General features: G+C 37.2%; 1 protein-coding gene across 2 annotated transcripts; it reads left to right on the top strand.

The window, feature by feature from the left end:
• Window positions 1-4,064: 4,064 nt before the first annotated feature.
• On the top strand, window positions 4,065-27,985 carry PNPLA4 (patatin like phospholipase domain containing 4). Of its 2 annotated transcripts, XM_069003867.1 has the most exons (9): window positions 4,065-4,247; window positions 5,135-5,434; window positions 6,139-6,265; window positions 12,329-12,513; window positions 16,420-16,514; window positions 16,679-16,814; window positions 20,098-20,163; window positions 25,133-25,285; window positions 27,185-27,985. In XM_069003867.1, the coding sequence occupies exons 2-9, from the start codon at window positions 5,276-5,278 to the stop codon at window positions 27,314-27,316; spliced, it is 1,053 nt and encodes a 350-aa protein (XP_068859968.1). In that variant the 5' UTR covers window positions 4,065-4,247; window positions 5,135-5,275; the 3' UTR covers window positions 27,317-27,985. The 2 variants fall into 2 exon arrangements, with proteins under 2 accessions (XP_068859968.1, XP_068859971.1); XM_069003870.1 differs by lacking the exons at window positions 4,065-4,247; window positions 5,135-5,434; window positions 6,139-6,265 and having other exon boundaries at window positions 12,338-12,418; window positions 27,185-27,983.
• The last annotated feature ends 44,104 nt before the right edge of the window (window positions 27,986-72,089 follow it).

The raw sequence follows: 72,089 nt of genomic DNA on the forward strand, positions 1-72,089 counted from the left end.
CATACCTTTGGGATGCAAAAACCCCCTTTATTTGGGGGCTATTAAAGAAACAAGAGCAATTCTAGATTGCCTGAAAAAAATACTCATTGTCTGTGGTTTCAGCTGTGATAAAGTCAAGTAAAAACAGAAAAAAAAAAAAAAAAAGAACAAAATGCAAACCCACTACCCCTGCTGTTATTGTTCACAATTTCATTAAATATTCCCATGTTGTGTTCAATAGGTCATAAGATTACTAGGAAATTTCTAAAGACAATTTTCAACATATGACAAAAATCTGCTTTATATTTGCAGATTTATAATGATTCCTTGGAGTTTTTTCATTGATTATTTTTCCTGAATGAATCCCTTGGCAATATTGAACCTTTGTTTTGTTTTGTGGTTTTCCTTATTAAAAATATTTTCCTTTATATTTCTGCTTGGCTCCTTGGCCAGATCAAGGGTCACCAGTCTCCCTCCAAACCCATCTTTTGTTTTATCTGGGAGCACACATTTTCTTTTGAGCTGACTTTTTTGAGGTACAATTCCCACATATGCTTTATCTGTCAATTTTTGTGTCCTGTAATCATTCCTCTTTGTGTCCCTTTTCGGACACCTTAGCCAAGCACAAAGTGATTCTGCGAGCAGGACATACTCAGAAGTATAAAAACTATTTATTTTTTATCACGCCCAAATGATCATTACTAGGTTAGGCATTAATGTGCTTACCACCTTTTATAAGCCATAAGCAGAGTCTCTGCTAGCCAGGCAGGCAAAAGTCAGGAAGGAGAAAGGGCAGGTCCTACACTCCCTGGAGCACAGCCACAGTCATGCCTCCCTCAGACACCCTGTTTTTTCTTGACGATTTTATACTTGTCCATGTCGGTGCTTTCTCTTGTCTTATCCTGTCTGCAATTTCAGCTTTTTCATCTCACATGAATCTCCTCTTCAGACTTTCTGACAGCTTTTTTTTTCCCCCTTCAACTTAGCATTTTCCTCAGATTACTGAGCCATGGACCTGGTATCCTCAGGCACAGACACTTGCATGGACGTCTAGACAGAGGGAGTCCCACTCTATTTTAGCACTGAGATGAAGGTGACAGGGGAGATAAGGAAAGGAATAAGTTTTCAGTGGTCACCAGTCAAACCCATAGCTTTGAGTACCAGTTGCTCATCACTATTCATAAGCTTACCCTATTAAAAAAAGCTTATCCTTTTCCTTGTGATGCACCATTATAAATTTCTGCCATAAATCTTAATATAAGGCCATAAATCATTACATTTTCTTGAACATTTCAATCCACTGATCACGATTTGGATAAAGGCCAATTTGAATTAACATCACAAAAAACTGCATTAAATCCTTTAATGACATCTATCCATAACTAGAATCTTGCATCCTCCCCATTAAAATTTTTTATGCAGAGATTATTGAAAAGAGACATATTTTTTACATGTCTACCTCTGAATTACACACACATCTTTGTCAGTAATAAAAGACTTTTAAGTTAAGTTTGACCCTCAGTTTTTGTCTTTATATATCTTCTTATTTTCCATGTGGGCCTCAAATTTCTGAAGTAAGAATTCAGTCTTACTGACAGAGACCAGGTACAGTAGTCACACCACTAACCAGCTTAATTGTGCTGACCAAATACATAACTAAGTTAAAGTGCTGCTACTGAAAGCCCCTTTTGCTCTTGTAGCTTAGTGTGTTTTGGGAAATGATTTTACACACACTTTTAAATGCCTTCTTCCTTAACTATATGGGTGCTCCAAAATACCTGTTCTGACAAACACCATGTTGTAAAGCCATTTAACATTTATGTAACTCATGTAAGCTTTCCTTGGTGCATTTTATTCTTAAGAAAATTTCAGGGTATTACAAAGAACAACTAAAGGAACAAAGAATGAAAAGTGTATGTCATGCTATAAAAAGGTTGAATATGGATAGATTTATCTAAATGCAGCAGATGAAATAAGCTTTGAAACTTGGAGGACAATGATCTGATCACGTCTAGCTATGGGAAAGAGAATGGATTGAGTTGAGATAGGAGGCCAAACAATCACAGAATCAATTAGGCTGGAAAAGTCCTCTGAGATCATAGAGCCCAACCTCTGACCGAACATCACCATGTGTCAACTAGACCATGGTACTGAATGCCACATCCAGAATTTCCTTAAACACCCCTGGGGACACTGACTCCACCACTTCCCTGGGCCACCTATTCAAACACTTAACTCCTTCCATGGAGAAATTCTTCCTGATTTCCAACCTGAACCTTCCCTGGCACAGATTGAGGCCATTTCCTCTCATCCTGTCACTGGCTGTCTGGGAGAAGAGGCCGACCCCCACCTGGAAACAACCTCATTTCAGACAGTTGTAGAGAGTGATAAGGTCTCCTCTTGAGCCTCCTTTTCCTCAAGTTAAACAACCTCAGCTCTCTCAGCCACTCCTCACAGGACTTGTGCTCCAGGCCCTTCACCAGCTTTGTTGCCCTTCTCTGGACATGCTCCAGCACCTCAATGCCCTTAAGAAGTCTAAAAGCCAAAGGAGACATGAGTGTTTCTCTTTTATGGACAGAAACTAACATACAAGAAGTTCAACCTCAGCTTGAAAAAGAATTTTATGTCGAGGGTGACAGAGCACTGGAGCAGGCTGCCCAGGATGGTTCTGGAGTCTCCCTCTCTGAAAAACCCATCTGGATGTGTTCCTGGGTCACCTGTTTCAGGAAAATCTGCCTCGGCAAGGGGGTTGGACTAGATGGCTTCCAGAAGTTCCTTCCAAGCCCAACAATTCTGTGACTTTGAGTGCCAGCTGCTATAATTTGAGACACCATCTCATTTGCTGTCCTTTGCAGTGACTTGCTGTGTTTATACTTGTTACTATCCTGGATTAAAGGTTTCATTCTCACCAACTCAGAAACCTTTATCTACATGACACATTTTCCAATTGATTAATAGATCAGACACAGTACAGAAAGAACAAGAGGCTAACTAATGTACTTGAGTCCACATCTAAAAGAATAAGAAGAGTCCTCCTGACATGTTTGTGACTTGCCACAGCTGTCAACCAAGCATGAATTTAGATGCAAGTGTGGTCTTAATAATAGTACTGACCACTAAAAATTAGAACTCTGGCTATAATTAAAGCAAGATTTTTTTTCACCACTAGGGCTCATCTGGCATTCCCATCTAAAAGCTCATGCTGTAAACATGTGAAAAGAGTGCAGGATGATGAAATGAGCAGGCAGTAACTCCTCAAGACAGTGTCATTGCTGTAAGACAGGCAGGGCTCTGTTTTGTAACTATTGCTCTTTAGCAGTTGAAAGGCTGGCTAAGCTGAAGAGACCCTGTAGACAACAGAAGGTGCCAAGATTCCATCAACACAGCTGCACCTCCTTCTATCCCAAATCCTAGTACCTCTGGTACTAGAAAAAAGCAAGGATAATGGATGCCGCAGGTGAAGGAGACTAATCTGTGTGAAATCTAACATAGTGTTTTTTCACAAGTTTAGTTCGAACCCCAGTCAGACTCCACGGGGAGTTCACACATCTACACTTCTGTCCCACAGGCATCTTTGCCCTCCCTCAGCATGTCCTCTTCCTCCACTACTGGCTGCAGGATCCATCTGCATTTTGAATCTGAGTGCCGTGTTTGCTCTGGCTCTCGCTTGACAGAGGGGTGAGTGGACTCACCTTAGTAAAACGGAAACACTGACACAAAAGAAAATAAAAAAAAAGAAAATTAAAAAAAAAAAAAAGGAGAAAAAAAATGTAGTCTTTATAATCTTTATTGCCCTGAGGCCACCTTGTCACCAACAGGTGGGCGGCCCGGCACAAAGGCGGTGCTGGGGGTGCGGACACCCGCCCACACGACAGCAGCGACAGCCCCCGGAAGGGCCGGGACGGTCCCGCCCGCAGAGCCAGCGCCGCCGGCCCGCTGCCGAAGCCGGGCCGATCCCGCCTCAGCGGCCGCGGGCGGTGGCCGCTGCCGGGCCCGCGCTGCGCAGGCGCGCGGGGGCGGGGGCCGGGCCGGGGCCGGGCGGGACCCGCCGCGACCTGCCGGTGCCGAGCGCGATCCGCCGCTGCGGGGGCTGCCGCGGGGACCGCAGCCGGGGAGGTGGGGCCGAGGCGAGCACAGTGCCGCCGCTGCCTCGTGTAGGCCGCGCTAGGCCCCGGGGAGGCGGCGGATGATCGGGACGGGTTGAGGTGACTGACATCTGAAGGGCCGTGTCCCGCGTAGGAATCGCCCGCCTGCTCTAAATGTCCAAGGTTAGAAGGCGCAGTGGCTGCACTTCGGCATTGTGCGCCCTGCGGTCGTCACTTCACGTTCTGTGTTTATTACCTTTAAAAAACTTGTCTCGCTGTTTCGGCTCTGCTTTGCTTGTTTGTTTTGGTTGTTTGCTGAACAAAAGTGGAGGTAGGAAAAAATCCAGTTGCACCATAGACCTGATCTCATGGTGCACGAGATGAAACAGAAAACCTGTAACTCACTTACTTGGTTGGGATTAAATTAGAAGTTGGCGGTGTTCCGCTGAGACCTCGCGGCAGAGAGTCACACTGGGGTTGTTTGCAGTGATGGTCAGGCAGGAACTTGCTTTTCATCGGAACGAGTACAGTTCCATGCATTCTTCTTTATGGTCAAGGTGTAAACCAGGCTTACACTGGGTGTGTGAGTAACCCCTGTGCTATCTTAGGAACAGAGAAGATGACGAGGCTTGCTTTGTACCAGCCAGCATGCTGTCTCTTAACTGGGATCTTGACACCGGCACTTTGTTTAGTGAACAAGTTCTCTGAAGTTGCTGGATCACTGCATCCACAGTTTTCAGCTGAGGTAGAAGGAGCAGTGTATTCACGTTGTTAAGGGACAGTTTGTTTGCTCGGGGCTCTTCGTTATTAACAATTTTAGTTCCTCCTGTCTCTGAAATGAGCAATTGACTTTATGGTCAGTTGTGAACAGCACGGTACCAGATGGGGGGCTGGTGAGAGGGAGGGAGGAGCTACTGAACAAAACTGTTTCATTGTCAAGCGAATCAGCTGTCAATGCCTCTGTGTGTTAGGGCTGGATGGGTGTGAGGAGAGCCTTGTTACAGTATCAGGGCCTTGATGTGCAACTAACCTTTCAACTACTCTTTTTTTTCCCTAATGTCTTTAAACAGGGAATGCTTAGAAGAAAGTTTCTGCCTGTACTTCTGTGGTGTCCAAGCTCACCTATTGATGCTTCCTTTGTAACTTCACGGTAAAACAGCTTCTGAGAGTATCAGTTTGGTTACCACATCACTTGGATCACTTTTAAGAAAATGTGGACTGCCAAAAGACTGTGTAGTGCTCAAATACTGTTGCTCCAGTTAAAAAAAGGCCAGTTGTGTAGTTGCATGTTTCCCAAAACTCAGCAGTTCTGGATTGGAATTACAAACTGTTGCACTATAAGAGTGCCACATAACAGAGTTAAATTCCAGGTAAGTATTTCTGTGATGCTCTAAAGATATAAGTGATGTGCATAAATACAGTGATAAAATAATTTATTTTATGCTCTGCAGAGCTAAGCTTTTGATTTGGCAGCATTAATTATGAATTGAAGATGCCTTCAATTTATCAAGGTAAAGGGGCAGGCAGCAATAGGTGCCAGAGTACGAATATTTAGAATGAAGTTTTGAGTCTGATAGTTCTAAGTTGGGGAGAAACATTTTCTTCAAACTATACTTCAGACAGTAGTGCATGATAAATGACAGGGTGATTAGTTAGAGTGACAGTTGTTTAGTGAAGAATAGGACCAGAATTCTCTGGAAAATGACTTACAGATGCAATGTTATGCAACAGAGGGTGGGGGAGAAAATGGATTGGTAAGGGAGGATAAAAACTTAAGAGTTTGATTATAAAAAATCTGTTTATATAAATAAAAATAGTGGGAAAGGACACAAACTAAATGTCATTTTGGACACTGGCATATCCTGACGGCAGGGATTTTCAATATCTAGTTAAATTAATCTTAAATATAAATTGCTGCATGCATAAGTTGTGGAACATTGAGGTTTGAACTAGTTTAATGGCAGCTAAGCAGCTGAGAAATTCATCTAGATGACTTTACAATTATTGTTAAACGATGTCATATTTGTTGTTGTTTTTCTTTTTAATAGTAATATGTCTGACTCTTGGATTGTAGGTTTCCAAGATAAATGATAAACAATCAGAAGTTGATAGAAGAATGGCTACTAGTGCTGAGGAAACCAAAATAGCTGTTGGAAAAAGTCCCAGTGGAGTATGTGATGGAAGACAGCATTCATTAGAAGGTATTGAACCTCTTGCCACCTTCTTCTGAAGAAGTCAGCCTTCCCTACCCTCTGTTGACACCTTATCTTAAGGATCAAGGTCTAGAATTTTAATTTGAAAGTTTAGTATCATGTGATGTGTTTCTGTTTTTAATTTTAAGGGGATTATATGCAATTGTTACAGTTTGCAAAGACTAGTGATTTTGTTAAGGTTCTTAATGGCTGGTTAGATTATGTACTTACTATGTTTTTTCCTTCAATTTTGTCAAATTCTTATATTCAGTGAAGGCTGTGAATTGTTATGCTAGTGCGCTTTTTTTTCCTGTCAGGAATGTGAAAAAACAAACATTTCTGTGTCAGTGGTGATTTTTGATTCAGGTAAATTAGTAGTTACACTTAATGAACTTTATTTTAGCAGTGCTGCTGAGCTAAACAGTTCTTTCTGTGACTTTGCTTGTTCTGTCGTTCTTTGCTAATAACTAACCCTCCGATGTGCTGTTATGCCTCATACATTTTAGTTCCTGTGCTTCAGGGTGCTTGGTCATTTGCATTCTATGTATATTTAAATTTTGTTTGTGAAGGTGTGTGTACTCAGTTGCTTTGGGCATTTTCAGCTTTTGTTTACAAGTGGGATGACAGGAGGTAGTTACGACAGGTTAAGACACTGGGATGGTACAATGTTTATGTAATTACATTGCTCAGGAAACAGCCCTGTGAGAAACTGTTGTGCTATTTCTTGTGCATTACAATCAGGAAAACAGTACCTGTCCTGAGAAAGCTGTGTGGTACTGTATCATAACTCTTCTGTACAGCCTTGTCTCCTTACATACATTCTCTTGAAGGTTTGCATTACAAAATGGAGATACTGCTGAGTAAACAGGAATGCCCCCACCTCCAGTAGATTTTTAATCACCAGTGGGTTGTTTTTTTCCTGCAGATGGGTAATCTTTTAAAGAGAACTCTTAGGTTTATGTTTATTCCTGCGTTATATGCAAAATAATGAAATTGAACAGCCCCAGTGTTTATTCCTGCATTACATGCAAAACAATGAAATTGAACAGCCCCAGTGTTCTTCTTGTACATATCTTTTCTTATGCTTCTGTTTTTTTCTCTTGTAAACAACAGAAGCATTTCTATCCTCTTAACCAGTTGAAATCTTTATATTTTGAATTTTGCCAATCATGTAAGATGATAACATTTTTTGAAAAGCAGTGGCAGAAGTGTTTGCTATGTCCTCTTTATATCGTACCTCTACAGTATGTGCACTGTCCAGCTGAAATGTACTTGTGAATCTTTTAAGGTTCATTGAAACGTTTTCTTAAGACATGCCAATATGACAGCTTTGTGTTAATAGGTATTAATATCCTTAATAATCACAATTTATGCTAAACTCTCTTAAGAATATTTGTTTTGAAGTGTTGTGAAACAGGTGTTTCATACTATTTCTAAGATAGCAAGATTTCTGCTCTCTGCAGCTGAAAGAAGTGGTTTGTGTCCACAGGTGACTGTGCCCTATTCCTGTTACTCTATTAAAAATTGTCAGGGAATAGTCATAATGTAAACTTAATTAAATTTCTCTGTTTCCTCTTTGGAGTTTTTATAATCATACAATTCTTTTTTTTGATCAAAAGGGTAGTGATCTACCAGATCATCAAAACAAAAGACATTTTTGAATCATACTTTCTCTGAAATACACAGTTATAACTTGCAAATCAAGTGATGCCACGACATATTTGCAAGCATCAAAAGAAATGGGAAAATTTATATTCTTTTAAATGTGTCTTGGTTTCCTATACTTGCCTTTCTGATTTTACAGGACATTCATCCAACAAATGATTTCTTTCCAATTATTCTGAAATTTCTTTGTGAGGTGAAACTGATGCCATGAAGATTTTTGCCTTTTCTTTTATACCCCTGTTATACCTTTTTACAACTTCTGTATTCCTAGTGCCTTTTGCCTACATTCTTGGACTTGTTTGTCAATCTAAGAGATTAAACATTTTAGAAGCTTCGTAGCTAGGGATCAGTGTGCCCCAGAGCCCAAGGTCCTCTCCAGAACACATTCTGTAAACCAAGATAGAACCATCCAGGGGAAGGTTCCTTGGGGAGGGGGGCTCACTTGAGCCTCTCATTGGGGAATCTTTGATAGATCTGCTAATTAGTAAAACCTATAATGTTATGCCCGATCTTTTGGGGGGGGCATTGGAGTGTGCATTGAGGTGCATTCGACCTGCACATGTGCACCTAAGGATCCTTAAAATAAATACCAAGGTAAAATCCCTTTTCCCCTTAAAACTGTGTGTGACTCTTGATTTTAAGACCAGGAAAAGGCATCAAAACAACATTGCTTAACTGCATCTGTGAAGCAGGTAGTTCCTTTCAGAACCATGATTCTTATTTATCTGTATCATCTTTGTCATCTGCATCCTTTGTGGGTTAAGTGCTTTTGTACAGATTTGTTGAAGAGGCCTCATTCCACCCACTTTCTTGCAGGTGGATGCATAGTACTGATTGAATATATTAATGTCTGTTTCTTCTCTGTAATGCTGAGTATTTGCGATACTTTACTGATTTTCATATTCTAAGCAAATGAAAGAAGACCTGATTGTTTCACCAAGCAACAGACAAATCCTAGCTATCACTTAGGAGCTAAACATTACAAGATTTTCAAGTTAACAACTGGGTAAAGCCCTGAACAACAAAATTTGATCTGATAGCTGACCCTGTTTTGAGCATAAGAAGGTTGGGAAAGAGGCCACTTGAATGATAATATGATTCAATGATTTCTCCTTCTCATTTTTTACCACTTACAGAGTTGATAGATGTACGTGCATACCCCATTTCTCAGTCATTCAGCTAGATGTAACCACTGGATCTGTCATTTGAGCATGAATGCCATCTGCCAATTAACATTTGTACTGAGGAATTTCAAAATTTTTTGTGTATATGACAAATACTTAAAGTATACCTGAGAATTGATCCTAATTAATAGGAATGTAGTGTCTGGATAACACAGCCATGCTATTGCTACTCTAAATTTGAGGTTCTCTTGGGGAATCTGTAAAACAGTGTTGTATTGCATGCCATACAAATCCAGTCGATCAAGTACTTCTGTTTACTAAAAGTAAAAAAAAAAACTACCTTATTTTTACATTGTATTGATTTAATCTTTTTGGATTTGAAATTAGTCTGCTCTTCACAGAGTATGAGACTAGCAGCATTCTTGAACAGTATTCCTTGACTTGAAATCTTAGTGCTGTTTGTTCTTGTGTGTTTGCCTCTCACTGAATCCTTTTGTCAGTCAAGTGACTGATGTGAATACTCAGTCAATAATCTCTCTTTCTGTCTCTTGGGTAGGGAAATGAAGGAGGCAGAGAAGCGTGAGATCTAAGTGTTAAGAAATTAGCTCACATGAAAGAGTGAGTGCCATGTATCCAGACACTCAAAGAGAATAGTAGTTACTCCCAGTAACTGATAATTAAATTGGACTAAAGCTCATATAAGAAACTACAGTTTCCTTATGAAGGTGTGTAAGAGGAGGCATGGATATCTGACTTTAGTCAGATACGTTTGGTAGTTTTTGATCTGAGATTCAAATAGTTTCCTCAGTTCACATAACCTCCTTTTCTCACTGTAGAGAAAATGTACCAGCCACTTCTTTATACAATGAAGTGTGATTTTTCTTCCACATTTGTTGGGAATTTTTCTTTTTAAAAAAACCTTTTAATCTAAAATTTTTTACTCTAACCACACTTTAGATACTCTTTGTAGTTCTTATCTTTTTTTTTTGATTTGTGATCATTTAATTATTTTCCAGCAGAGAGAAATACTTTTTGGAGTATGAGCCTTGTAGAAGGTTTAAATATGCATATACATGTACATAAGCATCCATACACTTATTTTTATTTACATAACCTTATTATCTTACAGTTGTGTTTCTTAGTTACATTTCATAGGTCCCTTAGATGTAATTCTTTGGATTTGTGAACTCATACTTTGCATATTTTTTGACCAATCAGCTGTGTAAACATAGTTCTTATTTCAAGTAATGCTTCACAGTAGTAGTGTCTTGATCTTGAGGTCTATTTTGGGCAGAAATGGGAGTTGATTCTTCCATTTTTCTGTAAGAATCCAGTTGTTTTAACCAGTTTCATCTTTTAGTCAGAGTGGCCCGTGATGCAAATGCATCCTTGCTCCTAATTTGTAGAAGGCATGGAGACAGCTGCAGCAGCTGGTTAAACTCCCAAGAGTTTAACTATCCTGAAAGAAAGCCCATTGAGACATCAAACTTCAAAGACTGTTATAGTTTTCTTCTACTCTATTAAAAAAAAATTAAAAAATCAAAGTAGAGTTGTGTTTGTTGTTTTCCAGTAACATCCTGAGTAAACTTTTTTTACCTTCTATTCAGCACAGTGACTTTTCTTTAAATTAAAAGATCCTTCTTTTTAAAAATAGTAAATCAGTGTGCTTCGTTCTAAATACCTTTCTCTCCTATTGTCACAGCAGGAGCCAACTTCTGGTTCTTTTTATGAGTACCATGCGTTAGATTTGTTACAAGTATTCCTACTTAAAAGTGGATATGGAAGTGTTTCCAGTGGAGATGATAAACTACGTGTTTTAGCAGACTGACTGATGCAGCAAATATTTCCTGGCACTATGATATACTCTCCATCTCTCTCTCTCGCTCAGTAAAATAGCAAACCTGGTTAGATCATTAGGTCTGATTTTAATCACGCTGTGGTAAAGCAATTGGGTTTAGCATGTCTTATCTAGTGGTTTTGAAAGCTGTTTCTTATCCCCATCTTTCCTGTTCTTCCCATTTCAGAGATGAAGAGATATCTATAACAAAAATATGGTGCTGTATATGTTTGCCTCTCTTCATCAGGACTGATACAACAGTTTCTGTCTTTTATTCCCATTGATATTGAGATGTACCCAAGTATAGTAGGGGGTTAGTTTCAATTCAATGTGTGCAGTATCTCTTACATCTGTAAAATATAATCTGTGGAATACCTTGCTTTCATAATGTAGTTATTTGCAGAAGCAAAAGAGCTAATATAATGTAAGGCATCCTATTTTGTTTATTTAATTAACTATTCCTAATAATCTGAACTTATGCTTACCATTTGTGGTGTTTTTTTGTTAATTTTAAAATCTGCCCTTGACACCTTCAGAGTGTGTGTGTGTTTTCATACATTTAGTGCTTTGTATTTTACTTTGGGGTTTTTTTATTCCTTCTAATTTTAATAGTAGCAACAATATGTTTTGTAGTTTTCTTTTTTCAACTAGTAATTACTTTAAAAATTTGCCTAATAATAATTCTAGTAAGCAAATGAGTTTCAAAGATGACAGAAAAAATTCGTCTCTTAGAGAATTATAATGGATTCAAGGCTCTGCTTGTGTAAGGCGAGTATGATCATAGAATCATAGAATGCCCTGGGCTGCGAGGCACCTTAAAGATCACCTAGTTCCAACCCCCCAGCCATGGGCAGGGACACCTCCCACTAGACCAGGTTGCTCTGAGCTCCATCCAACCCGGCCTTGAACACTGCCAGAGATGGGGCATCCACAGCTTCCCTGGGCAACCTGTTCCAGTGTCTCACCACCCTCACATTAAAGAATTTTTCCTAATATCCAATCTAAATTTTCTCTCAGTTTGAATCCACTCTCCTAGTCCTGTCACTACATGATGACACAGTAGCCAGCAGTTTTATAATTAATTGGATTTTTTAATAAAGGTGGCTAACAATGTTTGTTCTCCAAAGGTGTTCTGTAATCACTGTTGTGTAGCTACTCTTAGTTTGCATTTCTTTGGCAAATCAGGTGAAAACGTGTAGTTACATTGTATATAAAGGTATATATTTTTAATTGCTTTAAAAAGAGATTTGTGCTAAGGATTATTTTAGAGTTGTTTTCAGGTTTGGAGATACTCAACTGCTGATTGTTTGATGTATTTAGTAATCAAAAGCTTTTAATGTTCTAAAATAACCTGCTTTTTGTTATATAGGTAGGGTAAGTTAGCCAAAAGAATAAATGTATGTTGCAACACAAAATTTTTCTGACTGTGACACTTTATGTCCACAGCCCAAATGAAACATATCAACCTGTCCTTTGCGGCTTGTGGCTTTCTGGGCATTTACCACTTGGGGGCAGCAGCTGCTTTTCACAGGCATGGTAAGAAGTTACTGAGAGATGTGAAAGCTTTTGCAGGAGCTTCTGCGGGATCTCTGGCTGCCGCTGTCTTGTTAGCAGTGCCAGAAAATATAGAGGTAAATTAATAAACTCGTAGGTATAGGCCATGATAATTTTTAAAGGAATTTTTTTAATATAATGATCTTCCATTAAGTTTATTAAAATGTTTTGTTTCTTGTTTTTTCTTCTTTTTACTTGCTAGGAACAGGACTCTTGTATCATGTTTTCATTGACCACATCTGTGACTCATGAGCAAAAAGGTTTATGACAAAAATATTTCATATGAAATTTATATTTTAAGCTGTGTAAATACAAATCTCATGTGTGTGGATGTTGATTTGTAGGCAACAGGTATACTTCAGTATACCAAAATGTATATTTACTGAATGATGGTACATTACACAGTGAATCATTGTTCTCTTGGCTAGAGATGTGCTTTGTTAAGCAAGTGCATAGCAGCATTCTTTCAACCTTTTCTGAAAGGAGACGAAAATGGTAGATGGAGTGTGTCTTCATAAACAGGTCCTACCTGCTCAGAATTTTTTCTTGCTGCCTCTATTCCATTTAACAGTGTTAAATGCTTTTGCATCTCCTTTAGACTCAGTGCAGCCCATGCCTTAACAGCACCCAGTAGGATTACCCTGCACAGCATTCTGTTCTGACATGTGTCTGGGTTGTTTCATCTCCAGAGATGCCACTCCTTTCTCACCATGGATATAGTGTCATGCAGAGACACCAAGGTTATATTCAGTGACTACAATGTTAAAGATTCTGTGGAGAGCATTAGGGTTTCTTCTGGTGTCTCTTTGCTTGATTTTCCCCACAGGTTAAGGCTGCTTTGCTCTCCTGAAGTGTCTGTAGTGACTTTGCCTTAATAAATGTAGAGGACCAGGCATTGCCAAAATGTTAATATTTCTTGAATAGTTTTAATTATTGTGGGGAAAACAGGCTGTTAGATTTTTGGTCTAAGTTACACTTATGTTTCAGTCCAGTGAGCATTTGATAACTTTCTCTAGGCCTTGATTATTTCACTTCATTTGATTCAAAAATAGTCCCAGCCAAACCCTGCTTTGCCACTGATCTTTCTGTTTGTTTGTTGGTTGTTTCTGCTGGGATATGAACTCAGCTTGCAGCATTAACTGTACTTCTGTTACTTTCAGCAATAGGTTTGTCCCTGGCTTCTTTCCTCCACCCCACTCCCCTGGGAGCATTCATTATATGACTTGGTATTAGGGAAGTTCCACTCTGTTGTGTGGAACCTCTTTGTATTCTGTGCAGGCATTACTCCCCTTCTGTCACCTCTGACTGGTAGTTCAGTTTCAAGTTTGCCTGATATAATGTGTACCTCTGACTTTAATTTCCTCTGTGGTGAGCATGGCAGCTCTTTTTTAGCCCAAGGAAATTTTTCTGCTTATTGCAGACTCTGGGTATGAGCACTTGTTCTCAGCCTGGTCCAACTTACAAAGATCTTTCTACGTAAAAATATTAGAACAGTTTTTAGTTTTTGTTTGTGGAAACTAAGTCTATATTACATTGAGTCTGATGTATTTTTCCTTGAAAGTTTGTCATTTTATTGAAAACTAAAGAAAGCTTCATGAACTATCTATTCCTTTCCATTTTTATGTACTTTTTAGTTATTCTGTTATATTGTTTAAATGGAAAATTGGGAGTTCTTTTGTCAGTGGGAATATTACTTTCTAATTCTCATGGAATTTAAGTAAAGGCAGTGTTCTGTACTGGATAGAACTAACTTTTCATATCAGGATAATTATATCATTATCGTTACTACATTTCTAGCTTGAAATATTTTATGTCCACAAATGTAGCTCTTAATCAGTTAATTATTTTTTTCCTTTTTTTCCCCCCTTTCCCGAGAGATGGCAATGTTAGACAAGCCATAATTAGGACTTTCTTTGTCTCCTAATCTCAAAGCTGTAATGCAGCCTGTCTTTACTTGGAGAGAATGTAACATTGAAGATTTATTGTTTTGACTGTTGCTGTTCTAAGGCAGTTTCCAGATGTTTTTCTGTCATATATTGGATTTTTGTCGCTGTTTGAAAAGGCATGGGACTTGAGAATTCTAAGGAGACTTATTCAGTTATGGATAAATGACTGTTTATTTTAAAATTACCTTGGTCATGTTTGATATCAAGTTTGCATATCTCAGTACAAGCAGTTACAATTTCTAAGCATGGCCTCAGTCAAAATTTAAAATGCAGATGTATTGTTGAAAGCTTCTAGCACTCAAATTCTAAACCAATTCATAGCTGTAAGAAGTTGTCTCTTTTGAGAGCAGTAATTGAGAGTCTAGATACAGTCCATTCCTAGCACTTGTAGTATGGAAAGTAGTTCTCTGTCATTCCCCTAGGTTTGGATTCATCCCTGGTACTCTTAGCTCCTCGTAACTTTATTTAAGCATCTTAAATATTGAGACAGTAGGTCTGAGGTGCTTCTATGTAGGGTTTTATGGGTTTCTTCTGCATTTAAAGAGAGAGGTGTCAGAATGTGCCTCTTTGTAGCACATTGACTACAGAAGAAGCCTAACTGCCTGATGTAGAATAAATTCAAGACTTAGTGCATGTAACTACTTTTATCTTTGAGCTGGCAATGACAAGTACGTTATAGGGTAAAGGTGCAAATCTAACCAATGTGAAATTAAGTAGCACAAATATTTACAGTGATTGTTTCTTTAAGAGGTATGAACGTCTTAGTGAACTTTTTTGATACATTTATTCAAAGGCCATATAAAGAAAGTGATTGCAAGAACTGTATTTCTGTCTTTCACTTAGATGAGTGCTCTGTCATACAAGTGATGTGAGGAAGTTTAACTGCTTCAGTCAGCTGGCTCTGATCTCATGTTAATCCTCACCCCAACTCCTTCCTGGTTTTTCTTTCATTGGCTCCTGTATCCTCCTCCTCAGTAGAATACATTCATGTCTCTATTTTTTTTTCCTTTTCTTTCCTTAACCACTGAATAATTTATTTTTTTACTATCAACATATTTGTTCTTTATTCAGGGACCTAATAATCCAGGAAACCCAAACTATCTTTTTCTCATGTGGTTATGTAGGTGAATGTGGGTATAATATGTTTATAGAGTACCAATTTCAGAAGGTTGCATAAGATTGAGTTTAGTTTTTTCAAAGTCTCTAAAATCATTAGAGAAGTCTGCATGAAAGGATAAAAAAAGGATTACAAATATTGAATAGTGAGTCTTAAGCACTCAGGATCTTAATTCATTGTTTCAGCATGTTACGGCTGAAAAATAAATTATACCTATTCCTTTACTGTCCCTTTGGAGTTGTTATGACTCACACTTCAAGCTATTTTCCTGCAGTCATTAATGCTGGGCATTTCAGCTTGTGTAAAAGGTTCCTTGTGCAGGAATCTGTTGCCTGGTTTTCTGCAATGTCATTTCTTCCTATGTCATCCATCATAGTTTTCCATTCATTAAATACTTCTATAGTATTTTATTAATTAAATATGTATATTTGTTAGTAGCTTGTTTTTTGTATTAGTGAGAAGAAATTATTGTAATTTTTTTTTTTTATTGCTTATAAGCATCTTAAGGTACTTGTGTCTGGTTTAAGTTCTGAAATAGACTTTAAAATAAAAGGTGGCTTTAGACTTTGAACTAAATGATTGTTCTTGTAATTGCATGGTCTAGGGAACTGATTATTTAGCAGTGGTCATATATAGAAAAGTAGCCTTTAACTTTCTTTGGTTGTTAAAGTGGTATCCTTGTGAAAGCTTATAATTTTTTTTCATTAGGGATTTTTTTTTCTTATAAATTAATCCTTATAAAAGGATCAACGTTTCGTTATGCATGTCTTGTTGCAAACCAAGCACACAAGGGAAAATATTTCAGTTTGATCTAATGACTGTTTTATTAAAGCTTTAGCCTCTAGTGTATTTTGGGTACTGCAGTTGAACATGCTTCCGATCACTAAAACATCTTCATGGTTATTATTTTCCATTTCCAGAAATGTAAGCACTTTGCCTATGGATTTGCAGAGGAAGTCAGAAGATTGAACTTTGGTGCTGTAACACCTGGTTATGATTTTATGAAAACACTTAGGTACCTATCTAAATGCTTCTGTAAGGTCATTTTTGTGTTGAGCTCTCTGAATGCAAATGGAGAGGGTGCATATTTCTTCTTCGCTGTGGGGTACTCAGCCCTAATGTATTTGCAAGGTTTTTAAATAATGATGTGAGTAATGCTGAGCATTTTCTTTCCTCTAGGGAGGGCATAGAGTCTATTCTTCCTTCTAATGTTCATGAGATAGCTGAGAACCGCCTCTATGTGTCGCTCACTAACTCAAAGAGTGGGGAAAATCACTTGGTTTCAAATTTTGCATCCAGGGACGACCTCATTCAGGTAATAAAGTTGAATGTGGCAGTTGTGAATAAAAATGCTGGAGTTTCTTCAAGGCTTAAGAGTATATTATTAATTGTATGGTAAAATCACTGGTTTACTCAGGTAACCACTTGCTGCAACCATAATATAAACAATGTTTAAAGCAGGATTTGATCCTATAGCTTCACAAATTTTGCTAAAATTTATTTGGTGTTTGTATGTGTTTCCTTCATTGGTTATTCAAGTTCTACCTTGTAGGCAAAGTGTTTCTAAAAGTAACAGGTAACTAATTGTGCAGTGTATAAGAACACAATAGAGAATCTCAAAATGTTGTAAAAAATTTGCATCTCTTACTTCACTGATACCATTATGTTTCATCACAAAAGAAAATAAAGGAAGTTTAGGAAAAATTGAACAATTCCTACAGGTGCTTGTGGATAATGGCTGTAATGTAATGCTAAGTACTGTATATAAGCTGCATTTTAACTGTAACTGGGAAAATCTTTTACTGCCCTTCTCTTTATCTGACTGCCACATTTTAAATTTGCATCAGGATTGTATGCATAAGCTGATGTGAGATGGTAGAAGCAATTCAGATGCATGTAAAGCAAGTGTTCTTGCTAGTAAGTGATTGTATCTTAGTGGAAGACATACCAAGATATAGCAGGATAAAGGAGGAAATAGAATAAGAAGGAATTCCTTCTTTCCCTATCCTCGTAGATGCTTAGAGCAAATAAGAGATTCTTCACTGTTACCACTTTTAACAAGTATCATCTTTTTTTTACAAAACCTCAAAGTGTGCATTAGGAGTTTGCCTTTTGAAGAATAACCTTTAACATCTTGACCCTGTTATATTCTACATGGACAGTCAGTTCTCAAAATTTATAGGACTTCATCATGCAAATATAATTATGCAAAAAGTTTATCTGAAGTTATGCACTGTTATTTCTAGCTATAGTATCCACTGGTAACAATCATGGAGATTATTATTCTTTTCACTTATGTGTTTTTGCAGTGAAATCTTCTAACCTTGAGACAGTTAGAAGCATCAGGTTGACCTTGGAAATATGTACATTTTTACTAGTATTTCAATAGTTTTTTCATTGATTTAGCCATTTCTGTTCTACTCTTTTGTTCTCTATAGTAACAGTAGATGGGTTGGAATAATAGTAATAAAATTACACATAACTGCTCATTGGAATGCATTCATATTGTCTGATCTTTCACAGAAGCTCACAATACCTGTTTTTGTGCATGCCTTCAGCTCTGCCTGTATCATGAGTACAGCTGTCTGAATGTTGGTGGCTGCCACAGGAGCAGGGAGGGTAGAGCTTGTTAGGTTATTTTATTGTATCATGCCTAGACGTGACCTACATCCAAGGCATGGATAAAGGTACTGCTGGGCAGACTGTTTTATAAACAGCAAAACTTCTGTACCTTCTGCCAGAAATCTTTCAACGTCATATGGATTTGGTTTCAATGCTTAACAAACAAGACTTATGGTTCCAAAGTTTTTCGTAATGGCTAAACTGAATGTATGTTTCTACAATATTAAGATTTTATCTGTTTTACTATTCCTTGTGGACTTGGAAAGGCAGGTAATAATCTCCCACTTTTGAAATAGTCTTTCCATATGTGAAGACAATCATCTTGCATCAGCATTAGTAGATTTGTAGTTCTAGAAATGGAGGTGAGGGGGAAGAGAGGCCCGATTTGTGTGTTTGTGAGGGAGCAAGGCACAAAATACTGATAAATTTAGCTTGAGAATGTAAGGCAGTGCCTAGAAGTCCACACTGGTCTGTTAGTGCTAGGGAAATACTGAAAGCATTTGTTCTTCAAACTTGTCCTGCCTCTCCTCACTCTGGAGATCTCTGGAGTGACTTTATAAGAAGAACAACTGCTTTCTTCAGTCTTCTTGAAATGAATTCAGACTTTGCAGGGGTCACCTGGTTTTGACTCTATTCCTTCAATAAATCTTTTTTTCCCCATTTCTCTTAGTTTAGAAGGGCCAAAGTTACTGAGATGGAGTTGAAAAGAGGAGAAAGGGTGTTGGGCTGGGGAAGAAGCTGATGTTGGGAACTTTGGGAACCTTGTCTTATGCTTTTATGAGTGAAAGGCCTGTTTGGTAGAGAGATAGCTACAGTTTTGCATAAGGGAACTGAGAGAGCCTTTTTATCTGAGCTCAGACAAAGCTCCACATCACTAGGAAAAGAAACAGGCAGGAAAGCAGTTCTCAAAGTGAAAGTTGAAGACTTCATATACATATACAGTGTTAATTAAAACTTATTAGGGGAACAGAAGTGCTTAATACTGAAAGTAGCTTAAATTTTGTAAAAGTAAATGTAATTCCACCCAAAAAAGCTCAAGCACTTTCTTCCATAATCTCCATGGATTGTGACATTTTTCTACAGCTGATCATCTTTCACACAGGGTATACACCAGTTTGTGACCTGCTTCTGTTTCCCAGATTGGTCTTTCATGCCACCACACAAGCGTGTGCATATTCACCGTATTTAGCTGTATGAAAAATTCTGACATACTGTACTTTGTCCATGCATTTGCCTCTTCTCCTGGAAATTCTGTACCCTGATTGCTTATGTGTATGTGAGTGGATACATAGGTATAGAGATACCCACACTCTCTCATAGGTATTGCTGTGAATGGATAGGACAGTATATGTGTGTGCAAAGCTGTACATGACAGAAGAGGTGTCCTGGTCTAAAAAAAACTTAAAAATCAAGAACAGCTGTAGAGAGCAATGAAGCCTTACAACAGGGGAAATAGTTCATTAATACTTGAATGTATTAAATAAAAACATTGATAAAGGTATGCATATGTGAATTTTCAGGATGTTTATGGTATTTTTGAAACGTTGAAAATCTGATTTATTAGGAAAATAAACACTATATTAATATGCTAACAGAATGACTCAGTCAGCTTCTTCTTTGACAATATACTGCTTTTTTCAGCATATGCACATTTAATTTCTTGAAAACTATAGATTTACTTCACATTCTGCAAAACTAAGTTCATACTCTTGAATCACATTAATCATTGAGTTAATTTTTGATACTTTGTTTTGAGAATTGTCACTGTGAAGTCATAAAAAACCAAACCCTATTGAATAATTTTAATCACATTTTGACATACCACAACAAGAAGACATTTTGAAATGACAGTGGATTTATGTAAAACTAATATATTGACTGGTAAATATGTATGGAAATATGTATTGGTTCTAAATTCCTTTGTTTCCTTTTTTTTATTTTTTTTTTCTCTATTCTTTCTGCTTTCTTCTGTCTAGGTCCTGCTAGCAAGTAGTTTTATACCAGTGTATGCAGGAATTAAGCCAGTGGAATTTAAAGGACAGGTAATTTTTCATTAGCTACCAGCTTTCTTTTTATATGTTCTTCATTTATGGTGTAACAATTTCATCTTAAGGGAAAGCAACTTCAATACCATATTTTGTATTTCTTATAAGAAAACATTTTCACAGTTGTCTTTACTCCTTCTAGCTCCAAGAAGTCTTTTTTCTTCCTTACATAAATATATGAACACTTTGAGAATAATTTTAAAAGCATGGAAATGGCTATTTCTTCTTTCTGAGTAATACATGATACTTCATTTCCCCATTCATACAAATGATGCCTCTAGAAACTTTATAACCCTCACAGCCCCCCTGCCAAAAAGCCGCACAAAACCACATATGTATTTGCTGCTAGCTAGGTAGTCATTATATCAGAAAGCCTGGCAGCTTTAGAATTATAGATACAGCAATACATATCAACTGAAATATTGGAAGGGTTTAAATCAGTATTGTTTGACTGTTTGAGTTAAATGGAGACTGCTTGCAGCTTCCCAGGATCTGGAGTTTTGTTGATTGGAGTCTATATGTTGCTTGTGCAATTTCAAAGGGAATATATGGCTGTCATTAGTTAAAGGGAAGAAAGTGTCATTGTTAAATTTCTTGTGGTATTCTTTCAATTATGAAATTGAAAAGTTGGCGCACAGTTTTGTCCAAAAGTTATTTAAAACCCATTTTACTGAATGAACTATTATGATTTGCATAGCCATTGTAATATTTAATGAAGCCTTTGTAAATATTTTTTTAGCCTTCTAATATTTTACTGCAGCCTTTTTTCTTTTTGCATTCAAAAGTTAAATCAATGAAAGTTTCGTGGAAACTGGTTCTTCTGTTACTTGAAAGCTTCTTGTCATTCCCAAAGCTTACTGCTCTCCTTTAGTGAGATTCAGAAAAGGCAGTGTCTGGGATGAGGTTGCTTGCATTTATGGTTACTTGTTGGAATAATTAGTTCTGCATGTCTGCCCTGACTTTTCTCATACTCTGTAAAGCAGTGCATTTGTGGATTGGAGAGTTTTTTGTGGGTTGGTTTTTTGTGGTTTTTTTTTTTTTTTTTTTTTTTCTCGAGAAAACTGTTGCCTGTAAATGCTTCTGATTTGTTTTCTTTAGTCCCAAATGTTTAGATCTGGGTGAGAGCTCTCACTTGCAGTAGCATTTCTTTGGTTTGGAATAGTGGGTAATAAGGATGTGTGGGTGTGTTAGCAGGGGCCCCAAAGCACACATTGTAGGGCTGGATACATGGGATGTACTGTCATGGCCCAGACATGTAAGCACCAAGTCAGTAAGGTGGATTGGATATGGATTTGGGTCTGCAAGGTCACCTGTCATATAGCACCATATTCCAACTTTACCAAAACTTTTACTATAACAGACCAGATTCTGTCTGTCTGTCTAAGGTAAATTCCTTAGGCCATGGGTTCATGGCAGCACGGAATCAAGACTGCTGTCTGCTAGCTGCTTGTGTCTACTGGCCTTATCTGCAGTTTAGAACAGTTGATCTGGATCTTCTCTGGGCTATATGTGTCATCTGCACACACATCACCAGGTCATGCAGGAGTGTTTCTAAAATGTATTTCACTGTTATCTCTGCTGTGTTACCAGCTACGATTGTGCATGGCAAGTAAGGGAGTGTGTTGCACTTTTGTGAAGTGGTATCAGAAAATAGTCAAACCTGTTGCTAGCCTGCCCATACACCTACAGAGACTGAACCCCAGGGTAAACATTGCACTTTAGTTTTATTTTTAGGAAGAGTGTTTTTTGGGAAGCATTTGGCTTCACAGGAGATTAGCTAGTTTACCTGTAAGTGTGCATGCCTGCAGACTAGACACTTGGGATGAATAAGCTAAATTTCATGTTAGTAGGGAGAGAACATTAGTCTGCTCATAGTACGTTTTCTTCTGATTAATGAGCCGAAAAATAATTTTACAAAAGAGAAAGTCTAAGATGACATATGAGAATTTATAGCCTTAACCAGATTGGACTAGTTTATTACCAGGGCTGGGGATTTTAGCTACTCTGGGACTAAGCTTCCAGTAACACTTGTGCAAACTTGCTCCATGTGAAATGATCTTTCTCTGACTTGGTTTTGTGTCCTTTGAGTCTCTGACAAGGTTAATTTTCAAAAAAGATAAAGATCCGCAGATGACAAAGTTAGCTGTGTCTGCTGATGAGTCTGTAGTTTGTGTGACTGTAGTTCTCAGAATAGCTTTGTAAAAGCCATCTGCTGGTAAATGGGTAGGTTCTTTAGTTGAGCCTTAATGTCATTGTCTGGTTTGGGTTTCATTGCAAGTTATTTCACAGTTTTCTCTGTTTTTGCATTGTACTAGAGTATTAGTGAAACTCATTCAGAAGCTACCAGGAATTTGCCTCATCAGCTAAGAAGCGTTTTTCAAGAATTGATTAGTGAAGTTAAGGGAAGCTGGTGCTTCACTTGTCTTTTTACAGCAAATAAATGTTTTATAAATTTTTGTAACTAGGAAACATGAGTGGCTATAGTGCTAGAATATTTTTGAGTGAAAAATGGTTGCTCTCAAATGCTCAAAAGAAAGTAACAGAATCTACAGAAAATAGTGCTGAATTAACAGCATTGTTCATGCCTTAGTAAATGTTTTGATTTTCAAATAAGTATTGAAGTTACATAAGGGGAGAAGGAGAAAACGTAAATAGTCAGATTTTTTAAAAATGTGAGAACTTTTAAGTTTTAAAAGTATTAAGTTATACTTGTGAAAAACATCAATAATGTCTTTTGTTATGGTGTCTTTGACATGGCTTAGACAGGGATTCCACTGTACTTTTCACTGTAGGAAACGCAACAAAAAGCCACTTAGGACACCAAGAAACATTGCACATAAATAATAATAATTTACTATTTAAAAACAGACACAAAAAAGCCTTGGTGCTAGAAGTGTTCTGGTATGTTGCAGCTTTACTCACAGCTGTTGCAACAATGCTGTAATGGGAGTTTGACAAATCTGAAAGATAGCTGTAAATGATCCTGGAATTTTATTCTCTGACTCCTCATTGAGAAATTTGATGTTTGTGCAAAGTGAAGGAATTCAGTGATATATTATGGGTATTGATATCAGCTAATGTCAAGAGTCAGGTGCTATAACATATAATGAAGTAATAGGATGAAGAGGGCCATAGAAACTACTAAATGTTAATATTTGTAGCTTAGATTTTGAGATCAGGAACATAAAACTGATCTGAGAGAGTGAAGAAAAGAGTGGTGTGGGTGGACTGTGCAGACAAACACATGGATGGATGGATGGATGGATGGATGGATGGATGGATGGATGGATGGATGGGGAGAGAGAGAGAAATAAATAGATAGATACCACTACTACCCCTTTGCTATGTATCTGTGTGTTAAAGAGTGACTCAGCCTATCACCAGATACAGGAGTTTGCAGGGGAAGTCAAATGTGGCCCTGGGAGAAATCTGTGTAAGATTAAAATAAGGTTTGCTTTAGAGTGAGAGTAAAGGACACAGCTGAGAGGGATCTATATAAGTGATGGATCTCAGAGAATCTCAGGGGCTTCTGAAGAACAAACACTGTAACTGGAGTTAGTGCTTTCTGTACAGCAGTACCTACACTGAGAGCTAGTGTCTTGCCAGCAGCCAATAATTTACTTTTTGTGAAAGGGTTTTTTGTCTTGGGTTTTTTTGGTTTTGTTGTTGTTGATGTATGTTTGTTTTTAAACTTGACTAAGTTCCTGTGGTGTTTTCAGGATTTTTGATGCAAAATTGGTATTACTTTGCCATTTTACGATGGTCACATAGAGCATCACTTATGTCAGGAAAGCAGTCTTTTGCTTGATTGGTGCTGAAGAATACTGGTACAATTTTCCATTTCTTTTTAGTGGTCTGTGTTAATGTAACTTGAGGATGATATTCGGGAGGTGAAACTCTTAAGAAGCACTGAGGTGAATCTTACTATTTCTTACAGCATCTCAACTTGCCTGCCTTTGCGTGTCTGCAGTAGTCTACATTTTACATAGTTAATGTTTGTTTCCTTTATAATTAGTGAAGACGAAAGCACTTTTTCAGCACAATTAACATGAGATACAAACACCTACTTTAGGATAAGGTGAATCACATGCTAGAAGTGTTTTCTCTCCCTTGATGATAAAGGAAGTGTAGAATTACTAATTGCCTTTAGATGTGTAAAGTTCAGTGAGATGTGTCTGGTCATCAGACCTCACGTATGATGTCAGTGAATCCATCTAACCAGCAGACTGGTGTCAAATTTTGGGCTATGCATGTAAGCACAGTAAGAAATAGGAAGATATAAATACATTAACATGAGATGTCACAGCTCTCCTGTTTATATTGGAGTGGAATTTGGCCCCTAGATCTCATTCTTCACTGTACTCAACTCCTGCAGCAGACTTAGGTCTGCTCCCACTTATGTGATAGTTGTTTGGCTCCTTCCCATCTTTACTCTCCACTGCTGCTGCTGTCTTCTGTAGTGGATGTAAGAAGACATGAGGCTCTGGAAGAAAAATCATAGAAGAGGAGAGGAATCATGTGTGGTTTAGCTTCTGCAGTCAGTTTACCTGCACATACAGATTGTACAGCTTCTGTTGTCAGTCAGAATAATGTTCTAGAGAAATATACATTATTGGATATGGTTTATGTGTAATATTAACAGTCTTGTCTTTTCCTGTATGTGTTGAGAAAAATTCCATATGGGGCATATTATTTTTTAATTAACTAAGAAGTCTTATAAGTGGCTTGATAAATACCTTACATACAAATCTGCACATTATGTCAAATGCTCATTGATTCAAATCTCTGTGTCTATATTGTCAGTTCCTTGATATTTGACACATACTGAAGCTTATTCATTGTATTCTTAGAGGGAAACTTCTAAGTTTTCTTGAGAGTGGAGGAGGCAGGGTCAGCAAGGGTAAGGTATTGCATTATGATCATACTGTGCTGGTGTTACTTTGAAAATATTTCTGTTTTCCCATAGAAGTGGGTTGATGGTGGCCTTACCAATGGCCTTCCTATCTTGCCTGTTGGAAGAACTGTGACAATATCTCCTTTCAGCGGTCGATTAGATATCTGTCCACAAGATAAAGGGCGTGTGGACCTGTATGTTAAGTTAGCAAAACAAGATATGATGGTAAGTTGCTTGTTTCTTAACTTAAAAACACTAAATAGTACTTTTGCAGTTATGTTCATATTGAAGTGTCTATTTTGTGCTTATATATTAGCTTATGTAAAGTTTTGGCATTTTCTGTTTTGCAAATGGAGGTTAAACCTTTTCTTAAATACAAGGAAAGGAAAATGTAGAATAAAGAAGAAAGTTTGAAAAGCATTGATCTAGTACAAAATTGAGCAAATTATAACAGGCTGTTCAGTGTAAATAATACTACGTTTGTGTAGTGGTTTGCTTTACATATCAGCTGTCTTTGACTAGGAAAAATGTTTCTAGAAAAAAATAAAGTCGAATACCAGAGGAGACGAAAACTGCGCAACATTACTTTATACATACTGAAATCAATTGCTCTAACTGAATTTAAAATGCAAGTTTAAGTTGTACATTTCTTGAAATGGTGTATACAGTGACTTGTCACTGCATTGCTCAAGAGAGCTTGTGAATATTTGTGACTACAATGCTTTTTCAGAAGTTCTGTAAGATGTTGCAGAAACATTTCTGTATATTGAAATATGAGACTGATTTTTATTGCCTCCTTTTCATTGTTGACATTCTGTCTTTGCAACCTTTGTCTCACAAAACTTTAACCACAGTTTTGCTTTCTTCAATGTGCTGAAAGAAAATCTTGAATAGTGATAGACTAGTGGTCAATAATATTCCATTAGAAAGAAAGATTAACACTAATTAATACTTTTTAAAACTTTCTTTGTAAGCAGTTTTTAATGTTTTTTTTTAATTTTAGCAAAATTAGTGTTATGTAGTGCCTTTCTCAATTGGACCAATTTTTGAATCTTTATGATGTTTCACAGAGAGGTATTAAGCATGGTAGTACTTCGTAAAGGTCATAAAGTATGAGATTATTGATTTCATATATCTTGGAAATTTAGGCAATCACTGTATATTTCTTGGTTGTGTTTTGTATCTAGAGGATGAGAAATGAGCTGATGATTAGTTTAGTTTAGAGACAGAAAATTAATTGCACAGTTACATTGCTTCTGGGGTCATGTGCAAACTCATGCAGAATCCCAGGCAACATTTTAAACTATTCAATTTGAAGCACCTCTGCTTTTAGGGCTGTAAAAATGATCACTAAGAATAATTTCATTTCGGCAAATTGTGGTTGCGTAAGTTGAAGAGTTGTACATCTTCATTTATCTATTTTGGAATGAATAGTTTTCTGTCTCTCCATCTCCTAGTGTCAGAATTTGAATAATTGCTTCAAATAATGAAGATGATTTTGATATTGTTTTGCAAATTTGTTTATAATAATGTCGCTAAGTATTACATTATTTATATAAACAAATTGTTCAGAACATTATTAAATATATTTTTAATCTGTTGTAAACAATTTAATAAAGTCTGTATTCAAGAATAAAGCTCCAAAAGCTTTTTACATGATCAGAGTGACCAATTAAGATGCTGAGTAGTTCTTCAATTGTTGGTAGTACAAGCTACATTTATACTCATATGCTAAACATTGCCTGGGAATGTTCCCAAGAACATGGTTGTTTGCACTAGTAAGTTGTCAAAATATTTCCTTGCACAAGTTTAACATGTGCCAGCTACCACTCTGCCAGACAGTTTTGGGAGTGTTTCCAAAGTTAAAGTGTTTCAGAAACTTTGGGCAGTTTTACAGGCAGACAGTCTGTCTTGGATGCTGTGAGTTTAATCTGTGTGTGTGGACTGTTTGTGCCAGTTTGTCCTGGCGCTCAGCAGTGACCCTGGACTTGGTTAATTCCTGGTGTAGCCAAAGCCATGCTGGTCTTTTCATTTTACATATGCTCCATGAAACAGATGACAGAACAGTCACATCTAGGTAAGTTGCATTAACAAACTAATTTATAGCTTCTTGCTCTGTTGCAGCTGTCTCTGGCCAACCTAGTAAGACTTAATCAAGCTTTGTTCCCACCAGACCACGAGAAAATGGAATCATTGTACCAAAATGGCTTTGACGATGCTGTACGCTTTTTATTGAAAGAAAACTGGTTTGAGTAGACAGCTCAGAGAAAAAGTAGCAAAACATGATGGCTGCCAAAACACAGCTACAGGCATCCTAGAGAATCTCAGGGATTGCTACCCCAGTTCATTTTCATGAAAGTAAAGTCCCAATGGACTTGCATCTGCTGCTGCTGAGAAAGTATCAGTTGCACTTCACAGAGCTGTATAAACATGTCAGAACGGGAGCTGGACGTGCGGGGTGGATGTCTTGTTTTGAGGAGGTTCCGCTTGGATTCAGTTTGCTTCAGCTGGGGACTTGAGTGTGGGATTTGTAAAAAGCTTGTGTTGTCATAATTACAGAAATTTGGAAAAGTCTTTTTCAGTGTTATTTTAGAGGAGAATTGGTGTTTTATCATGAAAAATTAAAATCTGTATTATTGACTCAACATAATTCTGCGTATTTGTTCTGTGTATTACTTGGATGCTCATAGTGTTACTGATCTAAAATGTAACTTGTACTGTTCTAAAGGACTTGAAAGTTAAGTACTAGCCACAATAAAATAAAACATTTGCACTCCTATGTATTTTTTCACATTAAAAGTTCTTTTTTTGGTGAATGTTTTCTTTTAAAATTTTAAATACTACCTGAATTTTTTAGAAGAAATGTGATGTAAAAATAACTGTAAAGAAGGGTGTAAAAAATTGTTATATTTATTACATTTTCTTCTTCTGCCAAAATTGAATAAATATATTTTCCTGAAGCTTTTGTCAAGAGTTCATTTACACGTTCCTTGGAATGCTATAACAACCTGATTATCTACTGTCAGTCTGCTGGAGAGTAGTTGATGAGACTCAGCAGGTAATGAACTCAGATTCATGTATCTTGTTACTGTAACATTCACCTTGCATTGACTGCCTTAAGTTCAGGGTTTCCAGTCTCACTGCCTGACGCGCTGGGTGTGGGGGTGTGGAAAGAGCGTCGCCTTCGTCCCGACCGCGTCCCTGCCGGAGCTGCCCCGCAGGTGCTGTGCGAACGCGCTCAGACACACCCTGGCACACCAGAGCTGGGGGATACTCACAGCCACTCACACACACAGAGCCCTACAGCTCCTGCAGCATTGCTGGGGACAGAGAGATGGGAGGGGTCCTGTGTATGGAGTTCCGAGGGGTTTATTGAGGTCCCCGCCCGAAGGGATCCAGGGACTAAGAGCACAGAACACTGAATGGCCCGGGGTTTTATCCGGATCAGCACCAGGGGAGGGGCAGAACATCAGAGCCTCTCCTTTGGGGGCCAGGGGATGGAGAGGGCATGGGGTGACAGGACAGTGACCAGTGGGAAAGGCGAGGGGTGGAACAAGGGAGCCGGGAACCAGTGGGGTATCAAGGAAAGAACTATCTAGAACATGAACTTAAAAAGGGTAAAAGGGTCTTAGACCTCTGAGTCTGCCCACCAGCAGACCTCCACTGTTTTGGGGCTCTCTGGCTTCTTGGTCATTCCTGCAGTGGATTCAACCACTGCAACAGCTGCCTAAATGCTAAAATCCACAATTGTTTATTTAAAAGCAACGAGTGCTTGGTTTATAAGTCTGGGGTTTAAGTTGATTTATGAATTAGTAAAAAAAAAAAAAAGTTAAAATTGGAGGTTGAATCAAGCATGTATGAAATTTTAGAATTCCTACAAACAACTGAAAAACGTTAAGAAATAAATCTTTTATAGCTGTTTGAAAGCCTCTTCAGCAAGTAACCACCAGATTTATATTAATATGTAGATTGCATCATATTAGGAATCATGTGCAGGGATTGAATTCTTTTATTACTGTTTTTGATAATGAAAGAAATTAAATAAAAAGAAAAGACTGATGTAAAGCACCTTAAGTTCATTTTAGAACATCAACCATTTCTAAATGCATGAAGTTCTATATACAGTGATAGTTATATACAGGATAGCTTGCATGACTTCCAGATCTTAGGATAGCATTTTTGCATGTAAAACTAAAACAAGTTACCTTTGTAACCTGTGCCTCGCTCACTTGCATTCTCATTTGTACAGAGGATAGTTTCCAGCATGAATTGCAGTAGTAGATAATACTATTAAAAATAATCTCTTCTTTGATGCTGATCTGCAATGGTCAAAGTCTCTGATTCAATGGTAGCATCTCTCCTGGAATTCTGGTGAAGTCTTGAAACAGCTCCTTTTCACTTAGAGAAACTGAGAAATCTAACAAGATAGATCCTCTTAGACTTTGTTTTCTATTTACAGTAGTTGTATTCTTCAGGGAGTGAATATGACCCTTTTTGAATGGAGGAAGACCAGGGTTTTTTTACCACTTCACAAATTCTTCAGTTGATATGGATCTTTCCTAGCTAATTATCCTGGCTAATAGCTGGAATTTTTTGTTAGAATGTTGTAAATCAGATGTGCTGAAGAAGGATCCTTGCCACCTTATTTTGTCACAAAATTCTAAGGTATTAGAAAGCCTTCTTTAACAGGTCCTATATAAGTGGAGTTGAAAATCAGTTAGCGATCTCTTCGTCAAAATAAACCCCAATGAAATAAATGAATTTTTAATTTCAAGAATACTTCTTAGATAGATTCTGTTGCTTCTCTTCTTTTAGATGTGTTTTACGTGTAGTCCTTGTGTGGCTGAAGGCAAAACCTGCAATCATCAGAATTTTGTCTTCTGATGGACTTACTACGCAAATAGGCTGCACAACTATTTTTCAAAAAAATGTTACAAATATCTTAAAAAGCTGAAGCAGATGAAACTTGCAAAAATTCATACCTACTTTGTACCATGATGCTGTTGATAAGTGTTGCAATGAAGATGATTGCAAACAGTACTTATAATTTAAATAGAAGGTTCCATTTCTGCTGAAACCTTACTAGTTCTGTGGGCTGTGTTGTCTGGGAAACCATTGTTTTGATTTGTTTGGTTTTTTGATTCAGATTTCATGAATTCTTTTGAAAATCGTTAGTACAAACACAGTCAAATCTGGAAGATGAGACAGGCTAAAGTAATACTTTCTCATGAGAATGAACATTTTTTTTTATTACAAAGCACCTGTTAATATCTGTGCTGATGTTTCTTCAGATTATGCTAAGGACATGCTAAGGTATGTTTTCTTATTTATATATTCTGTACAGATGTATGTTTAAATAGGTAGGACATACAAATCCTAAGAAACTATTTTATTCTTGGATTTCTTAATTTTCCATATTTCAGAAATGCAATAAATTTTTATCTGAACATAGCAATGCCATGTCTAGGATATTCAGGAGTAATTCTGTATTTTCTAAGACCTCTGTTTTCCTAAAAGACTGTGGACACTGAACTCTGCCCTGACCTTGAAAACTTTGGTCATCTTTGTGTGTAGAGATTGGAAATGAAGATCCCTATAAATACTCAACAGCTACTTTGTTGGCTAATAAAAATAGTAATTGGCTGGGAGTACTAGGTTAAGCAGTAATGCTCATCATCCAGATGTAGGTACTTCCATGAATATCTGATGCCTGGACAAGTATTTTATTTCTCCAAGAGCAGTTCTTCATATGAACTTCCAATACCCATCATTTCTCCTATCTGACTCTTCATATGAACATTAATTTCAATCCTTTTTCCTATGTTCTTTCATTTATCTGGGGAAACTATATGTCATGAATGCTATTATTATATCTATTTTTCTGGGGTCCACTGAAGTGTTTCCATCCAGCTTTCCACAGAACGCATCTTGAAATCTGTAATTACTGTTAAAGTCTAGCTGAGCGTGTGTTAAATAATCCTTAATACCAGATGAAGTAATTGGAAGTTACTGTTTCAATTACTATTTTCCTTTAGCTTGTCTGCATATTTCCTATCAGAGAATATATTTAAGTGATTTGAAGGTAAACTTGACCCCTACTAAAATTATCTGGAGTTCTGCCTCCAATCCCTGGAGGACTGAGACTCCATTGTTCAGATACTGGGTCATGGACTTGGGGTTCCTGTTTTAAATCATTTGTAACTGAAGACATGCTCATGGTCCAGAGGGACCTGGGCAGGCTGCAGAATTGGACTGAAGAGTATCTCTCAGATTCATCAAAGAAACAGGCAAGTTCCTGCATCTGCTTTGCCCAGAAGAGCCTAAGGGGGTACTGAGACCATGAGCCAGTGCTATGCTTTCATGGCAAAGGCATCCAACAGCATCCTGCCCTGCATTAGGCAGAGCGTTGCCAGCAGTTCAAGGATGAAGGTCCTTCTTCTGTACTCAGAAGATCCTGGGCCAGATCTGGAATGCATTCTCCAGTTCTGGGTTCCACAGGATAGAAACATTATGGACTTTCTGGAGTGAGTCACCTGCAAGCCCATGAAGATGATTAAGGACTAGAGAGCCTGGGAGAGCTGTGATTGTGTATCCTGGAGAAGAGAAGGATCAGGGAGATCTTACCAATTTGTATAAATACCTGCGGACGACAGAGCCAGGCTCTGTTCAGGATCAGAGGACAGGATCAGAGGCAATAGGCACAATATGAAACACAAGAGGGTCCATCAGAACATGAGGAAAGTTTCCTTCCTTGGAGATATTCAAAAGCCATCTAGACAAGATCTTGGCCAGCCTTCTCTATCTTGAGTAAGGGCATTGGAATACATGATCTGCAGAGGTCCCCTCTAACCAGTGGTTCTGTGATTCTTTGACTTACTGCAGTCAATGTATATTTCATATAAATATTAATGTTCTTAACACTACAATACACATTTAAAAAACAAAATATAAATTTAAAAAAAGGGTATTTCACCCATCTAATATTAAGAATTTTTTGTGTTCTAAACTCATTCTGAATGCAGTCCTGATGTTTCATTCTGTGGTAGGCTTCCATAAAAATCCATGACATTGCAGACTGGAACCTAACAAGTAATTTCTTTGCTGTTAGTGTTAGATAATAGAATATATTACATATTATGTTTTTTCAGTTCCTCAGAACGTACTGAATTCTTAACCTTTCAGAGTGGAAGTTTATGTCCAATTCTTTGGAAGCAACTTTCAGCTGTTTCTGAGAAGCATGTGAAAAACTGCAGAAATCACACTGACCTTCATTTGAAGGGCCATTGATCTGAAGTGGAGGCAGTGTTATCAAGCGGAAAGAAAAGAGCCCAATTTAAGTATATGAGTTATCTGAATTGGGTGCTTTTTAAACACACCTTCTAGTTGAGTCTGCTGGATTAGGTATGAACCCTTGTTAGTTTTTGACAAAATGTCAGAGCTGAAAGGCTTTCCTGAAGACATTGACCTCTTTGTGCTTTGTGTACTTGGAGGCAACTTTGGTTCAGTGGCTGCTGCCTTCAGTTCTTTTCTTCGAAGAACTGCATCTGTGGCTCAGACGGACTTCACACCTCACATCTAAAATTATGGAATTGCTACATCTCTGCCCTTAAAGCTCTATATTAAATATATAAACATTCCATGTATTTAACCCCTTAATATTTAACCCCATTTATAATTTTACCTTTAAAATGACGAGTTTGGATATAAATTATATGCAATAAGGATTTTATTCTTAAAAGAGTTTCAAAATAGGAAATTTGAAGTGCTTCTGAAGAGATAGTTTTGCTGGAAAAGAAATTAGCTACATACTTACATCCACAATTAAAATTTTATTTACTGACTCTGGAAACCTAAATATGTATGACTGAAAATGGAATCAGTTCCCAGTTTAGGTAGAGAAGGAGGGAAGACCATTGTTTACTTCCCAATGTCCAGATAATAACATTAATAATTTTTAAAAAGATACTTCATAACTGTTCTTCTCTACCTGAATACTCGCAGTCAATCTTTCCCTATGAAAGTCACATTTCACTTTGTCCAAATGTGTTAGCCAGCACTTTCACCAAAAGGAGACAAATGTTCAGATCAATTTCTTAAAATTATGTGGCATCTTTACTGTTACAGAAAGGAAGAATTTCAGAAAAAAAGGCTAGTGATGAAGCTGAATCCAGTGAGCAGCGTGTATCAGTTCTTAGAGCACAATTAAAGTATAAGGGTGTAATCACTCGTTCTATGAACTGTTTCACGTATTTACAATTGTAAGCAACTTTGAAACACAGTATTCAGCTGCAGCATTTCAATGTGAAAAAAATTCATTTCCTTCAAGTCACACATACATAACTATGCTAAGGTTGCATTTCCTCAAGTACTGTGCAAATTATGATAATCTCTTTCTATGCATCTTAGTTATATTGTGGTTATTTCCTTAGATTCCACAACTATTCTAAGCACTTTAAGACAGTTTAAAACACACATTTTTAATCCAAATAATTTCTGTTACAGTCCCAGATATGGCACATAAGCCCTACAGCAGCAAACTGTGTAGCTTATCTATTTGCCAATATTATTTTGGTAATTAATATTTCTTTAAAAACATAGAAGCTAGCACTTTTAAAACCACCTTAGGTATTTTCATAATGTTGGAATGAAAATGTGCATTACAAGATGGCATAGCTGGCTAAATAGCTAAGAGTGGAAGGAGTTGCAGGGATTTGTAAATGTGGGGGATATGTAAGGAGTTAGAAATAATGTCAGACAATGCCCTGAGAACATGTGAGGAAATCCTCTCTGACAATCTGTCATTACAGTGGGCAGATAATGTTTTACAGAACTGCATTTTTAAAGCAAAGAAGCTGCCTTAACCTGGGTGAAAACAAAATTGTAACTGTGTGCTTTTGTTTTAATTAGAAAAAACCCCAATTCACGTGGTCAGATATGTTGGCATTGAAAAGAGTTTTGAATACCTTTAGCTTTCACAGTATTTTGGTGATAGTTACATACATTAATGCTCATTTCATTTGTAGCTGTGTCGAGTGCAAAGTTCTTTAACTTGAAATAAATACATGAACAAAAAACATTCCAGGTTAATGGAGAGATTTTATGTGTTTCTTTTCTACCTTGATAGAAGTAGCATCACAGATGCTCTGTTACAACTGCACGCACCTTCTTTTTCATATCATCTCCCTTCCAATGTCACTTAGAGTCCTTATTACTGACATATCTTCATATTCTTGATTAAACCCATTATTAACTGGTCTTGATGGCTGGTCATAAATCCATTCACTTTGCATGGTAGCGCTGCTATCTGTATTTCTCTTATTCTTGCATTTTGTATGGCACTGGTGAATCTGTTGCAATAGGCACAACAACATATATTGTTAGGCAGTAAAAATGTTTCCATCAGATACCTCATCTGTTTAGAGAACAGATGGCTGACTTTACTGGGATATCAGTCCATTGTTTATTCTGAATTGGTTTAAAAGTTGTTACACATATCACAGTCAAAATGAAAAGTGAAAATACTGATTTTAACTGCACCTTAATGAATTGTCAGAGAATATAAATTACTACTATTTTTAGTATTAAAAATGTTAGTAATAGGTAAGCTACTAATACTTATGTAGTTATTGTTTTACAGCTTATTTAGTTCTAACTTAATAAACAAGTGGAATATAGCCAGATGTGGGCCATTATGATACAGCAGAATAATTACGGTCCCTTTTGGTTTAAAATTATTTAGAATGGATATCTTACAGTGTTAGATTAATTCACTTCAGTTAAGTAGCATCTTATATGACGAATTCTAAGCCTTTTTAGGTAGCAGAATAAGGGTGATTCATGTTGTACTCAAGAAATGGGCTGAAAATGTGTCTGACGGTGTACCAGTAGTTTCATGTAATGCTTCTGCAGTTCCCAATATTATCCTTCAAAATGTTTGTGTGATGTTACTTTTGAAAAAAATAGGGCGTGGGAGTGGTGGGAGAGACATTTTCATTGATTCTTGATTCTTAGGTGGTATAGACAGGGTTTTCTGGAGATAGATGTCTTCTTTTGGGGAGGATCCCCAAGTGAGCACTTGTAATGACACAGTTGTCAGGCACAGGTGTCGTTGGGATAGTGCCTTGCTGTGTCCTACTGTAGACTTGGAAGTCCTGAGAGTGTTTGGCAGAAGTAAGAAGCAAGGCAACAGCTGAGTGGATTTTAGACTCAGAAGAGGCAGGTCAGACTTCTTTTTGAAGTGTGTGCAGAAGCTGCCTTTAACCAGTCATTACACACTGGATTTAAGCAGTGGACTGTAAGGGCCAAAGGACCTTTGAGTCATGCAGTCGCACTTTCATTAGTTTACACTCTGGTTTTGACACAATGTGCATTTTCATGGCAGGAAACATTTGTCATTTAGTAAAGAAATTACCTTTAAAAGTTCCTAACTTTATAAATTTCAGTGTTCTATGTGGTAGGTTGAGTCCGGCCAGCAGCCAAGCATCTGCAGAGCCGCTTGCTTGCTCACTTCTCCATCCCCATGGGACTGGGGAGAGAATATGAAGAATAAAACCAAAAAAACTCATGAGTCAATATAAAGAAAATTTAACAGGTGAAGGAGAGAGGAAAAAAGAAAAAACAAAAAAGAAAGCCGAAAACCTAACAAACAAAACAACAAAAATCCCCCACAAGTGATGCAGGGGCAATCACTCACCACCTCCATCCAGCAAAGCAATGCCCAGCCAGTCTCTGAGCAACAGGTAGCTCAAAAGCAACTCCCCTACCCTAGCTTTTATTGCTGAGCATCTCTTGCCTGCTCCCAGCCTTCTCTTTGGAGCAGCAGAATGAGAAACAAGGAAAGCCTTGATGCCATTCAAACACTGTTCAGCCAAATCACTGCTGTGATATCAACACTGTTTTAACCACAAATCCAAACCAGCACCATTTGGGCTGCTATGAAGAAAGTAAACTTCATCCGAGTTTACTGCTGCTGCTTGCTAATAGTGCTCACAACGATTAATTTTAGGAGAGACTTGGTTGGCTCACCTTGTATATTCAGATTCAATATGTCCTCTGTCAGGCTTGTGCTGCTGTTGTATTTTAGCACGGTTTGACTCTTTACCACATCTCTCTCTGGCATGAGTTCACTGTGCCACTCAATACTCATATCTTGTCTCCTACTGCCTGAATTCTGTGAAATTTCTTGTTTTGTTGTGGCTTTGAGGTAACAGTACTTAACAACTGGTTGTTAAAGAAAACAAAACCCAAACCTTGACCTAAAAGGGCAATCAGATACTGTAAATATCTTTGTAATTCTTGTAACTTATGTCACTGGTGCGGAGTCTTGTGATAATGAAGTTCTGCTGTCTGGCAGTCTGGCAGTATCAGCAGAGAGAGAATGGTTGCCATAATACCAGAGTCAGTAACACTGAAGTAGCAGTACCTTTAAGCAGCACAAGCTGAGAAAGAGAGAACAGTGAAGGAAATTCTGCCTTTCAGTCAGGATTTTGCTCTCTGAAAGATCCATCTCTCTAGAGTTAGAAGAGCTTACTGGTTTAAAACTTTATTGATTCCTCCAGAGCTGAACTTTGTTCCCCTAAGCCTGTGTAAGTTTGGTACCTATTCCCTCTTGATGCAATTTAGCACAGGTTTTTTAACTTTTAAGGGACTCTACAATAGTAACTTTGAGGAGAGATACTAGTGAGGCAGAAGGAGTTTTTGAGGTCTCAAATAAATTATAATTTGGAATTACACTTCCAGGTACAGACCTGGTAAACACAAGTAGAGCATGTTTTACTGTTTAGGGTTAGGCAGGAATGTAGTGTCATCCGTGCTTTCAAGGACTTGTGATGCTCATTTGGCTCAAGTTATGGCATAGCTTAGCTGGCTTCAGCACAGGTTTGTTTGCTTCCAAAGGGTTTCATTTACATGAAGGATATTACCAAGTAGGATCAAAGTAGAGCTATTAATTTACTGGCTTTTTAGGAATTGGTTCTGTAAAAAGTACTCGATTAAAATGATTATGAAGCTTTTCCTGAAGTGGGGAGCAGAACTACAACTAGAAAAGAGTGAAGGATTTTAAAATACAATGGGAAGCATACAAACTCACCCTAGTTTTAGACATTTTTGTATACAAACAAATGTTTTTTGTTCTCTTGCAAAAGTCTTTCCAAGTATTTCAGCTCTCAAGGTGCTGCACTGCTGGCCAGGTAAATGTCCAGCAGTGGCCCAAACCAGCTAGTGGGTGGAGGTGGGCAAAAAGCCCTGGTACGACTGGTTAGTTGGAGAGAACATGAGTAAGAAAAAAGATGAACAGAGAGTGATGTGTATCCAGAGGAGCTCATGAAATTAGGAGCTGGTGCCCAGAAGCATGAAACAAGCAGGATGTGTTTAAAACTACTGATCACTTTAGGCATTTGTTTTCTTTTTTGTTTCCAGGTAAAAGTAACAAGATCAGCCAGCAACATAGAAAATAGCTCCCCTGTTTTCAGCAAGCTCAGAAAAAGCCCCCTTGTAATTAGTCTGTACATCACGGCTTCCCATTTTTTTCACAGCCATATCCTCAAAACAGAGTGGGGGCTACACCTCTAACTCTTTAGTTAACAGAAAATTTACTGTGATTTTACTTAATCACAGGTAAATATTCAGGCTAATTTGCTTATTGTTTCTTTCCATCAGAGGACACTACCCATCTTCAGGTTTGTAATATTTCTTTTTGAAGTTATTACTTACAGCAAAAGCTGTGATAACTGTGGTGATAAAGATGGTGTATCCAAGAAGAAGAAACCAACCCCACCAGAGCTCATCTGATGTTGTACAGTCTTTGCATTTCAAATCTGGAACAAAGAGAAGGAAAATAAGGTATTTGAGTAGAAATTGAGTAAGTATTTGAAATAGAAAAAATCAGCTTTTCTGATAAGATTTCATTTGAAGAATTAGTGAGAACTGACCAAAAAGCACAGCTGTCTTTGTTTTAATCACATTTTCTTTTACTGTTTTTTTGGGAGTAAAGCTTCTCAAGAGAGATCTCATCTTTTTTTACTCCAGACATGAGATTTTTGAACCTGTTGTAAGTTACTTACGCAATGGAAAGTAAATAAGATTCTCTGTATAGTAGAAGTGGGATATCTGAAAACAGCTGTTATGTAAAAAAAGCAATGTAAATGATAATTATCTTACCAAGTCTCAACTTTTTCTTCCTTTTTTTTTTTTCAGGCTAAAACAAACATACACTTATGGTGTAATTGTCAATAGAATTTCCTTGATCTCTGTGGTTTTTTTAGGGACTCTGAAAAGTTTCTGGACAATTGTTAAATACAATGTGAAATCTGGAATAAGAGAATTGCTTTGTGGCATTTTAGCACTTGCTAACCTGGTTTTCTGGAAAGTTCACATGAAGAAAATTTGGCTCATGTGAAATAGTGTATCTCAGTCACTGAGGCCATATGCTCAGCAGCGTTGTGGAAATTCAATTCATAATTCGAAGATGGGGAAAGTTTATAAATTATTGGAAAACATTTTACCAGAAAATGGAAAGAAAACTCTGCTTCCACACATCCCTACTCCTGTGTATGCTCTCTAAAAAACTCACACTGCTGTGTGAATTTACTGTACGTATTTTGGCAAACTGGAAGAGAAAGCAAAAACTTCATTTTTCAAGAGACCATTTGTTTATAAAGACTGAAGAAAATTATAAAAATGGTTATCAGGGGCTTGGTTTGGGTGTTTTTAAGTTTGGCATAAAGACTCAGCAAATATTTGCGGAGGAGATTAAGAAAAAGCATTAAAATAAATATATAAATTCAGATGCCATATATTTTGATATATAAATATTCAGAATTTTATAAAATATATAGTCACTGTTACACAGCACAATGAACTGAACTGGTTTAGATGCACAGAAACTCACAGTCACTGAGAAGTGTGTCCAGCTGTATAAATATGTAACACCAAACAAAAGTTGTGCCTACCCCACCTTACTCATATGATTGTACACTGCTCCTTCACACCTTTCTTCTGGCAGACACAAGCAGTGGGAGAGAAGGCAGAAAGGCTGAAAGAAAATGTATTTCACCTTGCACACATCAAGTCTCTTTTCTGTCACTCCCTTTTCTGTCACTCTCAAACGCTCCTTACCATGCACTGTCAGTTTGGTGCCATTTCCACACTTGCCCTGGATTTTCTCTGTTAGCATCACATCACAGAAATAGGAGTTACTGGTGTTCTGGTCAACGTTGCTCAGTTTTAAGATGGAGAATCCCCTGAGGATGTTTTTTGTAATGTGCACCTGTGGTCCTCCCGTGCTGAGGCTCGACTGTAGACTCTGCTGGTTGCGGCAGTCAGGACCTTTCCTCCAGTACACGACTGGTTCTTCGTTCTCGTCACTGGGGTACTCAAACACACACAGCATCCACACTGTGGAGTTGAGGAGCACGCTGGCTTCTGCAGGGTATTGCATGACTGACAGCTCTGGCCTGCTGCTGGCTGTGGGGTGTAAATAAAGCACATACAAGTAAATAAAGGAATGCTCTCGTCAGAAGGGTGGTCTTGGCCAGTGGAGTGCAAGGGTGTGGCTGATACACGGATGTACAGACAGCCACAGCTACAGGCGCGTACAGTGAAAGGTGCACTCCAGTAAAGCAAACAATAGTTTTGCTACAGCCTTACAAGAAACCATAAAACCAGGTTTCCATTGTAAATGTCCTTGTATTTGTAAAATTACTTTCAAATGAAATAGGTTTTCCTGTTAAGGGCTGCATATTCATTTTTATATGGAGTATAAGAAATTGGGAAGTCATGAGTAAGAGCAGATAAAACTTTGTTTAAATATATAAGAACAAAATAATAAGATTTTTTAAATATCTGGTTATTCCTGTTTTTGTATAGGCATTCTTTTCAGACTTTTTGTCATTTCTTAGTATCATAGAACGGTTTGGGTTGGAAGGCACCTTAAGATTTCTCTAGTTCCAACCTCCTGCCATGGGCAGGGATACCTTCCACTAGATCAGGTTGCTCAAAGCCCCATCCAACCTGGCCTTGAATGCTTCCAGGGATGAGGGAGCCACAGGTTTGCTGGGCAACCTGTTCCAGTGCTCCACTGCCATCACAGTAAAATATTTCTTTTTAATATCCCGTCTACACCTTACCTCTTTCAGTTTAAAACTGTCACTCCTTGTCCTATCACTACATGCCCTTTAAAAGGCATATAGTTTGAACACAAATACTAAGAAATGAATTTTCAGAAATTACTGGTCTTTATTGAAAGAGATTTCTAAAAGCTAATATGAAACACCTTTTAAAATGATAATAATCCAGAAGAGTTTCCAGGCCTCACTTTTAATTTGGGTGAAAAATAAATATATTAAAACATCAGTATAGCACATCAATAGCAATATTTCACTACCCATGGAAAAACAGTCTCACGTCAGTTGAATGAAGGCAGGGTAGATAACTTTGTGAAGGGAAAGAGATGATTCATATCTGAAATATCCTTTGCATTTTTATCAGGCTATAAAAAAAATAGTCCCAAATAACTTTTTTTTTAAGTTCTTTAGTGTGACACTTTTAAAAGTTCTCCAAGACATAGTTTTATAAAAGTCCTGGAACAATATATTGTCCAGTTCAACTAATTATAAAAATACCAACATAGATATGGACCCATGGTTTTTAGTTTTTCCTTCAGCTACAACTTAAATTTTGTGTCAGATGCACTTTTAATTTCTATCTACTCTTTTAAGTATTTTTATACTTTTTTTCCCCCCTAACTTTTGCTTTCCTCCATAAAACAGCAGTTTGAAGAGTTCAAGGAGTAAACTTGAGCAAATGATACTTTCATCCTTTATTACTAAATTAGCATTCCCTTCCTCAGTCAGTTAGGGCTTGGTGAATTCTGGGCTAAAATAAATAAACAAAAAAATCCCTACTTACCAAAGTGAGTGAAGTAAGTTGTCATAATTAATATACCAAATTGCATCATTTTCTTGGGATTGCTAATGCAGAGATTTTAAAACCTTGTCCGAGACTACTCATAACACAGCTTTCAGCAAGTAGTTGAAAAGCAAATTCAAGCTCTGCTAAAAACATGTTTTTAATCTTGTTTTTAAGGGGAGGTTCTTGTGGTTTCATTCACTGTAACTATTTCCCTTTGTACCATCAGACATCTTGGACATCGCAACATATTAGCTTCTAATATAGTTTCTAATTTAACTCCATTGGGATTATTTTTACATTCTGAGAATTTTCTTCAGATGACTAGGAGTAGGATTAGTTTTGTATAGCAGATTTTCTCGAAGCTGCCCATCTCAAAGAAAAAAAAGCTAAAACGGTCCAAGATTGGGAGCAGTGCCTATGATGTAATATAACAAAGTTTGCGGTAGACACCTAATTCTGATGCTTTTCCTCAAAGTTCCATTTGCACCTTAAACACCATATGGATGAAGATGACTTTGCTTTATCTAGTATTAATCCAATTAGAGAAGTCAAATGTACTACAGGAATGATTCAGAGGATTATTTCTCTTTGCTGAAATGATACTGATATCTAATTATCATCCTGCAATCCAGGACATGTGAACATTAGCTGCTGAAAACTGTAAGATGGCAAAGAGGGCAATGTATTTAACCTCCTAATATACACCTTCAGAATTTACAGAAGCCCACTAGGATAGCTGACATCCTTGTAGCGTCTTCTATAGACTTAAATTTCATCCAAAAAGTTACTCCTTGGCGTAGTTAAAGCTTGTTACCCAGCCTCACTGCTACAGATTAAACGTTTGGGTTTGGCTAAGAGATAAATTCCATAGGAATATCTAGTTTTGATCTGAAGGCTTTGAGAGACAGAGAGCTCTGCCTTCAGCTTCTCATCACTGAAACAGCTTTGCATCTCCTCTATAGCCCTTTAGTACCCTCCCTTTTTTCTTTTTTAAGGTGATACTTATACATTATATAGGATCATTTTCTGATATTATTTTTCCAAACAAAAATTCCAAAATTTCTTGCAACTGTTATGATTTAAAGCTGGACTCATTTGAAACCCCTTTATTCAGGGTTAAAAATCTAATTTCTTTTCTTTTGTCCCTCCATCTTGTTTATAGATACAAGAATATTCCTCCACAGTCCTACTGGGAATTCCCTGTCAACTGATTTTCTATTTGAAATGCATCTTTTCACAGCCCCTGCTTTCTTATGTGGTACAGGAATATCACACATTCCTTAAACAAAATTAAGGCTATTATCAAACCCTCCAGCTTTCCAGTAGATGCTATTTAACTGTGTGGTAACTTTCGGGGGTGTTTTGTTAAACTGATCTTCAATCACTGATTTTATACTCTAGTAATAACTTGCACTTATGTATTAAAGAATTCCATTCTTTTAATTTACATTCATTCAAAGGTACATCCCAGGGAAAAAAAAACCAAACTAATTGTGTTACCTCATTTTGTTATCAGCAGATATTCACATGTATTTCATTATTTTTACCAACATTTGAATATAAGAATATCTAATTGGATAGGCTTCTTATTTGTCATATCTGAAACTAACCAGGTTAAATAGAGAAACAAAAAGGAAGTGCAAACCAGCAAATTTCCTGTTATTAGATAGTAACTCCTCAGATAACAGTCTACTTTTATCTATAACATTTTGAGAGATAAAAAGCCCTTTAGGATACTGAATTGAATAGAAAAAAAAGAGAAAATGGATCAAAGACAAGCATAAATAAATTAATGAAGCTAGTCTAGGATTCACATGTGCATTTAAGCAGCTATTCAGTATCTGAACAAACAGGGTGGGTTTTTTTGTTTGTTTGTTTATCCTGAAAATTAATTTAATTAATGATATAGCAACAAAGTTATTTTATACTTTAACTCAGTGTTTATCTTAGTATTTTGATTCAATGAATTTGGTCCTGGTAAAGTTTAACATGGTCCTAATAATATGTAATTGCAATAGTGCCGAACTATACTACTGATTAGAATTGCAGGCTAAAAATTAAGAGTTGGGTTATTGGATGAATATTCAGAAAACAGAAAGGCTTGCCTACAGTTGTGAGTAACTCAACCATTAAAAATTTCTATTTTAATTGCTTGAAGTTTCGGTGTTACTGGTATACAAGGCAGAAAGTAGGCATTATCTTTCTAAAATACTAGAGAAAATTACTAATGAGCTGAAATCCTGCCATAGCCTCAAGGTTCGGCTCACCAAGATCTCTGTTCATACTTACAGACAAGCTTGTGCTTAATTCTTTTTCTATTCATTAAACATGTTTGAGAAGAAGCTGTGTCCCATAGGAGGGATAAGCATGTGGCATAAGCACTTTCAGGAAGAGAAATCAGGTGACTTTTGTACTTAACTATGCAAGTGAAACTTGTGGCGGAGAAAACATGATGACAGATTTGAAATAATGAAGAGTTTAAATAAGATGAAATATAAAAATGCTCTTTTATGGCATAGAGTAGGAACTATTAAAATGCCCTTGATTTACTCTCTAGCACGGGAGAGATATTAATCTTTAAATATTTTATATTTTCCCTGTGCATTGAATGGCTGACAGAGAAGATTTTAAGGTTTGAAACTTCCGACAAGTTAGGAAATGGGCAATGACATTATAAATCTTAAAAAGAAATGCATAGCTTTCAGACACCTAAGGATCAAGGGATCAGTGTGTAGATCTATTTCAGGACCATCTCATAATGATGAAAATAAGAATTGGGTCTATGATGATATTATAGAGATACCACCATATAAATACAATCACATTTAGATTTTCTGTCATGTCAGTCCTGTGTGGTTTCTTATTCCAGCTTCAACTGTAATTCCAGGGAATTTAGAAAATTGAATCTGATTACCTGAAAAGTATATATTTAATTTTCTGATGAAATAAGGACTAGATTTAGGCTTATAAAAAATTTCAATATATACTAAAAAGGCCTTAATTCCACCTGGTTATTGTCCTCCCACAGGACTGAAGAAAAACATGGATGTATGTAATGAGTAGACTGTAGCTCCTCCATTATTATTTTACACTATCACTTATGTGACAGTTGAGAATGTAACTGAGTGGCTGCCTCACTGCTCTGTGGTTGCAGTCTGGAGGAGTGGCATGGTTATGTAGTGGCTAAATGAAAAACAAGTATATAATTTGTTTTGATAACAGTATACCAAGAGATAATAAAATAAATGTTGTGCTAATTTCCAGCTGGAGAAGTAAAAAAGGATAACAAGACATGAGGGATTAATCAGTCTCAGACAGTAATAACTTTTACCAGTCCTCATTTGGAGGTATTTGTCTGTGAGAAGCAATCAAGCATTTTATGAACTCTTTAAAAGTGGAGATGGATGTGGCTGTATGAAATAAAACAGTGCCTTGTAGTTTGACAACTACCCCAAAACACCTACTTTACTATACAGAACAACTTAAAATAGGCATCTCCTTAGCCTACTTAAACAAGTAGCATAACTTGCATTCAGTTTATTGTTTAAGTTTATTCATTAGAGTCCAACAAAGCAGTCAGTCACAATAAAATCTTCTTAATGGTGAAAAACAGCAGACCTCTGGAATAGCAGCTCTGGTAAGGTTAGAGACCTTTGAGAAAGATGAGGCAAGAATGACACAGATGTCGTGGATCCAGCACTGGCTGACGATGGAGGATGTGATTTGTTGTTGCTGAGTGTGTATGGCCTCAGGATTTCTCTGTGCTTTTTACTCAGGTGTACAAGGTGAGAGACAGTTGCAGCAAGAGCACAGACTGAGAGAACCTACCCAACTCCAAAGTTGCTTCATGACCAGTGACTATTCCTGAAAACTTCAGACAAAACCTGCAGGCTCTCCAGTTAAAGCCGAGGATGTAAGCTCCTGCTGTGTCTCTATAACAATGTCTGCCCTAGTACGAAGTTGAGTCACTGCACAATCCTTTTTAATGAGAAACAGAAACATAAAGAGTATAAGTTAAATTCAGAAGGGAAAAGCAAATACTCTAATGGTACCCTACATTCCCAACTGGGAGAGAAAATAGATGAAAACACAGATGAAATATGGAAGAGCATGTAGTCTCATTTGACCAAATTTACAAGCTTATTTTAATTATTTAGCAGTTCCTAATTTTTACAGCCAAGAGAGGGTATGCCATCAACACCAGAATATTTACCATGTGTATACATCTCTTTACTAGCCACTATGAATTAAAAATGCCATTAATCATTTGAAATCTGGAAACCAAATTTATGCAGTTTTCCTTGAATAAGTTGTTCCATCCCTGGAAGTGTTTTGGGCTGGGTCGTATAGAGCTCTGAGCAGCCTGGTCTTGTGAAAGATCTCCTTGTCTATGGCAGGGGGGCTGGAACTAGGTGATCTCTAAGGTCCCTTCCAGCCCAGACCATTCTATGAGAAGCAGGTATGGATAGAGATGCCAACAGTGCATGTCAGTAGTGGATCTGCAGCTTGGAAATTAGAGTAAGTTGTTTCTGAAGTCATCTACCCCAGGATTGTTACATATTACTACTAAATTGAAAACTAGTTACTGTTTAAACAAAGATCTTTAGAAGAAAATAGCTTGATTGAATTTTAAAAATAAATGTTATGCAAGTAAGAAAACTGACTGTTAATGAGCATTACTGGGTGGACTCTTAGCGCTGCTTTAATCAGAAAAGTTGGAGGTAAAGAAGGTGATACTTTCCACACAGAGCAATGTAGAACCTGTCACCAGTTCACTTCTCTCTCTGGACACATCTACATGCTTTTCCCTCTACAGGAAGCATGCTTGCACATTCTGGAGGCTTCCATATTCTCTCAGTAGGCATGGAATAAGCTTAGACTAAAAGACCTGCATTTAGCTCTGTGTATGTGTAAGTGGTATTTGAGCAGTCGCCATAGTCAGGGGAGATGCTGTCATTTTATGTAGAGGAGTTTATGAGACACTTCAGCTGACCAGGTCATAGGAGTCTACAATATATTGAGATGACTTAGTCTTCCTGGGGGTTCTTTTCTTAATCCAGCACAGAGAGATCCAAAACAGTCGTTAAATCTTTAACAAACCACTCAAGCTGGCTAGTGGCACTAAATTCTATCAGGCTGCATGAATCAAAGTATTTCTACCAAAACTGACACAGTGGTTCAACATTCTGATCCTGGAGATACCTGAAAGTGATAATTCCATAGTTTCACTAATCATATGTGATCTGCTGAGACTGCATGTATAGGCCCAATCCTTCATATGTGTTCAGAGGATTCTTAATGTGTGTGGTCAGCTCTGAACTGTCTCAAAAAATCTGTAATGAACGACTTTTCCTGATGTTTTACAGCACTTTCTTAAGAAATGAAAGCTACTATGTTTCCTCAGCCTATGAAGATGAAATTTTACATTTCACAAAGCATCAGAATACAGTAATTGTCAAGCTATTATAGAGGTGAAACACCCTCCCTTTGCTGTTTTTTTCTCCATCTTCATTCCCTCTGGTCTCATCTGCATTTAAAGTGGAGATCCCCTGATCTGGAAGTATAGTTTACCCTGTTAAATTGCAGAAAGTTTACTGCAGTGCTTTTCACTGTCTGCTGATGCATCAGAGAAGGCAATCAGTTTATCAAATAGCCAAAAACCAAATTATTTTGTTTTTTGAAGATCAATATCAAACCTTTAAAATCCATGCAGAAATCTCCAGGCAACTAGTGCAAAGCACAACATTGTCCTGTTATGTATTTCCACTGAGAAATCAATTCAGTAAAGAAGCCATAGATTTTTATATTAGCTTTGATTTCTAAGCTTGCTTGAGATGTAACTACATTTAGGGTGCCCTGTGATAAAATAGTCTCAAAACTCTAAACACAAGAGTCCCAGAAAACCAATGAGAATTCCTCTTGAGACAAGTTATCATGTTCATATGGCAGGACACTCACACAGAAAAGAAGAAATATCTTCTTGCACAACCTGCTTGCACAATGATGATATAATTGTCATGTAAACTGATGTTACTGGCAACCACACATTCCCAGAGAAATCCTCACCTTGCATTATGTTTTGAAGCATCAACCCTATCAATTGCATTGTGAAGTTATGTGGACTGAGCTTCATCTGCCCAGCTGTTACCTTTTCCTTGGATAAGTGTGTGATAGTCCTTGTAAGAGTCTCTCAGTCTCATGAATGCTGACACCACAGTGAAAACTCTGGAGCAGATAGTCTTACATTTCACTGGCCAGAGAAAAGACTAAACCAGGTATAAGTCAAACCTTACATGAGATACAAAAGACATTTTTATCAGAACTATCCTTTCAAACTTCAAACAGAAAAGATGAAGCCTTCTCAGAAGTAGGTCTGTTCACTGACAAGTCAACAGGTGCTTTCTCATATCAAAAGTAAGCAACTCATTTATCAAGCCTAATGTACATGTTCTTCAACTGTTGGCAGGAAGAATAAAAATACTATGAGATCTTTCTGTCCGTCAGTTTCACCTTGAGACATATTCACTCGCTTTGGAGCAATCCCTTTGACAGAATCTGATCATTTTCCCCTTTCAAGAAGGCATTAATTTCATTACCTAGGATTCCCTAAAAGTCTTAATAACTTTTAATTGTCATTAACTTAAAAAAATACTCGAGGTGCAGGATATAAGTCTGAAATATGACTCTGTTCCTTGAAGTATTGATAATTTCTCTAGTGCTTATGTCAGTGTTGATGGATGAGTATAGAACAAGACAACCACTTAGAAAGCACTGTGTTAGTGCCTTTCAAAGCCCACTCACATTATCACAGTATTAAGACATTCTATCACTTTTATATCAAGCCATGAACTTCTGTCTCTACAGAAAGTATATTTCATGCATGGAAATAGAGAACTCAAAGAGGGGAGATAGAGGAAGGAAATTTTAAAGGTTGAAAAAGAGGAAGAGGTCATCCTAAAGATAAATGTAAAAACACAAACATATTATGTATCTTTAGATCAGTGATCCCCAGTCTACATCTCCCAGACAGAATGTTTCCTGTAAAAAACATTATTGTTCTTCGCAGATCCACAAATTAAATTCCCGATGAGGATTGCTTTACTGTATGAGAATAAAGGCTCTGATTCCTAACAATATTTTTAGCATTGGCAGGGTGATATACACAGGCTTATATTACAGAACTGTAGAATGTTTGGAAGGAACCTTAGAGTCATCATCTAGTTCCAATCCCTAGCCCATCTTTGTTTCTTACTTTAATAAATTTATCTAGAGTTCACAGTGCTGGCCACCTTTTACTTTCATCCAGAAATTAATGACTATCTAAGAGTAAGGACCTTAAGGACAGTATGGCTTTTTCAGCAGCCCAGCATATTTGTACCCAGCCAACAACAATCACAGGTGTTAACAATGAGGCAACTATATGACTGTTTTCTGTCCCTGTGGAGAAGCTATCAGCAATCAGAGAAACAGATGGGATAGTAAGAGTGGCAATTCAGATTCTTATACATACATGAGATTGAACTGCAAAATAGTTGGTTGTTACGTTACACAGCAATTGTTTTATGTGTTAGTGCCAAACTGAAACAGTGAAAATGCTATTCATGTTAAACCACTGATAGTGACTGGAGAGATAAAACTTCCTCTTTTTAATTTACTCTCTTGGCATAGTTTTTTTTTTTCTTAAAGGCTAGGGAAAAACCCATAGGAAAACAGATGCTTTCTACTGCTAATCTAGTGGGGTTTTCATCCACCAGAAATCTGAATATACAAGACTCTGTTATGTGATATTGGCTAGTTTTAGTGTAGGCAGTTTCAAAATCAGAGTTTATACAATTTTTGAGCCTTTGAGGGAAGCCACACTGGGTGAATCTGGAAGGAAGAAGTAATGAAGTTTTACATGTCTGTTGTGATACCTCTCTGTTCTGTCTGTGATGAGCACACATACATTTTCCACAAGTAGAAAATCACTGTCAGCATCTGTTTTTTTTCTTTAAGCTTCAGACGATAAGGCAAATATTCTTCTGATGTTTTCAAATCCTGCTTTTGAAAAGGAAGTTTGAGCATTATTCAAATTCTCTTCAATAACATTTAGTAATAGAGTAATCTATATAATAGAAAGTAAGGTAATCATGTGAAGGATGTTTGAGAAGGTTGGGGAAGATGAATGTAGACAGCCTATCATTTCTGTTTCCCTCATCTTTCCCCTCTATTTCAATTCCATTTTGTACTTTGTATATGATCATTATGTCCTGTTGAGCAATCAAATGTGGGAAAAATAATGGAATTGCATGTAGTTCTCTTATTCAGGTCTCTTACATCATTAGCTTTTTAATTATACTGATTCTTGAAAACATAAACAAACCAAGTCTTAATGACATGCAACTTCAATTCACATTTTCAGCCAGTTCTGTCACCTATACCATATTTAGATTTGTCTGGATTTGAGACAAATTAGGAGAAAATGTCCCGAAATTAACATCCTCTGATAGAAGGCAGGTTTCAGCAGCCTCTCCCCACCCAGGTTCGGAAAGAATTTTCTCGGAGGAAAGTGAAAAAAAAGCTGTTTATTTAACAAGCAGGGTGCACACAGGCACGAGAGAATGAATAATGTCAAATAATAAAACCTCTCGCTGTGGAGAAGACCAGGTAGACTCAGAGTCCTTTCTGTAGGTGTGGCTCTGCTCTTTCTGGAGCTGGGGTGTGGCGTGGGCCCCTCTGGGCCACAGTGTGGGGCCTCCCAGTGATGGTGTTCCGGACCAGAGAAAGGCTAAACAGTTCCAGAAAAAAGAAGAAGAAGCCACAGTCCCAGGAAAACTCTTGCTTCAGCTAACAAACAGGAAACTAGCTGAAAACCAAGAGAATGCAGCTGTCCATCTCTCTTCTGACAAACAGAGCCGAGAGCTGGGGAAGCGCAGGGAGGTGCTTCCTCAGCTCTGCAGCGGTGAGGACACAGAGGAGTGTGTGTCAGTCCTCGAACACAAACCGTGCTGAAGAATTCACCTGGCTTCTCTCCGCCCTCACTTGGACCCAGCTCAAAGGCACAGGATTCATGTGTGACACAGAGCAGGTGATAGGGGATACAGCACCATAAAGTCACCCCAAGACAAGATTATGATAAGCACATCACATTGTTTAATTTGTTTTTATTTACAACATATGTTGAACTAGATCTAGAGGCTTATACTTATTGAAATAGCTAATTTTATCCTTGTTCATTTAATCAGATTTGTATTGTAGAAATGTGGATAATTAGCTGTGGAGCATATATAGAAACATTTCATCATAAGCAAATAACTAAGGCACAAATCAGTACATAATCTTTACTGAACCATTTAAACTTTTGAGTCTCAATTTACCTTTTTTAAAGTTGGAGGAGTGATAATTTTGTTTCCTATTTTCATTCTGTAGATTTCTAGGGGTGTCAGACCAGCAACTGCATCCTCTCATTTACTTATACAATGTCAGAGAGAAACATTTTCATCTTGGTGTGTTGTCATCTTAGTGTTACAAAGAGATCTGAAGATTATGGATAGCCTCTACTTGAATGAAGCTGTAAAGGTGGTCAGGTAGAAGTAGGCTAAGTCTGGCTTTTCACAAAGGCCAGTGCTCCAGCAGCCCCAACACTGTCAGAGTCTTTTAGCTATGTAAAATTCCTAAAATTCCTCTGGTTTTTTTTTTTGTTGTTGGTTGGGTTTATGTAGGTTTTTTGTTTTGGATTATTGTACTGTTTTGTTTGTCTTTCATTGGTTTTATTTTTGTGTTGGTTCTACTTTTGTAGTCTGGTGGTAGAATGTTAAATTAGCAATTATAACACTGGGAAGTTTAAATCTGTTAACATTACAGTTAAACTGGGATGTTTAAACTCCCCAAAGAACATTGCTGAGTGCTGCAGGGACTCTACTTAAGAAATGCCCATTTACTTATATCAGTAAAGAGGAAACAGTAAAAAAGTAGATGTCCATGTTGTAAGACAGAGCACTGAAGGTAAGGGAAAAGGTTGGTTCTTTTAGGAAGTTACTTACAGGAGTTACAGGAAATTCTTAAAAGCTGTTACTTTATAGTCATAGTACTTTAATTTGTTGCTGTAGTGATAAATGAAACAGTTTAATTTTTGTATTTGAAACTTGAATTAAATATTCCCACATGAGAAATGTGAGGAATTTTAGGAACTTTTACTTTATATAGCCAGTTAGGTCAGGAGCCAAGTTTTCTGCAGCAGGTGTAGAAGCTGAAGGATTTGTTAATTCATGTTCTGCCTCCATTTGCTGAACCATAAGTATTGTTTAAATGGCAGTGATTGACCATCATGATGAGTAATGTCACTCTCAAGTGACATCCCTAAAGGGTGGCACCAGTTGTCAGATCCTAATAAGTAGAGGTCAGATCAGCATCTGTCAGCATTAGTACAAGCTTGTTGACATAAAACAAAGCCAATCTAAGTTCTGTTGTTAGCTCAATGTGGAAGGGTCTTTTAATGAAAATATAAGATAAATAACAAGTGATTCACCAAACTATCTTTCTGTTTGGTTTATGCATTTAGAAGTCAATTTGCAGATACTGTTCATAATTGTTTTCTTTATGTCTAAAAATCTTTATCAGCAGAATGATAACCACTACAGCTAGTCTCAGGATGAGACTATTGATTTCTAGTCAAATAGTATAAGACAGCATCATTTGATGGGAAGTATGTTGAAGTGTCAAGGAGGCACTATGATGTTCATATTAAAAAATGTAGTTTAGAGACATAGTAAATACAGATGGATTTAGTGACTTCTGAATGACAAAATCTTGAACATTTGTCCTGCCACATGATTGTATTCCTTAATGTTAAAAGGTGTTTGTTGACCAGGATTCTTTAATTTTAGAGTTCATTGTGGATACACGTACACTGAAAAAATGAAAGCTTAATTAAAGTGCAAAAAGTTATTTCTATGTGATAAACTCCTTTGTTTTTCTGATCTCGTCTTTAGAAATTCTGTTTATCTATGGAGATAAAGGTAAAGGAAGTAGGAGATGATGAGGGAGAGAGAGAGGAAGAGGGGACAGAGGCAGAGGTAGAGAGAAGAGGGAAAGGGAAGAAATAAGTTAGAAAAGGAGAAGTAGAAGAAAAGTGAAGTGAGGAGATTGTAAAATGTGCTACGCATGATGGAGGGTGATGGGAAATTTTGAAATTACCAGAGCCTACTGCTGAAGAAAGAAGTAGCAAATTGAGTTTTATATGTCTGTGTCATGTGTCTGTGCAGTGTAATAAGGGTAAGCTTAATGTTTTAAAGTGTCTTTTTATGTTTTCCATCTTTCTCTGCAGTGATAGAACTAGAAAAGTGTTAACAAATTTTTCAAATATAGTTAGGTATGCAGTCTTATTTTTCATTAGAGATCTGTGATTTGGCTTTCAGAGCTAGAAAGGCAGGGCCAATTGGTCAAAATGTGGCATATCTTCAGACAAGCTGCTTTTCAGTGCAAGGAGTCTTATGAAGGTGACTTGCCAGAGCTACTCAGAAGGTGGCAAAAAATTTCCAGAAAGGTGCCTTTTGAAGAAATGTGCACTTCCTATAATTTCAGTTCACCCCTTTACCCTCTGCCCATCACCTTTTGTGATGCAATGTTATTGTCATTAGCTATAAATAACTTGCTAATTTTATATTAATAGTTCTTGTCTTCTTGATCATTACAACTGCCCCAGAGTTTTCTAATGAGACCTGTTACTGCCTTATTTAGTTGAGAGCCTGCCCCCAGCTTTGTTGTTTTATTACTGGTGGCAGTTGTGATATGAGAGGTACATAGTTCCCAGTGGCAACAAATGTAAACAGAAAGCAAATAGACCCATCTGGGCAACCCTCAAAAGTAACACACAGTTAACCAAAGAAACCACAATGTTCATGGGGCCTTAAATGAGGCAGCCTTCCTTTGATCATTTCACTAAGCTAATTGTTTTCATGGTTGGCAGGACAGGGTCTTTTAAAAAGCCAGGGAGAAGAATTTCTGGCAGCATTGGTTTTGTGGCTACTTCATCATAATGAGTAACATCACAAAAGGCTTTCACTGTGTCATGTGGCAGAATACTATCATAAGGGGAATCATGTTTTGTTTCTTAACATCTATATAACATCTGCTCTACTTTATCTAATAGCTCTTTTATCAGTGAGGATGTTCAGTTATCAGTTATAAACGGTAATATTTTGTGGCAAATACCATAGCAAATTAACCTCCTGTTTCTCCTTTTTAGCAAGAACAGTTTCTGACACAGGTGCCCTCTAAGATCTGCACATCCTTTTACCTCTGCTGCATCATTTGCATAATGGAGCTTTCCTGTGAGGCGACTGTTTGTGACCTTACCCTGTGCCCAGGTTTAGTGCTGTAATCCTTATTTGTTTAAGAAACATCAACAAAAATGAATGGACTCTCCCAGGGACAATAAAACCCTGGCAGGGTTGTTGTTACCCACTTCTAGGTCTGGAGGATCTCTTACCTCAATATTTGGTTTTGTGGAAAAATTTCATTGTTTTGTCACCTCTCACTTTCTTTGTAGCTGAAAGCCAGCCTTGGTCCTGCAGCTGACCTCAGTTCAGGACTGAGATTAAAATAGGCTAATGCCAGGAAAGGAGCTGCTCCTCAGGAAGCTCTGGATATGCACCCTGAGGCATGCATGTTGCTTCAATGCCAGAGCAGGTTAGCAGCAGGGTCTCACTGAAAAAGAACCAAGAACAAAGGATTATAAGCACTTAGAACTGGAAACTAAATCTTGTTGCAAGATTACCAGAAGTTTTAAACAGAGGGAGGAAAACTGACACCTCTAAATTGCCTTATGAATTATGTGACCTCTGATGTTCAGATCTAGACCTAAGTTTTATATTTTAACATAGCTTGGCATTTTAACTTTCCCTACAGCACCAACAAGGGAGTCTTCAGACAAAAGTAATTCTTAAGAATTATGGAGTAGGTACTTTTGTATCTCTTTTCTGGCTGCATTATACTACAATGTTTGAACTTTCTTTCTATGGTAAAGATGATATGTTGTTGGATCTAGAGACTCTCAAGGAACTTTCTGTGATGGTGCCTGGCCTGAAAAAAAATAGGAACATTTGGAAAAGTTTCAGAAATTAGATATTCCAAAACATTTTCATTTTGACATATTTATTATCTATGTCTATTTATATATGTAGATATAGATTTGGATTTAGATGCATATATTTAGATTTATGGTTTAAATATTCGTGTTTCATACTATTGCAGGAACATATTTATGAAGATTCAATGGTATATTTGTTCTAGCTTTATTTTGCTTGAATTGGATGTACAGTTCTTCCTTGTTTATCCACACTGAGCATAACTACCCAAATGAATGTAGAATACAAAACTGTGTGGAGAATTTAAAAGGTGAACCATAGGTCCTAACAGAATGCCTAAAATACCTTGATGTAGACTGAGCATTTCCATGTATATTAGAGGTAGAATTAATTATAATTTATCTGCTCAATATTTTCTTGGTCAGTTATATTTGTGCATTTTCACTTTGAGTAAGTTGCATTAGTCTTACAAATGCAGTGTTAGGAGAAGCTACCATCCAGGGTTTCCCCTTAATTACTTACTAGCTAGCTAACTTTTTTATTTATTTACTTAGTTTACTTATTTTAGTTTAAAACTTCATAGCCTTTAAATGATGGACTTTATATTGTACTATCACCAAAAGTGCCAAACCATCAGCTGACAAGTGGCTAAATGTATAGGAGCAAGAGTCAAATTTTCTTTTCCAGTGGCTTGCAGTCCAGGTAATACAGTGAATATATATATTTATTTTGCTATGTCATACATGAAAAATATCTTAGTTATTAAGTACTATGATTTTCAGCTCATAATTTTCAGTTGTGTCTTTCTTTTCATTTATCATAATATATAGTGATGTAATTAGTTTTATAAAATAGTGTATATAAAAGATAAATATATGAGGCTTCGGACATGTATTTTTCTATAAAAAAGCTTGTTAATTTTACTGGCGGTACCAGTATGGCTTTGATAAATATCATATCTGCACACAAGGTAACTGTTATTTTTGTCATTGCTGCTTCAGTTATGCAAATTCCAAACTATTACATGTGCATCAATTTTGTTCCCTAATTAAATGTCTTTAACAATATTTTCCCCACAGCTTAATTCTGTTTACAGGTGCTGATGTGCTTTTTATGCATCTAAAGGGCTGAGCATCTGTTTCCATAGGAAAGTTCCATTAGACCATAATAATCTCCAGTTAATTGCACAGCAAATATTTATTTCTCACTCATCAAATTAATGAAACAAGTTCAGTGAGAGAAAGACCACATCAGCTTGGCAAACAATACCTATCAAGCTATATAAGCCTATAAAGACATTCTTGGCAGAAGTCCTGTATCCTGAAGAATTGTGTACCCTTGGGAATACTGTCATCATTTAATTACTACATGATAATGTTGTTGCAGGTTTGTTTATTGTTGTTTTGTTTTTCACCTAGACAGACTCTAACAAAAAATTAGTTTTCTGTGTTTCCTAATGTACTGTTTCATGGCTTCAACAGTATAATTGAAGAATGATCATTTTCAACTTCTAAATGCACCATTTAGTCTTAATATTCAATAAGATTAATATTTCATTAGTATTCAATATTCCTAGAGAACTTACTCCTCTTCATATATAATTGTGAAAGGAGCTTTAATAATCAGTTTTCAAATCCCCCATTTTGATTACTCTACAATAATGATGATCTCTTTCCTGTCTAAGAGCAACATGGATGTTTTTCCACGTGTCTGAACAATGATAGTTTCACGTCTCACACATATCTGTATTTCTTTCCCACCAGTGCTAATATTCCCTGTACTGTGTTGTGTGTGAAGGCAGTGACATTATATGCAACTTCTTGTAGCAACAAAGGACAATGATGCATGAAGTCATAAAATCTTTTTAAGCAGAGGAAGCAGGCAGCCTAAATTGTTCTCTGACTATTTAAGTTCATTTTGATGCTATAAAATTTATACCATTTTCTTAACATTAATTTCTGAGAACCTCATAAATATTTATTTTTGCTTGCACAAGTTTTGCATTTTATGCAATCTACTTCTTCTGAAGCTGAACCAAATGTAGGTGCATGGAGTTTGCATGACATATAACAGCTCATAGTATGTCCATAGAGATTCAACTTAAATCACTAGGAATTAATTAACATTTTAATTAATGGAATTTAGTATCAATTACCTGGACTGACTGGCCTTGTTTATTGAAACACGGAGGAAAACAATGACATGTCATTGCTTTGCTTTCTCTTTTCCTTGAGAATGTTTAAATCTCAGTTAAAGATATGCCTTTATCCAAAGATGATTTGCTTGTTATTTATTATGTGAAGCACACAGAGAACTCTGTCCATGAAGGCAGAAAATTTATTCTAAGTTCTTCCTGGCTGTACATAAAAAAGTGACCACTTTCACTAGGAGATATGGTCATAATAAATTAGGAGAGAAACCCTCAGAAATGCAAAATTCTTTAAATCTTTAAATAAAATTTGCATTTTGTTTGAAATGTGGATAAGAAATATCTTCTGAAAATAGATGAGTTATAATTTTCAAGTCTTGTAATGTGGAAGGATTTGGATAAGCTAGGACTTTTATGTTTCTCGTCCCTGAATTAGATAATTTCTTTAGAAATGAGAACTAGCCACAAGGAATTTCTAAATAAAATTTTTAGAATCTTATTTCTTATTGTTGTATCAAATTTTCAGGAAGAAATATTCCCCATTTGAGCCCAAAACTGTTTTTGTACTCAAAAATTCAATTAATAGAATGGATTTTAAAACCATGTAAAAATAACACTTAAAAATAAAACCTTCCTATATTTTTAAGCATATAAGTATATATATGTATATATTTACTGTATATATTTTTGTCACTATTTAAATACTGTCACACTACAGAGATGTAATGTGAAGCAGTCAGTTTTAAAGGTGTTGATTCCAGTGGGAATTACCCTTGAATACGTTATCGGTCATCAAATCGCCATATGTTTTGGTAATGATTCATTTTGGGGGGCAGACACCAAGCAGACTAAAACCAAACAGGATTTTTTATTTCTCTAAAAAAACCACCAAATACCTGACAATGAAGACCACTCAGAAATATTACAAGTCCATGTTATCCTTCCCAATTTTACCTTGAAATAATGGATAGGAATACACAACCCAAAATATGGAACATATGGAACAGTCTGTACCTAAAATAGCCTTTCTGTGATATATGTGTTCCTACAGAACGTGATAAGGAAATGTGTGAAATTTTCACCTGGTTTCCTCAGGGTACTTTGCTTTCACTAAGGATTAAAATCACTATCCCAAAGTCTAATGGAGTGAAATCTTAATATTACACCACTGAATATTCTATAGGTAAGGAACAAAGATGTAGCATTAGAAGTTTGGTAGCAATCAGTAAGTGCAAAGAGGAAATAGATATCATGCCTCAGTGAAGAAAAAGATATTCTTGAAAACCTCCCCACTTCTCTGTCTCCCTCCTTTCCACTCCCGTGTATTACCTATGCTATCTGATGTTATGGAGAAATATTCATGAGAGATGATGTCCTGGTCTAAGTCAGATCTGTGAAGAAAAGCAAACAAACAGGCAAACAAACAAAGCAAAACAAAAAAAACCCCAGCATATGCAATAAAAGCAATCTCTAAGGTCAATTTAAAGCGAATCAGAATATCTTCATTGTGAAAAGCTTGCCACTGGCATAACAAACCAGTAGATTGCTCATTAGTAGCAATAAAGAACCAACCACTCTTTGTCTCCTTTGTGTATTTTAGAAACTACTGTACTGTAATCTTGAAAGCAGAAAATTCTCAACTGCCTAAAACTGTGTCATATCAAACATATTACAATAGAACTGTGTATTTGCTAGAGTGTATGAATAAAGATCAGAGGCTGCAGAGGGAGAAAGAGATAGGGAAAGAGGAGGAGACAAAGAAAAGAAAAAATGAGCAGTTTTCCAATGGGAAGGGGATGGAGAGCTTTTGTACACAAAATTATTTCACAGTCACCAGTTCTGATTACAACCTGCTCAGCTTGGTCTCACTGCTTCTGCTCTGGTTGCAAAGGCTGAGATTTTTGGGTGGCACTGACATCCCTGTCCAGGACTCCAGCCTGTGAGGAAAACCAATGAATGGAAAAAGAATGGAAAACAAGCAGTGGGCTTTGGAGTAGCTTCAGTGAGAACTCCCTCCAGACTTGTTCTCTTGGGCTGATTATCCTCCTAAGCAAGACTACTGAGTGGTCTTTTTTGAAAACACTTTACTGGAATAGATCTTTCTATTGGGTGGAAGAACAGAAAATTTATCTAATAACATCAGTCCTTGCTGTCTTAATGTACCAACAGAGATCTCATAAATAATTTTGTAAATTTCATCCTCTTTTCATAGCTTTTAGTTTGAAGTGGTCCTTATCCAGTGCCAGTTAGCAGAGCTAAATCCTTCACTAACCAAACTCTAACACCACTGAAAAAAAAGAACAATGAAATATTTGCTAACTTTTTATTGGAAAACTAGATCCAACTTCACACAATTCTTAAATCCCTGGGCAATCCCATTTTAGTCCCTGAAAGATATTTTTTCCCACGTTTTTCAATTTGCCTTACAAAATATGTCTCAATTTTAAGACTTCAGTGGGTAAATGAATATAGAAAATGCATCACTTCATTGTTTTGTCTCAGTCATTCTCAGCCACACAATGTCTTAAATTCAAATACAAATCTCCTACAATTACAGTTTCATCCTTATCTCAGCTTCATAAAAGAAATACAACCATGCAGCATGCTTGTTGAACAGACTTCTATTTTTCAAGTGACACAAAGAAAAGTACAATTATTCTTATTTCTTAGACATGTACAAAACCTGAACAGAAACACCTTCCTAGTCAGAGGCACAGGATATTTTATTTTCTGTTACTAGGTATGTACTGAATGCAAATTTTCTCAGTTCACTTACTGAGAATTTTTCCTGGTATGGAAGGACACTTTTGACAGAAAAATTTAAGAAAACTCTCAGGTTTCTCCCTTAGTCAGTAGAATTATTTCCTCTGCTTTCAACAAGACAAGGAATTAAGCCTTAATTTCCAGCCAGTATTTATATGTATAAATTTGTACTATTTAGGAAATGGTTGAGACCTTTTTAAAATCAATCTAAAAAAATCCATAAGTTAGTCTAAAAACTAAGTCTTCTGAAGCTTTGTATTCTCTCTCTTTTTGTATATTGTTTTGGTGGGGTTTTTTTTGAATTTTAAAACATTAGCACTTCAGTTTCTCTATGTGCTAGATGAGTAACTGCTGAGAATCAGCAGTTATATCTTATAGGCCTCTTTAGTTCACAAACTGAAGTAAGTTCAGCAAATGTGAGGTCTTTCTGCACTTTTCTATCACCCTGCATTTAAGCTTTTTGTTATTTTCAAACATGTTGGAGTTAAAAGCTGTGTTCTGAATTTGATAGCTGGAATGTAAAATATAAGGAAAAAAAGAAAAGTAGCATGGGACTAAAAGCAGCAACAACAACAAAAAATACAAATAAAAGAAAACAAAACTATTTGAAGACAGAAATATTTTAGGAAACACAAACTTTACTCCTTAGTAGGATACAATATACAGATATAACAGGAAGTAGTTCTTTGTCTTTTCTCAAAGTTATCAAAGGTTTACATTAATTTTTATCTATTAAGAGAAATTTGGATATGTAATTTTCCCTTCTCTGTCCATTACCTCCATTTTGAGTAAAATAATATGCCTTGCAACTGAAACCATGCAGTCAAGAATTTCTCTGTATTACATTGTATACTCTAAATTGTTTAGAAAATAAAAAATATCAAATTAATATAATAATTAATGTAGTTTTTCTATTATATATGTAGAGTTCTATTAGTATTTCCTCTGTGTCCATTGACACTTTATTCTGTGTCTGTGTCTGTGTGTAAGTGTATGTTTATCTGATGAGATCATTATGCTGATAAGCAGAGGAGAAAACTGAGCGACTTAAAAGGAGATCTGCCTACCAAAGAAAGCTCTAGGAAGTGCTGTGACTTATGCACTGAACTGAATTCTGTCTTAGCTGAAAATACCACTAGGAATTATCACCTTTTAAAACAAATGTGTTAATCAAATTTTTTCTTCACTAGTTGTAGTGAACACACCTTAGACCCAAGGATGATAAAGACACCATGAGTGTTTGCAGGGGGGTTGCAGGACATTGAGCTCCGAAAATGGCACATCAAAAGATAAGACATGCTTCACATCAGCTGTGTTATCTTTTACTGCCACACCCACAGATCTTCCTGTTCACATTCTCACACTTGCATCTAGTGAAACCAGTAAATAACAATTATTTTATACTTATTCAGAATATCAGTTTATGACACAAATATTGCTGACTTACCAGGAAGCAATTCTCACAGATTCAGATGTTAATATGGAAATGAGACCAGAAGAGAGTCCTTTGTGTCAAAAGGAAGTACTCGTTCCTTTATAGCACAGATATGGGAAAGATTTTTTTTAAGTGAACGATCCCCTTTGGAGTTTTTTTTGCTCAATATAAAAACAGGAGTTCCAAGGTTAAAAAAAAAAAAAAATACACTGCAGAGGTTTTTTTGTAGTTTGGGGTTTTGATTTTTGGATTTTTTTAAATTAAGATTTGACAAGCCATGCACTCATGGACCTGTGAATTTCAAGGTGTTTGCCTATCTTTTCCTCCTGACAGGTTTAATTTATAGTGGTGCCTACATTTCCATGGTGTAGAGGGAAGAAGGATACCAGTATTTTATTATCAATGTGAAAGATGGGTAAGACATGGACCAGAAAAAATAAGTTTAAATCCTGGTTTACTTCAGCTGGTGCAAAATCTTTTAAATTTAGCAAAAACAGCTTAAGTAGTACCATGTAAAATACATTGCAACTACTATTACAGTAGCAGTCTGTTTGAATTTCGTTGTTGAAATTTTGCAGTGAGCTGAGATCAAAGCTTTTAATATGATGCAGAAAGTTGTTGTGCATTAGATTAGAACCCAGTCAGATGTGATCTCCTAAAAGGAGAGTTATGCTGTAGAGCTACCTGGACTAGTAAGTATGGGAATGTGGAGGTCTGTGAGCCCTTGGCACAAGAGCCCTCTGCACTCCCTCGGAGGAGAGAGGCCTGAGGCCAAAAAGACTTTCCCCAGGGATAAGCAACCTTCTTCGGGGTCCTGGTGACAAAGTGAACCACCCCCAGCATGCCTTGTTTCTGTATGGTAATAGCCTGTACCCAGTTGGCTAATTGGTTTCTACCCCACCCCCCTGCCTTTCCCATAAAAAGTCCCTGTTTCTGCCCCTGACCAGGGAGTTTTTGTTGCTGGTCTTCTCTTCACAGGGGCTGCTGGACAATAAAAGCTGCTTCTGTGGAATTGCCAAATGAGGCTCCTGTCTCTCTGTCCCCGAGTTTGCCTTGGGTGATTTCACAAAGGGCTGAATCACAAGAGCTGCTATCACTTGTAGCTGAGAAGTTGCTACACTTGCTGGAATCACCTGCTGCCCAGGGAGGCCGGCCACCACCCCTGGAAGAGCTGTTCCTTGCAGGACGCTCTCTCTAGGAAGGTCGCGGAACACCGGTGTTGACCAGCATCGGACCCCCTGTGATATGGGAACATGAGAAGCAACATTATTATTTCTGATTGTAAAAGCTGGAGAAATATGAACAGTTGCAATAAATAAGTCTCCTTATGTTAATCTTAAAATTGAGACTACTTTTGTACTGTACTTTGTGCAGAACATGAAAAAATACTGGAAGAACCACACCAGTTTGGGCTTGAAACTGGAAAAGACAAAGGAAATTAACAGGTAAATATAAAAAGTTCCTTTACACATTCATTCTTTATCAAGTGAAAGGCAGGTTATGAAATGCAGTAGGTTTTCAAAACTTTCCTTGTTCCTGTGGAGGTCACAAAATCCACCCCAGTGTATCTGTTATGTGAAAAGACTGAACCTTCACTTTGGTACAAATATCCAAAGTACAATAGGCTGCTATTTTTGAAATTTCCAATTTTACATTTTCGTGAACTCTCTGGTCTCAGCCATATCTTCCAAGGACCCGCTTAATGAAAGTTTCATTGGAAAAAGTAGACCAGACTATAGTTACTAAATATATTTCCTGTATCACCCTTAGAGATGCTCTGCTAATTATGTAACATATGTCAAAAGTCTTTTTCTGCCCAGCCACTTCTTTTGCCTGAATATAGTGTCATTCTATCTTTGTCTTTTTCAAACATATTCTTACCCTTGATTTCACTATTTTGCTATTATATATATATATATATTTATATATATATATAATTTTTCTGCAATATAACTGGTAGATTAATTTTCTCTTGCACTTCTACAGGCAGGAATAAGCATGTCAAATGCATAGAAATGACATGAATCATCTTCCATTTTGAACTACATTCTGGAATTTATATACAGAAACAACAAGATGAAAATAAAAATTAAACCTTAGATAATGGAGCCAATATACCTTTTATTTTACATGGGGATAGGTAATTCAGTATAATTCTATGCAAATATAAAACATTAATCCCATCAAGTATAAGAAAGTGATATTCTGTATGTTCTGAAGAGACTTATTCTTTTGAATATTATGAAATAATTGGTTTAGCAAACAAAAATTAAAGTGATAAATCAGCAGATCCACAATTAGTCAATTCCTCTTTTTCATTTCACTGCAGTAGCCATTTGACTTCAAAAGCATTTGACTAGATTTCCTCTTGCCTGCCAAAGAAAAGAATTTCTATCAGGAAAAAGCAATTCAGTTCACAAACACACAGTATGTAAGTACTCTGAATTCCTGAGAGTACAGAGGAAATACTTTTTTTGACAGAAGAAATCTGACCAGCAGGAAATTAGTTTGGAAAACAACTGTGGCTCTTAATATTTAAAAAACTTTTCCACTTAAATAAGTCAAACTGGAAATTCCTGAGTTTGCACTGTTGTGGGTTTGTTTCTTCCCCCTTTGCCAACCACAAAGATCTGAAGTATCTTCAGCATTACCTTACAGGAAATATTTTGATAAAGAGCCTGTCTTACATCATGTTTTGGGAAAGGAGTCCAGGAAACAGGTGAGGGACAAGGAGCATTCTGTATCTCAGCAATTCCCAGCTGTTGTTCAGTGTGCTGGGCAACACTGTCAATGGATAAAAAGCATTAAAGAATGTATAACTCTCTAAGAGGAAGTAAGATAGGATATATATGCTATGCTGTTGCTTGTATGATACCATATTTAAATACTGATTTGATATTTGACCAGTGATGTACATTGCATAAAATAAATAGTCAATTTCTCTCTACATAGTAAGGGGGAAATTGTCCTAGAAAGCAGCAGACTGGAAATGATGTGTTTAGAACCATCTGGCCAATATGGAAACTTATGATTCTGCACTGAAAATAGTAGTTCTTTGTGATCACCCTTCTCAGAGTTGCTTGTCCGTCCATAGACAGAATTGTTTCCTGAGGCAATCTACCCAGAAGACTTTCTGGAAAATGAAGTAGAACTGGACTTAATTTTCCCACCAAAACTCACAGGTGTCTCAGAGAACTTTCTAGTCTCAGAACATTCTCTCTTTCTGGTCTTTTAGGACCCAGACTGCACTGACAATTCAGAAGCTGCCATTAATCTGTTTTTCCTACCTTTGAAATCATTAGATAGCTAGTGGGGCATGCAAAGAAGCTGTGCCAATATGCTCTCCTATTGGGAAAAACATTTGTTGAAGAAACAGGTTGAGACCTGTTTGGATACTAACAGTCTGGAGACAGAAAGTGCACAGCCAGCCATTGTGTTAGCCAGCTGTCCAAACACAACCACAACTTCTTGCTCTTCCCTGTCTTCTGAAAGCTGCCTTCAACTTGACAGCTCTTTTTGGAATGTAGGAGTACAGAAGCACTAGGTACTACATACTTGTACGTGAGGTGTAGGGACTACTCACCATTTCTTTCCCTCATGTATTATTTCTCTCATCCATGGTCATTTGTCATTGAAATATCTGTCAGTCAGAGACTAAAAAAAAATAAACAGTTTTTGAAGCTTAGAAGTTACTGATTGCCCTGCTGATGAAACTGAAACACAGCAGCATCTAATTTACTTCTACTTGGCCCTTGCAGCCATCATCGAATACCCTGAGTTGGCAGGGACCCACAAAGATCATTGAATTCCAGCTCCTGGCCCTGCACAAGACAAGCCCAAGAACCATGCCAGGTGCCTGAGAGTAATACAGAATTTAAAAGCTATTACTATTACTATATGTATCAGTATTTCACAGACTGACTTATGCAAAATGACTTCCCCAAAACGATGTCATACCAAAGAACAAGGTGAATGGAATTGTTTTCCTTTCATTTTTATTCCAATACTTCTTATAGTACAGCTGACAGAACTTTTAAAACTTCCATTCCCTGAGGGCACCACCGGCCCTCCAAGGCTCTCTCTGCCCTGCCCAGGCCCAGGCCCGCCCGTCAGCCGCAGCCCGGCTGTGCCGCAGCAGGGCCGGTCCCTGACACAGGCTGGCTCGGTAAGTCAAGCTCTGGCGTGCTCTCGGTCAGAGGGAACGCAGCATCACTTCCACGATGTCCTAAGGAACGCCTTCGGTGGAAAAGCAGGGTGCAAGCTGGAGGCGCGTGCCGCTTCCTCCTCAGAGGAGGCACGACAGGCAGCCGGGCTCACGTCAGCCCGGAGGTAAAGGAACAGAGAGAGGCCTCTGGTGTGGATTCAAGCAAGCTTATTAGCACGAAGGTCCAGGGACCAGAAGGGATCCAAGGAAGCGTGTTCGTGCCTTTTATAGGGGGTGGAACAAGGCGGGGAAAAGGGAAACAACCAATGGGGTACAACCAAGGGGGAGGATACAATTAAACAGGAACCAATAAGGGAGACAGGGAGGCGGGAGTCACAGCAGGGAACCTATGAAAAACTGAGAAAAAGAGAACTTTCTAGAACAGGGGAAGGTAACTTGGGCCTGAGAACCACCCAGGGGGATGCGGCTTAGACCTCCAAGCCGTCCCACGAGCCGCCCTCTGACCCACTGTCATGGGCAGGGAAATCCACCCAATGGCCCTGACTTGAGTGGCATGTAATGATCTCGGCTCCTGAGTGAGCCACCCCAACAGGTCCCCAGCTCCCCACAGCCCTGCCCGGCCCTGCCAGGCGCACCCCTGCGGCACGTCCCATCCCCTTCCCTAGGGAGGTGCCCAATGGCCAATGTGGGGTTACCCCTGTGCCTCCCGGCTGCCCTGCTCCTGGCTGGGAGAACATGGGCCCTGGCTGTCAGGATAAGCCATCACCAAGGTGTCCCAACAAAAGCTTAAAGCATTTTGGAAGCTGAATTTCTCGTGACAAGTCTTCTATCAGTTTATCTTCTAAAATAGACCATGTTCTTTAAAGACTCATTGCACAGGGAGAAATCTAAGGACACTTCCAGGTTGCTTTTCCCCTTACCACCATCTACAGAGAGGTAAGTATTGTCTAGATGTACAAAGCATCGCAATGAGCATTTCCAGTTCTTTTGTATAACTTCAAAGGGAATTAAAATGCTTCTTTCTGTTTTACTGAATTCTTCATACCTATAAGTCACAGCAGCAAGGTTTTCCCAGATGATGATTCACTAATATTCTGCTTTGGAGACTGTTTAGCATTGGATAATGATGTTCCAGGCAGAAAATACCATCAAATTATCTATTCTGTTTGGTTTATATATTAAATACATCTCAACTGTTACTTCGAGTGTCATTTTTGAAAAATTATTTCCAACAAGAGCTGTGGTGGTTAAAAATTTTGTTGCAAGGGGGACACGTAGGTCCTGGTGCACTGAAGGACCACTGCTAGTGCATTGTGTTGCTTTTCAATTTGTCCAGCTCTGCCAGGGATGGATTTACAAATATTTGTGCTCAAGGCACAGAAGAAACACAGAAAGTGAAAAACAAATAAGGTGTTGAGGTATTGGCAGGGGGAAGTGAGGTTGGTTTTTTTTTGTTTTGTTTTTCCACTGAATCTGTAGAGTGCAAAATGAGTAAATGAGAGGTAATGTGAGGCAGAAATCTGATAAACAGGTGTAGCCTTTTTCTAGAAGATCAATCTCTTTCAATTTCACTTCCCTTTCCATCAGAGGTATAAAAGCTAAAAAGTATTACTGTGAAACACAAATCCAAGATTAAACAGAGTCAGTTAGGAAAGAGTTCTTCCTTTCCAGAGAAAGAACAGTGGGAGTGAACAGGCACTGGGATAGATATCTGCCTTTGGATGGGTAGTTTGACTTAAAAAAATAGTAGAAAAGCTCATTACAGATGTCCTGTGAAAACAAGTGAGGAGATATTTCTTTTCAAAGAAGAGATGAATAGCATTCTCATAATAATGAATATATAATTACTTAATTAGTAGAAAACACCAAAGACAAGAAATTTATGGTTCATCTTATCTAGTAGTTCTGAGGCAATTTAGTTGTTAATACAGTGATAGTTTTTGTTTCTATTGTGATCTTAATGAGCCTGAATATTTGTGACAGTACTGCAATTGTTTTCAAATTTAAGGTTTCATTCTCTTCAGAAGAGAAAACATGCTCACAAAATTATGAGAAACATAAATATTAATAAAGTGCCATAATCTTGCATTAGAAATTCATCCAAGTTCTTGAAGCTGTATATAATAATTAGCAACTGTGCACTCAGCTACTACTGAAAATTATTGAAGTATTTTTTTTTATTTTTTGGTAGTTTATTAAAAATTAACATTTAATATTTAATAAAAAATAAATTAAGAAAATTAAAATCTGACTTTATACACTTCAGTAGAAGATAAAAGCAAAGAAACGTGTTGTAATTCAGAAATGACCAGCAAGTTTTTGTCCTCTTTATCCTCTGCAGAGCAGAAAATAGACAGTAAAAAGCCATTCTTGTGCTGAATCAGGAGAGTAAAATATGTCTCACTAAATTTTGTCTGCATATTTCCATGTTCTTGCCTATTTTGGCTTAACCCAGGGGTGCTAGGTGACTTGGATTTGCTAGTTTAGTTAGGATCTAATGAAAGACGGGTTTTTTTGCCAATAACAAACTTTTAGTTTTTAGTACATATATGCTTCAATATCTGCGGTTCAACTCTTGTTTAAAACTGTGCCTTTTATTCCCCCCTCGTGAAAATAAGAATACAGAGGAATTCCTCAGACATTAAAAAACATCCCAACCTGAAACAACCCTCTTAAATTATAAGATAGAAATTAGAATAAAAGTGGTATATGCAATATATGTAATAGTTTCCAGCTGCCATCAGAGTACTATGCTAGCCTGATATGCACTGGTACTTACAGGATGTGGTCACACAGTCATCAGCATTGACACCACCTACCTGCCAGAATAAGAACTTAAAAATCACTCTGAAAAGTTAATGGCCATCCTCAGTTTTTGCCATTTTAACACATACATTTACCATTTGCATAGTGTCTATGACATTTCTATTTTGAGTGGTACTCACTGAAAGTTTTCAAAACATATTTCACATAACTGTATCCATTTTATCATTGTCTTATAATTTGCTGCCTACGATCCATCATTCCCTCTCAGTGCCATATGGTATTTCTACAGAATCTATCTTCATATTAAGATTTTTACACAAAAGCATGTTCAACTCTCATTTCATATACACAATTGCATGCAAAATTATGGGTATCAATTTAGTAAAAAGAATACGGTTTCTGTGTGCAATTTGCAAATTACAATAATTCATAATTTCTCACATTGTCATATTTACAAGTTTTTGTTTGCAGGGGTTCTTTTACGTTCACTGGTCTGCTTCTTGTCTGCATAAATTGTGTTTGTAAACATATAATCCTAAATGATTGTGACTACTCTGTGCTGGCCTATTGAAACATAACTTAGTCCTGAGCACATGCCCAAACATAGTACTCAATTCCATTTTATATGCACACAAAAAACTCAGTGATGATATATAGCTAAAAACAACCTTTACTCTTTGACTTTAATTATTTGCAGAAATATTTTATCTGAAAACCTGAGAAGTCTGGAGTATCCACTAGATTCCACCAGACCAGGTTACTCGGAGCCCCATCCAGCCTTGTCTTGGATACCTCCAGGGATGGGGAGTCCATATCCTTTACGGGGAGTCCTCACCCTCTTTCAGCTCAAGGCCATTCCCCCTTTTCTTTTTTTCAGGGCCCCAGTGCATCCTGTTCATTCAGAGGTTTTTTGATTTTTAGCAGTGAAGAAAAGCATGCAGATAAAACAAAAGTTAGTTTAATGAGCTTTGTGGTGTACATATTTACTTTTGGTGCTCATTTCATGTGGCCTTTTTTCTTTTTTTCTTAAAATTTCTGTCATGGCATTTGTAAATCTTTTGCCACAAAGTGCACCTTTAAGACGAGCAGTACAAAGCCCGAGGTTATTAAAACAGGTGCTTCACAATCACAATGCAAGGAAAGTGTAAATACTGCTTTTAAGGGCTACATCCATCTGACCATTAAATGTGTATCTTGAACAAGCTTCTGAACTGCATATTGCTGAACATTGGGTCTTGACTAAGGTCAAATGTGAATGAAATTAACCACTTTGGGATGACCATGGTTTTGAGGTGAGACATTCCAAGCCTCTCTTTCTTAAACACACCACAGAATTAAGATACATACCCTCAGTTCCTGGAGGAATTATAAAAGTAGCGCAGAGAATGTAAGTAAGAACAGATGGTGTGACAATGCAGGAAAGAGAAAGAGGATGAGCAGAGCTTTTGCAGGCCTCAGCATAATCATGGCCACATGATTTCTCATGTAGAGACCTCATGTATTTTTCTGGGTTTTCTTTTGGCCCCACCCATCATATTTTTCTCTGTTTCTGAACTGATTTGTCATGTGTTTTTTCTTGAGTTTACATAGTTTTAGCTGAGTATTAGTTCACTTTTTGAAAGAGTGGTGGGAAATCCAGTGTGGCTAAATGTTTGGTTTTTTTTGTTTGGTTTGTCATAGTCATATGAGTTTATTTACAGTTATATGGTTGGTTTGTTCACTATCTTTAACCTGTGTATTACTTTGTGGTGTGTACCTCTTTCCTTGCTGTGCTCTGTCAGCTCTTAGATGGTGTGTAAGAGCTTACATTTTTCCTTGGTGTGAACAAAGGGGATTATTCAAAGTGTTATTCCTGCACAAGCTATAGTTGTGGGGGCAGATGGGCTACCTCTTGGAAGAAAAGGGGCATAGAAAAATAAGAATCATTCATGCCAGAGTGCAAAACATATGAAGAAAACCACTGGCCTCTTTTTACACGTTTGTCTGTTAGGTTTAATAGAGGCATCTTTTGGCATATGCCCACCCCTTGTTCTCTGCAGATAACTTTCTGAGAGTGGGAGACAACTTACTGAGTTAAAATAGAAGGGAACAGATGATGACAAAAATGTATGATAACCAATGTCTTTTCTTGAAGGTTTTTGGATTTGGAGAAAAGAAAAATATCTTTCCTTCCCACTCCACCCCCAGTCCTTGGCTAGGAAAATGATTGATCAAAAAAAATTGGGAAAAAATGTTTTTACTTAATTTCCAACCTCCTCACCTCTATACATTTTAAGAAAATAACATTTCCAAGGGGAATGACAGAGGACATTGCAATAAACGGAAGTGTCTTTTTGTGCTGTGTGAATAGCAGGCTCATGTACTGCTGTCTGTGAAATCTGTCTTGAATAGCTAATGGCTGGAATAACCAATTTTCTAGCCGTGGAGAAATAAACCTTGTTTATGAGGCAGAGTTGATACTGCAGCTGATGGAGTGGCTGTAAGCTGGAGTTCTGTGTGCATCTTGAGCCAGGCTGTGTTGCTTTCATTGCCCAATGAATCAGAACAATACAGGAAGGCATGGTCCTGACTCCAGACCAGGTGAAATGAATCATTATTGTTTGTACACAGATTATGCAAAATGCTGTTGTTAGGCTACCCCTTGAAGTCTCCAAGTACTCAGCCAGCTGGACGAGCAATTTATTTTGATGCTGTGAGAGCTCAGGGCCCAGCCGAAGGCGTTTGTGACTCTTGGTTGTGCGGAAACTGTGGCATTTATGACAGTTGTGATGGTTACGTTGTGCTATCCACACTAAAGATTTCATACACAATTCACAGATGATGTCTCTTGGTGTAAGGAGGTCCCAGCCTACCCATGTTTGAAGACCTTTGAACTTTGGAAAACATAGTCATTGTGAGTTTATCTGCAGTGAGGGTTTATAGCATCTATAAATTCACAGAATAAGGCACCCCTAAGAGGGTATTAGCTTTTACTACCACTTGATACATTTTTCATCTTACTTGGCAACAGTGGTTTTATGAGAAGCAGATGAATTGTAAGCATGGCATGTGCTAGAAACAGCTTTAGGCACAGAGGGTTATCAGAAGACTTGCTAAGTGTGCTTAACATGTATTGGTCCCAGAACTGGCAATTAACATGCTATAAACATATTCATTGGTTGTTCTCTCTCTTGTATCATCAAGTTTCTCACTACAGGCAGAACCTCCCCTCTTTGTTCCAATATTTTGCAATTATGCTGTTTTTACTGGGGATGTGCTTTATGCTTTGTTTCTATTCTTCTTGCAGACATAGACATATTCTTCATATTCTTCAGAGATTCCTCTGTCAAATCTGCTACTTACAGTGTTTGTTTAATTAAATGAAACATGCTGATTTGCAAAGCGGGACAGTGGATACAATTGGAAAAAAAAAAAGACAAAACCAAAATTGTAAACCTGACTTTTTATGTCCATATTGTTCAAGGTTGCAATATTCTTGCTGTTGCCGTTCCCACTTTTAAAGGCATTCAGAAGTATAATGCTGACTTATAAAATTGTAAACTGACCCTCCCTGACAAAGTGCTGTGGTTTACGGGCACAAACATTCACAGCCTGACCAGCTTTATGGAACAATTTCTCCGATGCCACTCATGCAGCAGTCATCGCTCTGCTAGACTCTGCTATTGCTGAACTTCTACAATTGCTTTGTCCCGTTTAGTTACCAACAACTCAAGTGCCAATGTCAACGCAACATGCAATGTTTTTTAGTCAATCAGTCAAAACTGTCCACGTTGTTGTGACTACTCAGAGGTAGAGTTCCTAAAAGTAAACTGCCATGTAGAAAAGCACTATAACAGCTTTCAAGATCAACTGCAGGGTGCTAAAATTATTTTATCTGCTTGCAATCCACTTTTCATACACATCTGTCTCATTTTCCATAGTAATGGAAAAACCTGGTGTGGATCTTATCATACAGCCTCTTTAGAAAATGTATATTTCAGACCATATTCCCTAAGCAGAAGGAACAAAAATAGCACAAGTGTGAGCAATCCCAGCAGAACATCTCAGAGACTGAGACCACTGAGACTGAATTGCCTGATAAACACTGACTGATGTGTGTATGGCAATCTCAGCTGAGTTTACCTGGTTGCTCTTTTCTTCCTCATCATCACTAATGTGCACTTTCAATCCTGAACCGACTAAGCACAGAGGATCATTAAGCAGAATATAATCTAAAATGCATTGCAATCCAAAATATCAAGTACAGGTAAATTGATTTGTAACACATTTTAAAAAATTAATAATTTACTAAAAAATTGTATCAAAAGGCACACTTCTGCTGCACTGGTTGTAGAAGGTGTGTTTGCATTTCATAAAGAATCTAATTTACTCATAAAAATTATCCTTTATTTTTGTCAAGATAACTCCTATACATGCATTTTAATATTGTTCCTCTTAAAATTTGTTTCAGAATACAGTGATAAATCTACAGACGTGAATGTAGAGTAAGAAAATGTCTCAGGCTGAGGCTTATTCATAGCATAGAGTATCTATAAATACCTTTTATTTGAGTTAAGCAGTCATCTTTCCTGTCTCTTTCATAAGGATATTAAAAGGTTTGTGCTAATTAAGAGACAGCAATATTTGATTTCTCACAAACTCATTTTAAATTGAGTATATTGGTTTGTTGTCTTCTGCTTGTATTGCCTGGTATTGCTAATATCATGTTATCTTAAATTTTAGTCTATTTTCTGTCAGATAGAAATGAGATATGTTTGTGCTTCATTGTGTGTGTT

The sequence above is a fragment of the Aphelocoma coerulescens genome, chromosome 1, assembly GCF_041296385.1.
Source record: "Aphelocoma coerulescens isolate FSJ_1873_10779 chromosome 1, UR_Acoe_1.0, whole genome shotgun sequence".
Lineage (NCBI taxonomy): Eukaryota > Metazoa > Chordata > Aves > Passeriformes > Corvidae > Aphelocoma > Aphelocoma coerulescens.

Bases quoted from the DNA above. Each gene is read 5' to 3' on its own strand.
- PNPLA4 (XM_069003867.1), top strand. From the start codon at position 5,276: ATGTGGACTGCCAAAAGACTGTGTAGTGCTCAAATACTGTTGCTCCAG. The intron at 16,515-16,678 runs GTACCTATCTAA...TCTTTCCTCTAG, and splicing joins GATTTTATGAAAACACTTAG to GGAGGGCATAGAGTCTATTC. The intron at 20,164-25,132 runs GTAATTTTTCAT...GTTTTCCCATAG, and splicing joins CAGTGGAATTTAAAGGACAG to AAGTGGGTTGATGGTGGCCT.